Source organism: Prinia subflava, chromosome 1 (genome assembly GCF_021018805.1).
Source record: "Prinia subflava isolate CZ2003 ecotype Zambia chromosome 1, Cam_Psub_1.2, whole genome shotgun sequence".
NCBI lineage: Eukaryota > Metazoa > Chordata > Aves > Passeriformes > Cisticolidae > Prinia > Prinia subflava.
Genome location: NC_086247.1, coordinates 25,209,886 through 25,281,974, shown reverse-complemented (window position 1 = coordinate 25,281,974; position 72,089 = coordinate 25,209,886). Strand labels below are relative to the sequence as shown.

General features: G+C 40.2%; 1 protein-coding gene across 5 annotated transcripts; it reads left to right on the top strand.

Moving 5' to 3' along the window:
* Window positions 1–15,226: 15,226 nt before the first annotated feature.
* NECAB1 (N-terminal EF-hand calcium binding protein 1) lies at window positions 15,227–71,397 on the top strand. Of its 5 annotated transcripts, none has more exons than XM_063391390.1 (14): window positions 15,227–15,327; window positions 18,838–18,862; window positions 29,417–29,525; window positions 33,365–33,524; window positions 41,772–41,797; window positions 44,201–44,298; window positions 56,784–56,920; window positions 58,122–58,234; window positions 58,968–59,044; window positions 63,442–63,495; window positions 64,911–65,023; window positions 67,022–67,099; window positions 68,128–68,219; window positions 71,109–71,397. In XM_063391390.1, exons 3-14 carry the CDS (start codon window positions 29,489–29,491, stop codon window positions 71,135–71,137), a joined length of 1,014 nt encoding a protein of 337 aa, XP_063247460.1. In that variant the 5' UTR covers window positions 15,227–15,327; window positions 18,838–18,862; window positions 29,417–29,488; the 3' UTR covers window positions 71,138–71,397. The 5 variants fall into 5 exon arrangements, with proteins under 5 accessions (XP_063247460.1, XP_063247497.1, XP_063247488.1 ...); XM_063391399.1 differs by lacking the exon at window positions 15,227–15,327 and adding an exon at window positions 15,488–15,598; XM_063391418.1 differs by lacking the exons at window positions 15,227–15,327; window positions 33,365–33,524 and adding an exon at window positions 15,452–15,598 and having other exon boundaries at window positions 56,838–56,920.
* The last annotated feature ends 692 nt before the right edge of the window (window positions 71,398–72,089 follow it).

The window sequence follows — 72,089 nt, the reverse complement described above, 5'->3', positions numbered from 1 at the left end:
TTAATTGATATAGATGATGATGCATAAAGGTTACCATCTTGAAAATTAAAAGGTAGTTGTCTAAACCTATGGCTGCAGTGTAAATGGAGATGTGCTAACTCAATTGAAATTTGTGCAAGTATCATCAGCAGCTAATCATACCCTTCTTCTCTATAGGTTTGCTTGAATTTGCTTATTTTGGAAACAAAGCAAAGCTTTAACCTCATTTGTTAAAACTGTATAGACAGCAGAACTAGCCAGTGTTTTACTCTGTCCCATGACCTACTAGTGAAGTTCCCAGTATCAGCAGATTTCCAGGTGCAGAAGTTTTGACTGGTGGCAATATACATGACACTAGTGACTCCTGGGTTGTAAGATTAATAATGAATGAACTTGCTCTGATGTGTGTATGTGTGTCTCACTAATATATTCCAGTGGTACATATTTACCATTTCACTCCAGCACATTTCTGGGAGGTGGCCAGAAGGTCACCAGCATTAAATATAGGACAACACAGTCAGGTTCAGTCAGCATTAGCAACAATATAGATCTAGACTGACATCAGCATTAAGACATCAGCAAGAGAGAGAGAGAACAGGAGCACTAGGTTTTTCTTCTGGAAAGACAGAAAACCAAAACCATAGTACTACCTTTCCCACAAGACTTCACATGTGCGGAAGTGATGGAAGCATGTAGGTACTAATTCATAATCCTTGGACCTAATTTCCAAATTTTCCTATCAGTTCCCCTGAGACCTTCAAATTACTTTTTTATAACATCATTCCAATTAGAATTTTTAAAGAAGTTCTTACTCCTTGAAAGTTGTGCTCATTCTGAATGGGAAAAAAAATCAACTTTTTATAGTTGCTTAAAAGACAGTTTCTAGAGGAGATGCTGTTTCAGGAAATTCGAAATGCATTACCCTAAGATAATTAACTAGTAAAGAGGTTTGAGTTTCAATCATGAAACAATTTATTCTGAAAAGGATCCAAATTAATCACACTGACATTGTTAAAATGCTTTTCAATTCTTTTCATCATAGAATTTCATGAAAAGCAGTGTGTTTTTTCAGATTTTGATGAATCTTCATTTCCCAAAGGAGAAATTTTCCTACAGAAAATTCCTACAGATTTTTCCTACAGAAAATTTCTTACCTTTTTGACTTTATCCTTTGTTTTCTGTACTCAGTTCATCTGATACGATTATACAAATGCTGGACAGACACTTGCACCACGACCACTACCATAGTTTCCAGGCATGAGTTTCTTACTCCATCTGTCAGTACAAAAGTGTATTACAAGACAGACATTACAGCTCAATGTATTTTACAGATGGAAGGTTGTCTAAGGGTTAAATATTGATACCAAACTATACTGCCAAATGCTATAAACCTACAGCACACCCCAGGTTTAATCTAGTTTTTCATATTGGAAGTGAGTGCTGGCTAAATGAGGCCCTTCTGCTTTTAAAGAGGTGATCAGAGAAAGGGTTTAGGAAAAGAAGCTTATCTAAAAAAAATAGGAGGGAAGAGTAAGGCCTGAAGTTGAAAAATACATAGGCAGTATCTCAATTAACAAGGAAAAGCTTTCCAAAGAGTGGATGTACTTGAAGCATGGTAAAAAAATTAATTGGTTCTCTTGAGGTTAATAGGGAATTAGAGAGAGGATGGAGTCGCATTGCAGACCTGTTGTGTAATTTCCCTGCCTGCTTTTACAATTGAAGTGGATGGAGATCTGCTTTAGCTGGAAGCCCATTTTCACAAACACAAAGAAAAGAACTAAGAAATAATGCTCAGCTTTCAAGACAGGCAGGACACAGCAGGGCCAAATGGGGTTGAAACAAAAGATTTGTGGGTGGGAAACTGTCAGAGGCAAGTACTGACAAATATTTGTCAGGCTGGTTTTGGTTGATTCTAAAGCAGCAAATGTTCTGAAGGATGGGGAAAAAAGTAAAACAAATACCAATACAAGAATCAAGGCTTATTTGCCAGAGATTAGTGATTTTTATTACTGAGCACACATATGAAAATCTGACCTTTGGCAAGGAGATGTGATTAGACAGTGTGCACACTGCAGGCTGTGTGGCTTGCCTCCCAAGGGCAGCGTGAGAGCAGCAGGGGCAGAGGTGCACTGGGGTTAAAGCACAGAGACCACCACGCTCTGGGCATGTGTCACCTGTGTGACAAATGTACTGCTGTGTGTGGGAGGAGAGGAGGGTGCACACACTCCGTGCAGCTCAGGAACCTCGCCAGGTCTGTGAGACATGTGAGATCTGCCTGCAGCCTCTCCAGTCCTGGGTCTTCTGCAGATGCCCCTTTGCCCTTACTCCAGATAGTCCAGAGTTGTCAGAGGAGTTATTCCCAGGCTGCTATGGGCTGTGGTAATGTTACTTTACTAAGGGCTGCTTTAGTGTCTTTGAAAGGTCTTACACATAACTTGCTTCCTTTTGGAGTGAGATCCACCTGATAAATACTTCTGTTTACTGTTCAACTGCCTTGCGTTCCTCATTGTTGGCAACACAAAGCAAGTAAGGCTGGTAAATCTTAGCTGTTAATTAAGGCTATGCTGAGAGTCAAGGACTCTGTCATAAACACCCATTTTATTGCCACGTGCAAGAAGCTAGGAGAGCAGTGCAGACTGTTTGAGTGTGAGCTACAAAACAGGAAAGGACATATCCTTAAATTCAGCATTGATTTTCCTCTAGTGCATGCCACCTCCCAGGCAGACTCCTTTCTCCTTTTATGTCTGCTGAGCAGGTAGGCAGGACAGCCAGGACCAGGATGGGCCATCCAATGATTTGCAAAATGCAAAACAAGGTTTGTGAGAAGGAAGCTGGCAAGGGAATAACATGACTGCAGAGGCAACTGAAGGGAGAGACTCCTCTGGACCAAGACCCTGGGGCTATGAGCATCTTGTCTCTTATAGATAGAAGAGACATCAGCTGGGCTCCTGTGAATATTTATAAAAATAATAATAGAAGGGGAAAAATACATCTGCTACATATCTCCATAAACATTCTTCTTTCTACAAAGCTTTCAGACACTGAATCTTCGCTCAGTCAAGAAACTGGCATTGCCTAAAATAATCATAGTGACAAATCAAGGAGCTGAGAACAGACAAATCGGGAAATTATTTAATCTGCCATATATGTAATTTTTTATGCATTGTATCCATCACAGGATTTCATTTTATATTCATCAAAATTAAAGCTCCCTCCTTGCAATCTCTTCTGAAAATAAAATCACTTTCTACCTTAAGAATCAGAACCAGGAGCTAACAGCTTTGAGTTATTAAAGATGCTGCAGTTAAACACAGAGCGCTATTCAGCAGACAGGAGTGTTCAACAGACCATGCCAGCTTCTGCAAACACTGCCCGTGTCTCTCTCTCTCTGTAAGCACTTTCCCTGCTTTAATTTGTGGTTTGCAGAAATTGATAGCCCATTAGTAGGTATCTTAGGTCATCATCCTGTTAATAGCTTCCATGGTTTAATCAAATACACGACAAATACTACTAACCCTTGTTAATTCCCAAACTCTTATCCATGAGAAAGGCTTAGTGTGGGCAATGCTCTTTGTGCAGATGGAGTTTTTACATGTATGCATTTTATTTCTGCTGCTCTCATTTAACCTGTTCACGCCCTTTGAATTTGAGGAGTTGAAATACAAAATGGAGGGAAAGATAATAAGATGGGGACCAGATGTGACTGACCTCCTTCCATGCACCACAGCTTTCTAAAGACTAAACAAAATTGCTGAATCTCATGGAGAGGGAAATAGGAGACTAGCTTTGCACAGCTTTAAATCTCTAATTTTAATGACTTGTTAGGCAAAATTTTGAATTTCTGAAATGTTCCATATCAGAAACTCACGCAATGACAAAGCAAATACAACAAAGAAGAATGTTATTGAAAAATGTTGAAACCACCTTCATGCTGTTTCCCCATATGAAAATTTTGATTTTTATCTAAATATGATAAGCTCAAAATGAGTTAAAATTAATATAAATATCATGCTTATTCTCCAAAATATAAGTAATAGATCTGTAAACTCTGTTTCCTAACATAGTAACATACATTTTCTGTTCCTTCTACATGTTAAGGTAGAATACTTGTCAATGTCATTTTAATGTTTTAAAACTTTTGTCAAATGATTTTGTCAAATCATTATTCACAAACATGTTTGGTGATATACTTGTTTAGTTCTGAGCAAACACTTTAATGTGGAAATTTGGAAATATTGTTCAAATATTAATATTCTATTCAACTAATTCTGGTTGAGAGCCAGCAGAAGGCATGTTTGCTGAAAAGATACTGTTCAGGCACTATAATACAGAGAGACTGGAGAAAAATAAAGCTTTTGGTTAGATAGTATTAGGCTGTAGTGTAAAAACTAAAATCTAAAATGAAGGAGGAGTGTTTGTCTCCTGGCAGATTTGTGTTCAAAGGGGAGAGCAGAGCATGCCTGCAGCCTGGGTCATTTTGCTAAAGGGTGAAAACCTTTAGGATTTTGTATGCTTTTTACAGCAAAATTGCAGCAGATGAGAAGAGCAGATCCATGAAAGTTAAGACAAAAGTCAGCTATTGAAAATAACCTTGGAGCCATGTGCTGTTCTGAGACCCCACAGCAGGGCCCGCAGTGTGCAGAGCACTTGTCCCCATGGCAGCCCGTGGCTGGGCAGGGAGAGCCCCAGTTCTCAACCTTTGGGTGAGCTACTCCTGTCCTGACTTTTCCAGAGAAGCAGCATTTCCTAAGGCTGTAGTTTGTGCTGTACTTGATTTGTAGATTAATGGAGTTCAGCAATCTCAGCTGTTCATCTCCTGCTTTTCAGGAACATGATCTGTATACTTATTTACACTTGCATGAATGTATAAGCAACTGTGAAGGGAACAAAAATGAAAATAAAAAATGAGACTCGTGGGAACTCTGATTTCTAATTAGAAACACTGCACATCTCTTATAATTTTGGCTCACAGAAGTTAATAGAAAATGAGATCAAAGGCAGCTTGTGTTTACCAATGGTAGATCATGCCAGACAGAGCTTCTTTGATGTGCTGAGAGATCTGAATAGGAAATGCAGATCTCATCTAACTGAACTTCAGGAAAACATTTAATGTGCTGTCACTTGGGACCATATCTGCTAGATAAATGGTAAAGAAACTCACAAGAGAAATGGGAAAAATGGAAATGGAAGTTTGGAACAAGACAGATGACAAACTGATTCTGTTGAAAAGAAAATTACTGTGCCGGAAGGAAGTGAGTAGTAGAGATTCTTCTGGGTTTGTGGTGGGTTTGTCATTTTCTGTAGCAGCACTTACACTGTTACTCCTCCTCAACTCAAAAGGTTCTTGAGGGATTTTCTTACCAGGTGCTCCAGGGCTGCACAGCAAATGAATGCAGTGCTGCCCTGGACCCTGAGCTGCATTACTCAGCCCGTGGGAGCCAGTGTTACAAGGCAGTTCCCTTCCTTGCCTCCTGGGCAAATCCTCCCCTGGGCTGCAATGCTCCAGGGAGGGCTCCAGTACCCAGCAAATGCAGGGAAGAGGGTGCCTCCCACTTCCCTTTTGCATGGACACTGTCAGAAGAGTTTTCACCACAAAGTCTTCTGGACTCAAGTCCAATTGACAGCACTGTCAGGTCATCTGTGAACTCATTAAGAAAATAGGTTCCTGTGCTGAGCATTAACCAACAACACAGAAAGAGAGCTTCCATCCCTACATTAAAATGTTATTTTTAATTGATATTGGCATAATGTGACAAAGCAGAAGGTTGCAATATCATTCAGGAGGTTCTAGGGAATGTCAGGACATGGAGTCAAAGCAGTGTGATGATCTTTCATCGAATATGTTGTAAGATTCTGCTCCTTGGACCTGCAGTGAGATTTGTGTTGCCAACTGTGAGTGGATCATCTGAGGAGATTATGAACCAGGGATGTATTTTCAAAGAAACAAAGGCATCTAAAAATTATTATTTGAGCAGGTCCAGCAGAGGACAAAGATGATGAGGGATTGGGAGCACCTCACCTGTGAGGAAAGGCTGAGAGAGTTGGACCTGTTCAGCCTTGAGAAGAGACAACTGAGAGGGGTCCTCATCGATGTCTATCAGTATCCAAAGGGAGGATGCAGAGGGTGGAGCCAGGCTCTTCTCAGTGGTGCCAAGCAAAGGCACAAGAAGCAGCAGGCAGAAAATGATGCACAGGAAGTTCCACCCTGTGGAATGAAGAAGAAATTCTGTACTGTGCAGGTGACTTTTCACTGGAACAGATCACCCAGAGAGGTGCTGAAATCTCCCTCAATGGAGGTATCTAAGAACAATCTGGACACAATCCTGTTCCATGTGCTCTGGGATGATTCTGCACGACTAGGGAAGCAGGACCAGGTGACCCTCTATGGACCCTTCCAACCTGAGCCATTCTGTGATTCTGCACTCATTTTAGCAAAGAGGACAGGACATGTAAGGACATTTTCTTTGTAAGCCCTTTCTGAAAGGTGGCATAAAACCCTTGTCCTTTGCTTTGAAAAAGAGAAGCAAATGAGTACCAGTGCACAGAAGCAGACGTGATGAGGGAACTGACAGCTTCTTTTAGGGAGAGAAACATTAAAAAGTTTAACTTCATTACCTCAGCAGAATCAAACCTGAAAGAAAAAACAATTATTCTCTGTAAAGCTATCAAGACCAAACCCCAGGGAAGGGAAAGGATTTTTAGCTGACACAGCAAGACCTGGAAATAACCCGGCCATTAATGTTTAGTCTGGAAAATAGGGGGGACAATAACTACCAGGAAGCAGGACTGTGTCCCAGTAAGTGCAAAAAAAAAAAAAAAAAAAAAAAGGCATATGCAATTTTAGGACTAATATAGAAGAGCTGTCTGGAGCACCATCATCCTGCAGCAGGAAAAAAAAAAAGAGTAGTCAAAAGGCATTTCTAGTTTGCAGCTGGATATACAGAAGCCAAAGCGATACCAAATTTCACAGCAGTTAAGTAAAACCACTTCTCTCAATGGGAGGGACTGCTCTCAAAGCAGTGTATGTTAATGCTGAGATTAAAAGGCCAGTCCTACATTATGGCAAGCAATTCCACGGCTCTGGGGTTACAAGTGAAACTGAAATCATATCTATTTCGCCCTTTTTAGACCCATGTGCTCCTGCTCCTAGAAGCAAAGAACGAAAAGAATGGCAAAAGAAGAGCAGCAAGCCCATAATAGGTAACTTCAGCCAACATTCAGATCCACAGCTGAAGCTGAATTGCAATGGCAGAGGGTTGGTATGAATCCTCTGTGTTGGAAAGAGACACGGGACCTTCTAGAAAAGCTTACATATATTTTTGCTATGAGTTCTTGAAACTCCAGGTAGGAAATGAACACAATTTGAAGATGAAAAGATCTCTGGACATTACCACAGTGACATCCTGACGTGTCTTGCTCACTGTGCCTGCCAACCAGTAGCCTGCAGATTTGAGACATTGTTTTGGGCATGTGTCTGTCTGTGGAGCATCCTCTCCATAGCTGAGCAATTGGACCACTTCTCAGGGGGTGCCATTTGAGCCATCCCCCCTTGGCTGTGGCTGAGGACAAGCTGTTGCACTTCTGATTAATTCCCAAAGTAAAATTCATTACAAACTTTGAGCAGACCACAAGATGGCACAGATGTAGTAGCTATATGGAACTGAATAAGGCAGCCCAGCATGAAAAGATTAGAAATAAAAATTAAGATAGAGTATAATATCAATTAGGAGTTGGAGTGGAGTGAAAAAATTGGTGAAAATTTTGGTGAAAAAATCTCTAATTTTGGTCCTATTTTGGTGAAAAAACTCTAATTTATACATGAAGGACAGTGTTCTCTGAGCCTATAAACAACACCAATGCTGACATCTTTTATTTACAGTAAACAACTGCTTATGTATTTTAAATGAAATAACTGAAAGCAGAAACTACTTTTGAACAAGCTAATCAGTTTTGTTTGAGATCGAGTATTTTTTGATTTTAGATTATTTTCAGTCAAATGGTACAATCATTATAGAATGACTTTTTATTGATCTGTTTTCTTAAGCTGGAAAATTCTTTAATTCCCACAAAGACTGTCTATCCTGCAGAAAATGCCATTTGCAACCATTTTCAATTTTTGAATAGCAAAAGAGTTTGAGAACAATCTCCAATTACATGTCACATACTGATGACCTTTTGAAAATAGCCTTTTTATGACAGAACCACAAGGCAATGAATACACTCCATGATACAATACAATTAGTGATATGTATTTATAGGTTTCAGATTCACTGCTCTGAAAGTGTGTCACAAGGGATAGGACATACTGGTGTACTGTCTCCAGGATATTTGTTTTTATTATCCCTTAACTACTGAGGACATTGAGGTAAAGAGAAGCAGACATATATCAAGAACTATGCAGGGAGAAGGAATTTCATTATATCTTTGTTATGAATCTTTTAAACAAAAAAAAGTGATTTATATTATTCATCATCAGTTTCACCATTTGTCTTGCAGCTGTTAAGCATCTAGCATAACAGATATTCCATGGTTAAGATTTCTAGGAACATCTGCAATAAAAATATTTACTTTCTATCTATGTGCTGCCATGTTTGTCAATAATTTTCATGAATGTGAGGGATTTGAGGAAGTCTCTTTATGGTAGAATAAACGAAATGTAAACATAAAGTCATTTAAATACTGATATATAACTAACTATAACTGTAACTATAACTATAACTATAACTATAACTATAACTATAACTATAACTATAACTATAACTATAACTATAACTAACTATAACTATAACTATAACTATATATATACACACGTATGTGTAAATCTGCCAGAAATATCTAGATCTAGTCATCTAATCTATATCCAAAGAGAAGGAAAATAATAACTTCATTATTCAGTTCTGTAGTAAATCAGAATTCCTGATTAGCATTCAAATGAAAAACTGACCTTTCCAAATTTGCTACATTTCATCTAGGCAAACTGTTCTCTGACTTGGACAGTGAGGAGACTCATAGAAGCCTGTAATTTTTTTTAAATGAGATCTGAAACTTTAATTAACAATTTTTTATTTGGGTTGACAGCCTTCCCTATGTAAGTAACTGGGAAATGCCTATGACTCTTCTTGCTATGCCCAGGATAATATTTATAAGGAATATCCTAGTAAGTAAGTGACTTGTACAATCGGTGTCTAAAAGTTAAAAACATCTCTCACAGTGAAACATGTACAATGTCCCTGTTGTTTATTGCATCCTTTGATGATTGTGTTTTGGCTTTTTAGAGAATACACATCCCAAAATCTTGTTGCAGTTCCCTGTTTGTGTTGCACAGAGTGACCCTATTCTGAAATCATACGTGTTATCTGTAGAATTTTGTTTTCTTGCCCATATCTTTATAGGTAAATGCGATGAGAAGCCTTCTCTTCTCCAGGCTGAACAGTCACAGCTTTTTCAGCCTCTCCAGATCAGCTGGAGGCCAGTCACTAAAGTGGGGCAGCACTGGGACTGATACTGGGACCAGCACTGTATAACATTAATGACCAGGATGATGGGACAGGGGGCACTTCAGTAAGTTTGCAGATAATTTGTGGATCCAGAGGCTTCTAGAGGTACCAGTGCTACTAAATTCTTTGTCTAGGACCCTACAGAATATGGCCAGGAATTTAACCTAGTTGTTTTTGGGTTAGACTAGCACTGGGGCAATGAACCAGCACGCACAAATCTGGCACCAGGATAATGACATTAGTGGGATATGTCTGTCCAAATCACTTAATGTTATTCTCAGTCTCAAATACCATCTGTAAGTAGAAATTCCCCGGGAGTATTTTAGGTAGAATTTCTCCAAAGAAGCACAATGTTTAGAAGCAAGCCCAAACTTTGACATTCGTTACCAGAAATTATTTCAGTTTCTCATCCAGAGTTGCATTAGAATGAAAATTTCTCCAAAGCTATGCTCTGTTTGGATTAAAGCTTTTGGTTCTGTCAAATGGCAGAAGTGATCCTTTAGTTCAAGCAGACATCTATTAATTCTTATATTAAATATTTAACTATTAATTGTATTAATTATCATTAAAATCAATAACAGATAAAATCACATTTCTCCCTCCTTTTTCTTTTACAGTTATTTGCATTGTTCTTCTTAGCCTAGGACTAACCATGATAACAGCTGGAGAGCAGACAGTGCTTGGCACTGAGTTCACTGGCAATATAAAATTGCTAGAAACTTTTTTTTTTTTTCAAATAGATGGTGCCATATTTGCTCTTTCTGCTAGAATTCAGTTTCCCCCCAAAGATCCACAGAAAGCAAAACACAATCTCATCTACTTGTAGCAATATGATCAAAACATCAGTCAAAAGGCCTCGAAGAGCCCTTTGCTTTCCTTGAGGTAAGAAGAACCAGGACATGTTCCACTAGGCTGGGAGCACTGCCCAACTGGGGAGAGGGTTTTGCCTGCATATTGTGAGCTGTCAGCATGGCTGCAAGAGATGAAATCTGAATTGGTATAAGCCAGGAGGGCATTTCAGACAGCAGAATTTCAACAACTGCCAGGGATTTTCAAACTGAAAAGCAAAGAAAAGAGCTGGAGTTATCACATGAGGTACTGTTTCATGGGAGATGTGTATCTGAGGATCAGTCTGGGAAAGGGAGGGAGAAAATTCTTCAGTTCAAAACCCATTGAAATAATACAAATTTTCTTTCAAAATATCTCAGATCCAGCTACAGAAATGAGTTTGAGATACTCTTCCTCAGATCCATGATCTTTTTCTTGGATTCATGTAATTAAATCCCAGTTGAACAGGAAGGGCAATGGACACCTAGAAAAATATCTGGGCACCTGAAGCAGAACACAGGCACTGAAGCTTTGCCAAAATCAAATCTATGACTCCATGTCACAGGTCTCAGGCACTCTCCCAGATTGCTGTACTGCCTATTATATGTGTATATACGTGCTCATTTCTGGCCCAGGTGTGAGGCACAAGGCCTTTGGCATTTTTGCCAAATGTGATTGCCTAGTGGCAATCACAGTAACAAAATATGTTACATATAGGTTGCCATTTGGCAGGAGGATACATGCACACATGGAAGAAATTGTAGTTATTTACACACTCCAACTAGTCTCAAGCCTTTGAATAAATTAACCAGACTCCTAAAAGTACTCTGTGGTCAATGGCTCCTTCTGAGCTCTTATAGGACCAGGACCCTTAAGACTGGAATTAACTCTTTGGGGGAGCCTCATTCCCATCTTCAGCTGTGTGGGAAACTGCTCTTCCAGGCTCAATAAACAATTAATTAGTAACTAAAACTTTGCAATACAAATAGTAACTAAAGCTTTGTAACTAGTGACTAAAGCTTTGCAATAGCTTTAGTCAAATTAGTGACCAAAAAAAAATGTGACTAAACAATCAGTGACTAAAGCTTTGCAATACAAATAACCTTATGCTCCCCCCTCTTAGGGGGAACAGAGCAGGGGTGTATGGACTGCTCAGGACCATTGCTTATACCTGAGCCGGACAGGTACTGTGAACTGAACCTCTTTGGGTTTGGATTAAATAGATGTCATGGTTTAGAAACAGTACTTCCAATTCACTGTCCCCTCCGAGACTCTCCAAAACCACACACCAGCCCCCCTTTGCCCTTCCCCCTTCCCGACTCACTGGGATGGCTCTGAGAATTGGAGGCACAAAAAGCAAAGATCACTGGTTAAGGTAAAACCAATTTACTGGAAAAAGAAATGAGATAAGAAAATGAGCAGTAACAGCAACAATACTAATGACAGAGGTTATAAGAGAAGGAACGCTTCGCGTGGGGAAAAAACCCCCTAATAAATACAACATCCCATATTTTCTCTATTGGAAGAAATACCTTCTCGCTGAACAAGTGTCCCTTTTCCCTGCCCCCAGCAATGACATGAGGATGTTTGGAATAACCTCAGTGCCCTAGCCATGGCCCCTCCCAGCTACTGCAAAAAATTAACCCTGTCCTGGCCAGAACAAGGACATTATGAAGTCATTTTAGCTGCAGACTAACAAAGCAGTTTTCTTCTAATTTTTTTTTTTTTTTTGTGGGAATGTTACAAATGCAAAGAATAAAAGCACAAATTTTTCACTGTGATTTCACATTGTTTTGCTTCTGACCCTTATGCTTTGATCCTCTCCTTAATTCTTTTTCTTAGATCTTGTGAGTAAATATCTGCCTTATCCTCAGCAGGCTTTTTCTCAGCATGAGCCACAGTCACTGCTGGGTGCCCCTTTACCCTCCCTCCTGCCCCTGGGCCAGGGGGTGCAAACGCAGCCTCAGCAAAGCACCCTGCTGCCTCCACACACGGCTGATTGTTTTGAGCCATTAACCACTAACATTTCAGTTTCTCAGAATGGCTTTACATTACATTTGTCTTCCTGGTGGTTCAGGAAAGAGCTCCAATCCACACAGACTGCATTCAGGCTCACCTGATGATGTTTAGCCCTCTTGTCTGCACTGGCTTGCCATTGAACTCCCCTGCACTGGCTCCAGTGCAGCCTTTGTCTGGTTTTCCTTTCCAGCATGTGTTATGGGACCAGAGGGAAAGCAGGAGGGCAGGAAAGCCACGGGAGCAGAGTCAGGCCTTGTCCCAGAAGGGATCATGGTGAGGGTAGAGTGAACTCCCAGAGCCAGGAACCTTGAGGTGTTTTTCATGCAATGAACTATACCTAACCACACACTCTCGTATAGGTGGGTGACCCAATGGTTTTCCAGGCACGCCAACACTCCTCCTGGGATTTCATACATCTACCTTTGCTGTCACTGGCACAATTACCATATGTTATAGAGGAGGACTTGCTTCTTCATCATCAGAGTCCAATTACTAAGAACATTGAGCTGTAAAGATACTGGGTCCTCACCTGGGTCAGATTAGTTCCTGTGTGAGTCACAAAGTGAAGGAAAAGAAGGGTGGCCTCTTGCTTCCTCTATTTCCACTCATATTACAAGCCATGGCAACAAACATACTAAATCTGAATTTTCTCTGATTTTACTTTATGACCAAGAAAAGTTACAAGCAAGCGAGTACAGGGGCAGTGTTTGAGTACTCACACCAGAGGCTGTTTTGGGGTTGACCTACAGAGCATCAGACCAGATGGTGAAACCATGACAAAACAACAGGTTTTGAAAGCTGAGGGGGGACTGTATAATACTGACTCAGCCCTTTGGAAACATATCAGTCAGCTCCTGCAATGAAAAAAACCACCATAAAGCAGATCCATTCCCTTTGCCTAGTGCAAATAGTACTGTTCTTCTGCTGGAAAGGTTGTATTTTGACATAAGCCTTACAAAGTGTTTTTCTTGTCAGTTAGAGGCCACACAAGTGTGGGATCATGGAGTGGTTTAGTAACTCAATTACACACTTGGACAGCTTGCATTTCCTCAGTAAAAAGGAAGTTTTGCTGTTTATCTATCTCAGCATCGATGGCTCTTGTTGCACATCACAGTCCACTGCACAGTAACTGGAAGGTAGTTCTTGCTGCCAGCTTTCATTTGTTTGTTTTTCCCAGATTAAAGGGCAAAATCATTACACACTGACTGACCACTTCATTTCACATGAGCAAAGATGCTGGTAAAGTAGCTGGTTTCTAAATAAAAGTTTAATGATTTGATGCACAGCAAGAAAAAAAAAACAGGTTCTTTTAGGTTTTATCCTCGGACACAAATGGAACAACTTTTATTTCTTGCAATAGTTGGTGAGCAGCACAGGTCCGTGGCTGCAGAGGGGAGCGTGTCACTGAGTCACCTTTGCTGACCTCACCTGGGCAGGGCACAAGGCCATCATGCTCCCAGCAAGGCAGTACCTGTACTCCCACATCACGGGGCACCCCAAAGCTGCGTTCCCCTCTCCTCACATCTTTGTGCTTAGAGACAGAGGGAGATCACTGAATGAGTATGGAACCTAGTAAAATTCAGAGCTCTGCTTCTGCTTGTGCCATTGAGATATTGCTTCAGGTAATTTTAAAGTGGCATAAAAACTATCATCAGTAAGTTTCACATATACTCTACTCACAACTTTCTCATATAATAAAAGTGTCCTTTTGTGAGACATTTTTGATTCTTATATTTTAATTTTTACCCTAAAAATATCAAGATAGCACAATATTTTTTCTTACAATTTTGAAGGAAGATTTCTGTAGACAAACAAAAAATTCTTAGTGAATATTAAGGCTAATCAAAAAGGAAAGATACTGGTTCTTTTTATTTCAAGATAGAAATTAGTCAAAAAAGTTAAATACTTAAATTATTAATGTTGTTGTTAGAAAAGTTAACAAAAACAAACCTCTCTATAGTCAAAAGAAACTTGTTCTTATTTCCATTCAACCTTCTGGCTCTTGAGACAACCTTTAGAATTTTTTCTTCTTTCCTCTCCCTGGAAAAAAAAATATTCCCATACTTCCATCATAAAAATCAGATTAAATAAAAACCTTTCAGTATTATTAAAAACCAAAAATAGCGTGAGATGATCTTTCCATCTCTTTTTCAAACCATCTTTACGAATTGAGATAAAAATTGCTAACCCTGTGAAATACCTTGTCTTTCCACTTGGACAGTTCTCACTTCCATCTCTCAGGTTTTCCTCTGAAATGTGGGAAGGACAGTGAGACAGAGAAGCAGAAACTTTCAAGTCACACCACGGCTGAGGCTTTTAGTCAATGAAGGTGTTTTAAAACAAAAACTTCACTCTAAAATTTGTGAAGCATAGTATCATATAGTACTCAATAACTGTAGTTATAATATGTAACATTGTTGTAACATATAATTGCAAAGCCATCTGCTCGTGGTGCGTGGTGGGAGCACGAAGTGAAAGCCCCTGTTGCCTGATGCCCATGCCATAACTCCTTGGCACGGGTCTGAAATAACACGGAGTGAGCTCCCCCCAGAGCCGCCTTCCCTCTCCCTCACGACGGGACCTTTTTCGTCTCCTGCCCTCGCCCCGCCGAGCCGCTCCTGCCCATCCCACCGCTCCCCGCGGGCTCCCCTGCAGGAGCGGCAGCGCTGCGCGTCCCTGCAGCCCCTGGTTTTTGGCCACTTTGAGGGATATATTATACTCAAGCACCTTGTTCCCCGAGCGCCTCTGCAGAGCGCCCTGCTGGCGGTGCCCGCAGGGCGGTTTGGAGGCCCAGAGCCGCCCCATCGCCCTCCGCTCTGCCCGGACCTCATCCTCGCTCTGGGCTCTCCTGGCTTGCTGAGAAAGATCTCCCAAAGTGACCGTGCTGCAGGGGCAGGCCGCCGAAACCACGGGGCGAAACGGGGCCCGACAGATAGCAGGACCCATGTTTCCTTCGTGGAGAGAAAGCAGGAGTGGCCAGAGCACGCTTTAAGGATGCAACAGGGTGTGTGCTCCTCCCGCACGGCGCGGGGAGCGGCAGCCGCGGCCGCCTCCGCTCGGGGCGGGTTCCCGGGGCGGGCTCCCGGGGCTGATTCCCCGGGCGGGCGGATTCCCGGTACAGGTTCCCGGGGCGGGTTCCCGGGGCGGGTTCCCGGGGAGGTTCATTCCCGGGGCGGGTTCCCGGCCCAGCCCCGGGCAGGCTGTGCGGGCGCGGCGGCGGCTGAGGCGGGCGGATGGCGGCGGAGCGGGGCGCGGGGCTGCGCATCTTCCGCGATGTGAGTACGCGGCACCCCGGCACGGAACCCAGCCTTCTGCGAGTGTCTGGGGACGGGGCACCTGCTTTGTTATGTTTTGCCTTTTTCTCTTGTCTTTTTTTCTCTCCGTACTTCCACCCCCTCTCCCTTTTTATATCTTCTTTTCCTATTTTTTGTTTCTTTGAGCTGTTATCTTCTCCCTCGGTGGAAGGGAGTGAAGCCCAGTGAGACTGTGGGTTTTGCCCCTTTCTCTTCCCCTTTCCTTTATCCTTTCCTTTCCCCCTTTCCCCTTTTGCTTCTAATGGCTGAATGGGTGAGGAGAGCAGGCCAGTGTTTGGGGGTGGTTAGGAGAGGTTCTGGATGAAAACAGTCACCTTTCCAAATAAGTTGCTTCGAATTTTATTGTTTTTATTGGACGGGGGGAGAGGCGAGCTTTTCGCTGAGTTTCTCACCCTACAAAAGTGGGTTTTTTACACTAACCATGCAGGTTCCTCCCATCCCTTTAGACCCTGATCAATCTGAGGTGCCCAAGGTCAACGTGCAGAGAATCCTGAGCCCCTCAGCCCTTTGAGGGTGAGCCCAGGGAGGAGCTCTGATGTGCATCTGGCCACCCAACCCCTGAGAGATGCTGTGCTAGACTGTCACCAAGGGCTCAGCATCTTGTAAGGGCAGCTGTAAAGTTTTTTTGTCTAAATTTGTGCAGCACAGAGCATTTCTTTGCTCCAAGGCAGATCCTGGTAAAAGGCAAACTCCCACCCAAAGTTCTTCAAAGACCTTCTCCCTGAGCTTGGTGAGAGCTACAAATCTTGAGACCAGCTCGACTACCAACTCTGATCTGCTTCAGACCTGCCCTTGTATTGGCATTATTCCACGATATCAGCTGAAAATGCCATATTCTCTATTAAAGGACTCAAAGGACTCTTTATCTAGATGTTTTCTCTAATATGCCCACTTCAACTCAGATTGCCTCAGATTTTCTTCGAAGTATTTCATCTGCTCATCTCCTGATTTGTCTAGCCTCCACAGGGAATTGTTTAAATAAGACTTTTTATTGACTTCTATTATTTCTAATCAAATGTGTATTGAAAATGCAGATTTTTTTGTTGTTGGTTTGTTTTGTTTTTTTGTTTCAGAGATACCACTTGTAAAAGAAATGGGAGAATTACAGTCATACATCACCAAAACAGAAATCTAAGTTGCCAGGAAAGAGAAAACATTAAATGGAGCCAGCTCCCCAGTTTAACTCAGCACTCTGAGTTAGGAAACTGCACATGGTCGGATTATCTGACAAACTGAAAACTTTTGGTTTCACTAAAGTAGAAAAGATAATTCAAAATAAAATATTTGTTTCATTTTCAGCATTTTCTTAAACCAGCATCAGGTTCATATTTATAGGAAAGCAGATATCGTTCACAAACCTGCAAATAGGAGGGAGGGAGGGAGGGAGGGAGGGAGGGAGGCTGTTTCTGTGATTCTCCTCTTATACCTGGAGGAAATCCTTAAATCCAAACCATGCCTGCTTCAAAGCACAGACTGGACCCTGGGGGCCCTTCCTGCTGTGAGAGCACATTCATGTCACAGATATTTTACATATTTGGGGGTGTGTAGGTGTGTGATTACTCCTCAGTGAAGCACCCCCACCTATATAAACACATTTAAATTAGATCAGGCAGCAAGAAGTTCGTTCTAAGGCTGCACAGAAAGGGCAGTCACTGAGATCCTGATCCCAATGGGAATTATAGAATCATAAAATGGCATGGGTTGGAAAGGACCTTAAAAATCTTTCAGTTCTAAACCCTGTGCTATTGGCAGGGACACATTCCACTAGACCAGGTTGCTGAGAGCTCCATCCAACCTGGCCTCAGACAGTTCCATCCACAGCCTCCCTGGGTCACCTGTATCAGTGCCTCAGCACCCATACAGTAAAGATTTTTTTCCTAACATCTAATCTAAACCTATTCTCTTTCCATTTGAAGCCATTCCCCATTGTCCTGTCACTAAATGCTCTTATAAATAATCTCTCTCCAGAGAGAGAGACCTAATGAGAGTGATAAAAGATTGCTAAAGCAACCTCCTCCATGGTCTGCTGTCAAACTCCCTCTCAAGTGTCTAAAAGATTTTAATATTTCCTTAAGGTTGGGGGTGGGGTGTTAATGGATTAAAACAAATTAATATAAACTTTAAATAATAATTATAAAAATAATAAATACATAAAATATTTTATTCTAAATCAATTTTTAAAATTACTTATGCAGAAACTGCCACTCTTGACTCATGGTTATGGGACATTTCTATTTGACTGAAAGTCCATTGCTACATCCCTTCAAAAGTCCAATCCTTATACTGAAAATTGAGTGTATGATTTATTTGGATAAATATGGAGGGAAAATGTCATCTTACTAAGTATATTTCATATTTTATGTGCTGTAAATTGGGTGGGTCCAATGCAAAGTTCAGCTTAGAAACCATCTGTGAAATCCTGGATGTTGGTCACAACTCTGTTGGTTCCCTGCCAACCCCACCTTACACAAAATAGTCATGAAGGTGCTCCAACAGAGCTTGACACTTGTTTAATAAACCAGAGAATGTTTTAATAAACCAGAGAATGTTTCTATCACTGTCAGCTCTCAAAAATATGTGTCCATTTTGAAACACTTCACAGATATTCACAGCATCAATAGAAAATGCATTTGGAAGATTTGCTTTCTTCCCTTGCCTACACTTGTTGCAGCATTTCCTGGATGACTCCTCATTGCAGTTCAGGCTGAAGTAGCCTGTGACACTGAGTCTGATCCCTTTGTGCCACCTCGCTCCTCTTCTGACTTATCCCTCTGCTTTCTCCACCCACACAAACCATGAGGCTTTCTCACCATCTCAGATGCTCAGCACATCTTCCCAGCCATCATTCTTGCTCTGCTTCTTTTAGCCGCTTCTCTCAAACCTGAATCCAGTATCCTGGTAGCCATATGGTGTCAGGTTTTGTGCCTGAACATCATCCTTGTAACCCATAAACAAACTAGAAAATAAAGCTGGTTCTTGTTATGGTCTTGGGTTTTAGTGCACACAGCAAGGGAGGAGTTAAAAAAGCAATACTCTGAGGGAAGGATGGAGACACATTAAGAACTTTAAAATTGTATGCAGCTTTGTGAAAATATGATGTAGAGCACAAACTATAAATGTGTACTAAGAAGAACATTGTTATTAACCCATACAAACAAAAAAAATTGACTGTGTTCTTTCTGTCTCTCTTTTTTGTTTAGATATTAAGAAGAGCAGACAAGAATGGTAAGATTGCTTGCATATCTTGCCCCCTTCCTTTGGAAAAAAGAATCCATCATTAATTCAGCATTTTAAGTCATGTTTTAAACATCCTAACACAAAAACCAGACATCCCTGATGTCATTTTAAGTTTCCTGCAGATTCAGTGCCATGTATTATGTTGTGGTCTGATCTTCCCTTCTCTAAGGACAGATCTTATGCTTTCACAATGTGACATTTGTGTTTGATTTGCACTTTGGGTGCATGTGGGTGTTTTCTAGTGACACTGACTCAAGACGGTTTGAAATACTCGTTAGTAGCTCCATCTTACTACTTTTTAAAAACACCATAGGTCACATCCAGAAATCAGACTTGTTTTTGTATTTGTTTGGTGTGTCAGTAGGAAGAATAAACCCTTGAATCCAACTCACACATTTGGAGCACAGAAGTCATAAGTTTTTCATTAACAAGAGAAGCATTGAACAGTGTCAAACCCACAGATCAAACAGGTTTAACCCTGACAAGTAATTCCCAGTCCAGTCAATCCTCAGAAAACAGATACTGTGTGCATTCAATAACAAGAAGACAAATGGATACCATTGAGAAAATCAGTGATAATAACTTACAAGGAAGAATTCTTGGACAGCAAGTGGCAACTGTACAGTTTGATGGTCTAACTAAGCACGTTGGATAACTGTTTAGTGTTGCTGACAAGAAAATCTCACCTCCACGGCCCACTGCTGGTTGCTATTCCTGCCCCAGCTCACATTCAGCAACTGGCACTTCCCACAAGACCGTGGCAGGCTCCTTCAGAAAGCTCAGAAGCCACAGAATCCATCACTGTAAGAGGTTTTTGGTAGTGTTTTCTTTGTTATCTCCCTCAGTCAGCTTGCCAGTGGTTTCCATGGGCAGTGATGGTGCAAGTTGAATTCCAAGGTGAGGGCCAGCATGGGGAGGAGGAGGACTCCATGCACCTGCAGTGGTGCATCTCTGGCTTGTTTACCTGCCAACCACAGCAAAGCTCTGCTGGCATTCCCCTCAGACCTCCTCGTGGTGTTGGGAATGATGTGTGTGTGTCTGCCCTGAAGATTGATGAGAGTCAGAGCAGAACTCATCAGCCCTCTGGAGTCTAAGAGACCCGAGAGCTTTGTGTCTCTGCCCTGGCCTGTGGGCTCATGCTGCCCCAGCCCTGGTGGATCTGCAGCACTTTGGTGATTAGGAACACTTCAGTCCTCATTTGGGTTTCCCCACAGCTCATTACTGTTCACTGCTATGAAAATAGGGGGAACAGCTCCCAGTATCCGTGAAAAACCTGCTTGTTCCAGAACAATGCAAAACCATACCAGCTCCAGAGACTTTGGTCACTGGAATTCCTTCCTGTGTACAGTTTCTTTACAACATATTATTGGCAGAAAAGTTGCTAAGTTCAGTCACTTCAGTTCCACTAATTTTAGTCCATGAACTTGAAATTATTTCCGCTTTTAGGCCTTAATTGTGTTTGCTCAACCATCAATTGCCCATGGGACTTCCACTTTGCTAATCTAGCAATGCACAGGCTTGTGCCACATTGATAGGGAGATTTGTTTCAAGGCTGTAAAGTTAAGTACATTTTCAGAAAGGTTATTGGATATGTGACCACTTACTGAAAATGTTTACACTGTTGTCACCATAAATTATTAGCTTTGGTTAATGATGGGTCTACTTATGCTTTCAGTTTCACCTTTCTGTGCTACAGGAAACCAACTGTTGGCTTTCAGTAACAAATACTACATTATTGTCCATAACACAGCCCTGTTAAATTCTCCCATATACTTTTAATAGAACCTTCTCTGCTGTATTCATTCACTGTGTGAGATTAAAATACCTTCAGAGAAAATGCCATCAAAAACTTTACTAGATTCTTGCTAGACAGCAGGGAAGATAAAATATCAGAAAAAGTGGATCAATCTGATAAATAGGAGTACTGTAAAAGCATTTTTATTATGAATTCCTGGAGTGTGGGACTTCAGGTAAGATTTCCACAGCAAGGAAAGACAAATATTCTTGCAAAGGCAATATAAAATGAGAGATGAAAAGAGCCAAGAAATTCTGCTGAACTGCTGGTACTCAAAAATCTACAATAATTTATGACATCTGTGTTCAGTTAAGTCCTTTAGAAAACAGCCATGTGAATGAAGTCATACAAATGGCTTCCTTCTTTGCCAGCCCAGGTACATATTCTGTTACTGGAAATATCAGCTATGCAGAGTTTCCATGAGAGGATCAGCTTCATAAACTCTATCTGTAATTCTTATTTCATGGCTGTGCAGGTCTGCTTTTTGTGGAGCTGATCCATACATCTCCCATAAATGAAAAGGTCATATGATTTTTTTAAAAGGAGAAAAAGGCATAGAGAAGGATTTTTAAGAACTGTATGGTTCATAATATTGACAAAAGCAACAGAAAATCCTGAGGGTAAAAAAGCAATTTCATATAGGTGAGATGCTGCACATTGACCTTTTTGAAAGGGAGAAGTTGCAGGTCTCCATGTCAAAATGAAATTTTGGTCAGGTTTATGTTATAGAACTCTATGTGCCCTAAGGAAAACATGTGGATTTCACACAGAAATAATTTTGAAAAAAATCCAGCTAAAAGGAAAAATCTTCATTTGTTTAATTTATTTTGCTGTTTAAAACAAATCAAACTAATTAAATTCCTCTCAAAAAGTAAAATCTTGTCCCTACCTGCAAGGGAGGGAGCGAAGAAAAATGGGAAACTGGAACTGCCAAATGCAGTCTTTCCTAACCAAAACAATTTTTACTTCATTCATCTCTCAGGCAAGAGTGGTTGCCTCACGTTCGTGTGAATGCAGCATCTGCATGTGCCTGTCTGCAGGAGGTGCCTTTTATCTCCTGATAAATGGGGCTCCCCATTGGCCTTGCAGTGACCTGCAGTCAGGTGAAACGATATCAGTTCTTGGTGAATGTCACCCAGGGGCCTCATCTGACCACGCAGCTGTGACACAGGCCCAGTCAGAATTGCCTCCTGCCAGAATTCCCTCCTCTTAGCACAGGAATGGAATTTGAAATACAGACTACATTGCAGAAATCCAATCACAAACAGCCTGTCAAAATAGATGGGGGAAAATAAAGGTAATAATCTACTGAGACTGCAATCCTTGATCTTGCAAGAGGAACAGTCTTTCTTCAGCACAGGGAAGGTACCTCAACACTGAAGGTTCAACACAGACCAAAGGCAAGGAGCACCACCAAATAACTCTAGAATAGTGCCTTGCCTTTGCTGGCACTGGCATAGGGATCATTTCTCTTCCCGTCCCTCTGGGGAAGAGGACCACTGTCTTTGCCTTTTACCAGAGTCTGTCATTTCCAGCTCTGGACCTCCTCTCCTGCTCTGGAAACATGGCATACTGTTTGAGACTCGCCTTGGCACTTTTCAGTGTCCATCCAGTCAAATCTGGAGGGAGTGACCCCTAGCTCTCTCCCTCAGGAGGAGGTGTCAGCCCCTCTCAGCTGTCTCTCTCCTCCACAAAATTCAAATTGGTATTTGATTATGGTCTTGTTCCAAACTCAACAGCTCCTGCCCCAAGCTCTTGGATACCTCTAATCCCTGAGGAGGGCAGCTCAATATGACAGGTTTGGAAAAGATGTTTTGTATGTAGATGCTTTCATTGATTTGCAAAATACAAATCAGCTGTTATGAAAAAGCACTGAGTACAACCCATACCTCAAACATTCTTAAAGATCCTAAGAGATATTTGAAAATATCATTGGTAATACCTTTACATTTTTGTAAAACCCCAGAAAAGGCTGAACTGTAAGGAACACTGTAAACAGTATGCTGCAGGCAGTCAGGAATGACTGCAAACAAATGAAAGAAAATTTTTAAAACTGGCTAAATAAAAAAAGACTAAAGCTCCAAAGATTGACAAACCTGAATATCAAACAACTGACAGACTTGCGACAGAATCTTATTGATGTCAGAATCACTGCATTTATGTCTGGTTTAATTTTTTTTCTTTGATATTTCAAACAAGCACTCACTGAAAGCTTCCCCCCCCCTCCGCCCCCCCCCCCCCATATATATATCTTTTTAAATGTATTTGAAGTAGGATCTGTAAACTGAAAAATAATCAGATGAGACTAATCTTTGCATTTTGTCATATGCCTTCATTCAGTACCCCTGATGTCCATGATATAGAGCAGAGACACCAGGCTTTTAAATGTAGAATTCTGAAACTGTATAAAATACCGTGATAATACATGCAATATGTTGATTACAATAATCTGGAGATTTCAACCTAGCTCTAAAACCGTGCAAACATTGGCCCAACAAAAGCTGTGGGTCATAAATAATGGATTCCTTAAAATAAGGCAAGTGCAGCAGTAGCACTCTGTCCCTTTCACTGGTGTCAGTGACAAAAGGCATCAATTCACAGATCATAAGCTTTTGATTGACCCCACAAGGTTTCCAGAAAATAAGCAAAACACTTCTGAACTTCACCTGTATGGTCATTAGCATGAAATCTTGCAATCTCCAGAGTCAGAGATCAGAATAGGTGTTTTCCTATTCATTATTTATTGACAGTGCCATTGCAGAATAAACACTGACTTTGCAGGTGAGTCTTCTACCGTCTGTGTTGGCTCATGTGTCTGTAGGTGAACTCTGGCAGGTTGAAAGCTCTCTCACTGCAGCAGTCCTCAGAATGTGATTTCTCAGTGGCTCTAGCTTGTTTACCAGAGTGCCAGTTTATACCATGCCAGAGGATTAAGGAAATATGCCTCTGAGAGGCAGGGAAAGCACCTTGGGAAAGGGATCTCTTGAATCTTCCCAAAAGTGAATTGTCAAAGTTGGCCTGCAGACTCTCAAGATTGCCAATTAGTGGGTTAAACTTTTTACCGAGAAAAATTTTGGAGTTGTACCAAAGCAAAGAATGCCAAGTCCTTGATTTCAGCATTTTTTATCTAGGCCAGTATCTCCTAACCTGGGGCTGTAACATCCTGACATCTCATGAGGTCTTCAGCTAGCCCAGAGACTGCCCCAGAAGCTCTGCTCAGTGGCACCTGTGTCAGTGCCCAGGCTCTCCCCTCCACATGGACTGGCCAGAGAGGTCACAGCATGACAGGGTGACATCCCTTGTGTGACCTTCCTGGAGAAAAACAGCAACGTGCAGGAATCCCTTGGGGAAGCTCTATGAACCTTGACACCCAGAAGAGCCATGTCTGAGTGGCCCAAGGTGGCCATGTTTGAGCTACAGATTTACTGAATGAATTAGCAGAGCACATTTTCCAAACAGAAGCCAGAGGACAAATTCTCTGAGCTGTAGCATCCCTGATTTAGGCTCCCGAGTTACTCAGTGAATGGATTAGTAAGGCAAAACCTCCTTGCAATACATCCCATGACATCCCATGACACTGGGATTCCCACCACACTGCTGTTTGCTTCCTGACCATCTAGATCCACTGCAGACATCACCCTGCATCCTATTTCAGAGCCCAGGATCAGCCTGAGGTGAGATTCCCCATCCCACCCCCCTGGGTCCTTCAAGTGCTGCAGGGCTGGACTCTGTGCTCCAGATCCCCAAAATATTTCTGTAGAGGTAATCTAAACCTTCTCCCTGTTGGCCTTGGAATCACTTGCTTACTTGTGCTAAGCTTTTCCCACATAATAGATGCTCAATAGTGGCTCAAAATCCTTATTTCTGATTATATCAACATAAAGTACAGATCAGAGTCAATAAAAGTTTAGTGCATTTGCCCAGACTCTTTTAAATATTCACCCATGTCTGTGTTTTTCTGATACAGCCCCTTATGACTGAGACCTACTGGATATTATTAGCAAGCTCACATTGGCACACTGAAATTTGTTATTTTTGGCAGATCTTTCTTGATCTGATTCCAGCCTGTGTGTCATGTGCCAATAAATCATGTGGTTTTATCTTTTTTGCATCTGGTTCAGTCCCTCTATGTCTGTTGGGATGTGCCTCCCCACTATCTTTTTTTTCCCGTGTATGGGGCAATATCTTATAGCACGCAAGTACTCTGATACAAACCTTTTACAGCAAGTGTGGACTGCCAGCTCCTTGCAAAGGACAAGTCCCACAGCAGGTCCCCAGGAGCAGGTGAGCTGGGAAGAGGCCCCACCTTCACACTGCCTTCCCTTTAGGTTCTATAAAGGCAGATGGATTCAAAATTCCATAAAGGGCTGTCACAACACCCACAAGAGATTTAGAAACTGAGCTCCCATTGAAAATTGTGAGGGTCTGGATGGGGCTGTGTTTTGGCATTTGGCTTTCCCATGGCAGAAGTGACTGCTTCATTTTGAGCAGTCATTTCCTAGTCCCTGATGTACCTTCCTGGTGAATAAGCACTTTCTGCCACAGAGAATTCTTCTGTTTATTGCTTTCTCTTGTTGTTATCTCTTCTTCCTTTGCAAATTGTTGGTCTACAAGGGCAGAGATCTGTGTTCACAGAGTCCCAGACTCTAAACAATCTCACTGCCCTGGTAGTGTGCATGCTGCCAGCCCGGAGGTAGGCTGGACACTGTCTGAGTGGGCCAAGACAGTGCTGAGGGCTCGACTTTCCAAGTCACATCCTTCTAATATGAACCCCAGGATGAGCTGTAGCCAAGTGTGGTTTTGTTCTCTGCCATAAACTCTTACCTGTGGCTCTTCCAAGAGCCATAAGCCCTAGGGCTGCCATCCAGCCATGTAAGCTCCATCTGATGTGGCCCCTGCTATGAAAGACTGCTTTTTACCTGCTGAGAATGGCTTGCAATCCTAACAGGATGCCCAAAATAGGGGGCAGTGGCAGTGGTTTAGTTGTCCTCTAGCATTTTGTGGCATCTCTGTGAGACATCCTTCTCTACATCACTGTAATTTCCTTCACTGGCTGCAGTCTCACATTTGCCATTGTCTTTGTGCACACAGGCTCCAAATACATCTGTGCCCTTGTCCATTATTTGCTCAATACCTTCTGACTCTCTGAAGCCACCCTTCGACTCAGAGAGTGTGTGTGACCTTCCTCCTCTGTCAGATCTGCTGTTCTCTACTGAAGTCATCAGCTATCCAAAGCCTATCCTGCAGATTATACTGGTGTTTCTGCAGCAGGCTGGCTGGGGGATATCCCTTGGGCAAATTTTACACAGAAAAACATCTATTCAATACACAGGTGAATTTTATTGAAATAAATGTGAGAATGCAATTGTAACCTGAAGGAAGGCTCCTGCAAACCACTGTGTGAATCTGTTTCTAAATTTGCAAGTGCAAGGTGGGGAGACGCATTTTATTGTTTATATTTTCATCTTATTTATTTGTCTGCCAGTTGGGAGACAAAGGAGAACAGGTGACTGTGCCTGAAAAAGCTCTTCTTTTGAAAGATGCCAGAAAAGACAGACAAAAGCAAGCAAGTCTTCCAAAACAGCTTCTTAAATAACATTGCAAAGGCAAATACAGCTGAAGGTTGATTTCCCTGATGACTGCCTAGCTTCAGAGAAGTTTTTCTTTCATTACTCATCCTTCCCCTGTCACTTTGCCAGTGGCAAGGATTGAAGAATCTCTAACAGAGGTTTCTGCTCAGCTATTCTGTAGCACTTAAACCAGATAGTGTTTATCTGGCACTACAAGGGCAGTGAGGTGTGCCTAGGGCAGTGATGCTGAGGACACATGACACAGCCTTTAAAATAAAAGCTATTCTTGACACTTGGGGGAAAAAAACCCAAAACTGTCTAGGCAAATGCATCTTCAGTTTAACAGCACAGGGAGCACTTGTTCAGCGTTGGGTCTGAGCTTCATCTGAGCTCTGAGGAAGCATAAGGATGGCCACAGGCAGTGGAGCCCTCCCCAGCTGCTCTGGCAACACAGTTACACTCACAAAATCAGAGAAGTGCCCTGGAAAATCAGAGCTTTTTTTAGCAAAAGTAACTATATGAAGTCTGTAAGTACCAAACAGGTTCAAAAGTCCTTGTGTTTTGCCAGAAACAATCTTAGTGATTTGTCACTCAATGTCAGTAACATTCAGAATGTTTTTAAGAATAAGCAGCAATGAATCTAAAGGCAATGTCTTCTTCTAGATGACAAAAATCTAAAGAAAATGCCCAATCTGTTGGTGGACCAGTGATTTCCTGGATTGAGATAAAGCCAATGATCCCGACCAAAATAGATTTATTAAATATTTTATGTCATACCCCAGGTTGTTCTATGGGTAAATTCATACATTTATCTCAGGAAAGTTGCCAAAAGTCACCAGTTTCCTGAGTATGTGTATAACTTGCATGCAAATCAGCCTTCCCAGCAAAGGATAAAGCTGCAGAGGTGGTTTGATTAAGTAATTGATTGTATCTGTAAGAACCAAAGTAATCATAGCTGTTAGAACACAGCTCAATACACTCAATATTTGATATTCCTTCTCTGTAACCAGTGCTAAATGGCAAATGTATTTAGATTCTCAGCTAGGTAATCATTGCAGTTTTGTGCCATCTTGGTTTTTGGCTCTTGAAGATCTTGACATTTTGTTTTGATTGTAATGATGATCATCTCCAGATACAATCTGTCTTTTCATATTAAACATTTCAAAATGGTTTTGTTGAAACTGATACTTAATGTGTACAAATTTGAAACATCTTCAAGATATCTGAAGCCATACATTCCAGTCAAAGAAATTATGGAATAGCAAGTAAAAGAAGAAGGAATCTTCTCAGCTCTGCTCTTCAAATCTGCCTGCTGTAGTGCTGCATGCAGTTACAATGTTTAGATACTGCCTTAATAATAGATTCTTCACCATTGTAAAATGAAGTCACAATACACTGTTGTCATGGGTTAACACTGGCTAGATGCTAATGTACCCATGAATATATGTTTTTTCCTTAACAACTACTGTGGGATGTGATCAGGAACAGAGCAGAGCAGGCTTAAATCTTGAAAACAAAACAAAAATAAAACCTAAAACTTTATTACATTACATAAGAACAGAGACAGAAAACTCTTAAACACACACAGAGACAGAAATAAAAACTTCTCAGAACATTTCTTCTCCCAGTTTCCACCCCCCACACATTACTCTCCACAGACCAAACCTTTGGGTTTTAAATCAAACAATCACTACTCAAAAAAACCCTAATCTTGAATTCAGCAAGGGAGAGAAGAGTCTCTCTTGCACCACAGACTGCTCTTCAGAAAACACGGGTCCACCCCTTATGTGTTTCTATGTCACCCTTGGCACCGCCCGGAGAAGTCTGCCAGGGTGACTCTCTCTTTTTCTTATGTTTAGCGCTCTCACCGCTGTCCATAGGCTGAAGCTGCATACAGGGCTCTTTTAAGGATACTTGCATGCCAAGCTCTCCCCATTTTTCCCCTTGGGGCTGAGGGTTTCTTCTCTGAGGGCGGAGATCACCACACCCCTCTCTTCCTCTCTTCTCTGTTCGCTCCACTGCAGCAAGTTGAGCTGGCCACATCTACCTCAAAATGCAGTTTATGTTTAAAAGATACTCAAGTTCAGTCTATGGCTAACATTATGCAAGAAAAGTCTAGCTCAGAAAGCTACTCCTCTCATTCTTTGCCCATCCAGGATTTTTTCATCTTCTTTTATCATCTCGGTCTCAGGCTGTTTCTCTCTCTCTTCTGAAACTACCAGTCATGAGAATCAATGTCTAAGAAAAGTTTCTTTCTGCTAAGTAAGGGTTAACAGTTTCTAGCTCTCGGCAGGGCTGCAGGCTCAGGCACTCCCAGGCTGGGCAACTCCCACGTGGCTGGGCACCTTCTCCCGGAGTGGGGGGTGGTGAGCACACACGGAAGGCACTTCTACAGTTTTCCACCCCTCCATCCTGGATGGGCAGCTCAGCTCAAAGCTTGTTCACTCTCTTCCCCCTGGGGCTCCGGCTCACCTCAGCTCCGTGCGGTGGTTCTCTTCTAGCTCGGCCATGTGGTTCCCCTCCCTCACCCAGCCTTGAAAGCCAGGCAGGGGAGGCGTTGCCCCACTGAAGCCCGGATCTAAAAAGAGGCCGAACCCCCCTGGAGTCCTGCTTTTAACTCTTTGTGTCCTCAGAGGCGTGTCCGAACCTCTGAGTGACCAATCTAGGTGCCAGCAGAAAAGCTGATCACTGATTGGCCTGCCCACATCCCCCTGGAAAAATTCACCTCCCCCCGCAACCACGACAACTGTAGATTAGTCTGATGCTTAGGACATCTTACTCTTATCCTCTAGAGTTTTTTAGTGCCCTGTGAGGGATTCAGTATGTTACTGAAGGAAGAGAAAGAAACATGTGAACTTAAATATAGTGCTACCTAAAAAAGAATTATGAAGTGTTAGGCTATAGAAATATTCTTTATGCTTCATGCAAAGGCTCATTCAATTTAGATGAATTATTACTTGACTATAGTTTAATCTTTAAAATTTCTTATAAGAACAGGAAAAGGTGAATCTTTGTCAGACTTTTGTTATCTGATTATCACCCTTCCATCTACAATGTAAAGTTTCTACATTTAAGCTGAAGGCCTAGAGGCTTTTAATACTTTTTTCTTCTACTGCATGAAGTAAACAAGAAAAAAAGAATGAAATTAAGTAAATTTCCATTTCTTCATTGTTTCAGATGATGGAAAACTGTCCTTTGATGAATTCAAAGCCTACTTTGCTGATGGAGTGCTGAGTGGAGAAGAGCTGCATGGACTTTTTCGCACCATTGATACAGACAATACTGAGTAAGTGCCCCCTTCTCACAGCTCCAGTGCCACTTTCTGTACCTGAAAATGGAAAACAGACCTCAGGCTGATTTTAGGAAACAAGTTTATGTAGAAAGCTGCTTGAGGGAAGCCAGGCTGTGTCATATGGCTGTAAACTATGTAAGTGTTTTGAAAACTTGTGGAAATATTTGTATATTCCAATAGATGTGATTTGGGTACTGAGAACACAGGGTGGAAATTGGATGTTTTCTGTATTCCCCCACCATGGAAAGAAAAGAACCTGGGGCCTTCTTAAGGCTTAAATATCCTCAATTCTCAATTCCACTGGCTCATACTGAAGTGAATACTTGGAGCAGATGTTGAGAAGGAAATAAAATAAATGAAGCAATTATCTATAGCAAAGAGTTGAAAAAGCCATCCTGTCTGGTGGCATGGTACAATGGTGGTGCGATCCCTTGGGATATTCCCATCATGGTTGGGTTTACCAAGGCCACAGGGAAGTAAAATGACAGGATCTTCATGAGGTTCAGTAAGAAGTGCAAAGTCCTGCTTCTGGGGAGGAACAAACCCCAGTTTTTGTAGGAAATGGAATCAAATTAAATGTAGTTCAGCAGTAGAATTCACAAGATTTTAGTGTTTGTGCCAAAATAATGTCCTGAAGTAAGCAGAAGAAATGGTACTCAATCTGTTGGACTTGTGGGGAATAAAAAACCCTACAGGCTTTATAAGGTGATTAAGGGATGGGGTGATGGAGACACGGAGGGGGAATCACCACTCTGGAGGTATTTGGGGCATTTGGCAGTGCTGGGTTAACAGCTGGACCCAATGGTTTTAGAGGTCTGCTCTAACCCAAACAATTCTATGATTCTATGGTTTCATGCACCAATATTTGCTGGGGCTCACTCAGCTGGAATGCAGCTTGGCCGAAAAGGATAGTGGGTGAACACCAAGTTGAACATGTGATAACAATGTGCCCTTATGGTCAAGAAAGCAAATGAATGGTATGAATGACTCAGAGTCAAAAACTTATTTCAGAGCCAGACCCATCTGTACAGCTTTGGACTTCCTCATATGTACTACATATCTGTATAAGTGGTTTCATTTTACCATCATTCCATTTGTCTGCAAGCATCCTGATAAGGGCAGAAATTCTTGGTACTAAGCAAGATTTCTAAGAAAAAATACAGATACTCTACATCTATTTTCCCTTCCTTTTTATTAGTAAAGCTTTTTAAATTCCTGAATTATTATTATTATTATTAGTAGTAGTAGTAGTATTACACCATTTTCTATTTAACAGAGAATATATAAGTCTGAAAATAATGTAGAAAAGTGAGGATAACATTATGTTTTTCCTCCTGGCAGATAGGCACACTTGAAGAATCTGTGCAATTGTTGAATGCTGCTGCTATTAGCTGAAAGTAGGTAATTAAGCTGTCATAGCAGCCATCTGAGAGAGAGATCATTCTCACTGTCCAGAAAAAGCCTGGCAAAAATCTGGGCAGAAAAATCACAGAATATGTACTGTGAAAGGTTTAGTTTTCTTGTATTTCAGGGAATGGAGCAGGTGGAAGATTAAGACAAGCTACTAAATTACCTTTTGAACCAGAAGAAAGGGTGCTTTGTGTTGATGGATTAACATTTGTTACAGGAGGAGAACCTAGCTATGGTTAAGAAAACGTACTTGAAACTTGGATTTAAGACAGCAACAAGAAACTTTTTAAATGTTTTTTAAAGAGAGAGTCTTTAACTGATAAAAGGCTTTAGAGTGACTTTGCAGCTGGGAAGTATTCTACCAGGCTTGATATTTAACAGGCAAATACATTTTAAAGGCTTTCCCTTACCCCTTTGTAAGCTTTTGAGAAACCTGTCAGCAAGATATCACAGGCCAAATATCAGAGAGATACAGCAAAGAGAGACAGCTTGGCCAGTATAATATAATTTCCTTGTTAGCACGGCTTTCAAAAAAAAAAAATCACATGGAGCATGGAGCAGATATAATGAGGCAAAACTTTACTTACTGGCATTTCCTGAAAAGGGCAGGTTATGTAAAATGTCTCAAATTACTGAGCTAGCTAAGAAAAGTAGCAAAATGTTCATTGAACCTTGGGAAGTGTTTTAATGTAAGCATTAGGAGAATCATGTACATATCAAACAATACCCAAACCATCTATTTTTGGATATTTTCACTTCCAAATTAATCCAAGGGAATGAAATGGAAATGATGCAACACAGAGGTAGTTTATGGCTGGTTTTCAGTAGAGGAGGGCAAAGAATTCTGCTCAGTTTTGTAGCTAGTGAAAGATTTGCACAGATTTTGTCTCTCTTACCCAATTAAAATGCAGACACTGTCAAACTCTGGGCAAATCTTTTATCTTCTCTCTGCTTCATTTCACTATTTTCAAATTGCAGACTGTGCTCCCTATCCTAGAAATATTTTGTAAGCATTGAGATTATGCAATGATTTACACTACATGTAAATGCCTAGGACAGATGTTCAGGGAAGCATGTCACGATCCCTTAGTCATTTCGTGGAGTAGCTCAAGATTTCGTAACCAGCTTGTCCCAAGAGCAGACTTTGGGTTGTTTCCATCTGTGTCAAATCCTTTAGCTCTGCCGGCATTCAAAACCTCACTGTCTCTGTGTGCACAAGTCTTTGTACTTTAAAGCCTGAAGATGAAAAAGGAGATATGTCCTTGGGGTGATAGCCATGGACCACAAACTCAGGCAATTTGAATTCCCTTCTCAGCTATGTTGCAGCAATTTTTCAATAAAATAGTCAAAGCATGAAAGACTTACACTGGCTTAAAACTTCTAAGGGAACTAAATTAAACAGGTATTAAACCCCACTATTACACAGGCCCTAATATCAGTCTTGTTGAAGTGAGATTTAGATTATTAACTTTTAAAAAGACCAATCCAAGCTAATGTAACATGCTTGTCACAAAGCAGATAGGCTGTGGAGGACTGCTGAAATGAGTAATTGCCATTTCCAATGTGATAGCAGGGCAAATAACAGAGGGTTTAACTTCCCAGTAATTCAGGTTGTGTCTGCCTGACTGACTAGGAACTCTGGACCTTTGGTGTTTGAAGCAGTCAGGTGTTATCTTCTTACAAAGTAAAAGAAGAGCCAATTAGTGCATAATCAGCAGGAAAAACAAACAGATGAGTAAGAATTAGTTACTGTCACAAAGTTTTCAAGACATAGGTTGAATAGGAGTTTATTATGACAGAATGAATTTAAATGTACAATTTTTCGAGACCCTAAAGTACAGGTTGTTCATTCAGGAGAGATCATTGTTTTTACTGAAAATTTGCATTAGCAAAGGGTATTTCCTCAGTACTTAACTTGGACATATATTTTGGAGTTTATGAATGCACTTACACAGGTACTATTTTTAATTTCTATTTTTAAAAATCTACCTTACCTTTTTATAGCATTTGAAATATTAAATAAATACCACTAAAGACAAACTGTACAAATTGCCTACATTTTTAAACTTCCCTTCCTTTTCCCTTTGGATACAGCCAGAAACAAATGCATAAGACAACCAAATTAGATAATGTATCTATGCAAAGTGAAGTAGTGAAGTACTGTATCTATGGAAAAAGGAATTTATTTTTCCAGCTTTTATCACTGCTGTGATATTTTACCTTTATTGAAGGTAAGCTTTGATTAGGCCATGCAATGAGCATTCCTGACATATCATTTTTATCACATGACTGTTTTAGGGGGATAGCAGTTAACTATCCTTCTGTAAGTGAAGTTTCCAGCACTGCCATTACTTCAGAATGAAGGTAAAAGCCAATGAGGCATTTGACTTCCACTAAGAGTCGCTTCTATTTGTGCTTTCCAGGATCTCAGGAAACATTTGGGCAATCACACATCATTAAATGGCATAAAGAAGCAGTTACCAGAGGGTCCACGTTCAGATGCCCTCCCTCTGCCAGTGGAAGGAAAGATTTTGCATTGATGCAGAAGGGATCAGGTCCAAGCTGCTACAGCCACATCTCCAGGTTCTTGCTTCCTAGCATGCATTTGCTTCTACTGCAAAGTAGTGTCTTGTATTCAAAGACCCTTAAAAAAACCCCAACCAAACAAATATAGGCAAGAAATCAAGAGCAGTGGCTTAAGCTGAAGCTTACCTGGAGTTGGTACAGTGATTCTCCTCCTCTTTTTCATGATGGTTTAAGTGTTTTGCAGGTAGTCCCAATATAAACAGACCCTAAGCATCTGGGCAACATCTTAGATTCTTTTTAAGATATCAGGAGGCCAAGGTAGATCCCCACAGTTTCTTGAGTAGAAGCCAGGTCCCCAGAGTAAGACCAACATGAGTGCATGTCTGTGAGCAGGGAAGGGGCAAAAGGAAGAACTTATCTTTGTGTCCTGCTTTGACATATATTGGACATGACATCCATGTTATATGTCCATAATGTCAGTTTGGACCTGCTCAGTTCTTGTCCTAACACTTCAAAAAATCTCAATGTACTCTATTTGAAATGTGGGTTAACCTTTTAGGAGGTTTGTGAGGGTGAAGGAAACCCAGTGTGGTTCCTCACCCCTCTCTCCTTCCCCAATGTAAGCTCCAAGCTCCACAGTGCTCAGTGAGGCTCTGCAGGGCTGATGGCAGCAATGGGAAGGGTGCTGGAGCAAATCCAAGTGCTGCAAGACACCAAAAGACTTTCTCTGTGCTGACAAGGAGGGTCATGGAGAACATGGTCTGCAGGCTGTAGTAATTTTGGAGCTGAAGTAATTTCAGAACTGAAGACTCACATACTCTGCTGTCTCAGAGCATTCTGGTTATTAACTAAATGCAAAACATCCTTCATGTAAAATAGCGTTGAAGCACAGTTGAGGAAGCTCTGCAGAAATACAGCTGTTTTGTTTACATGTGTCATTGCATGAATAATTGTACTGAAAGTAAAGAAAGGTACCAGAAGCACATGGAGAGAAATATAGAGGAAAAGTTTGAAATTAGTGGTTTAAATAATGAAGACTGTTACAACTAATTTCTTTGGTAAATCATCTCCTACCTCATTTTAATGTCAACTCTGAGGAACTTGTGTTTCAGCAGAGCAAGAATCCTTGACATGGTTAATGGTTTAGGAAATGAGTCTTCACAAAAGCCATTACAAATGTAACCTCCCTTTTATTCTTATCCTTTACCCTTCCCTCCCCCTACTCATGACTTCCATGGAAATTGTTTTATCATAATGGCATCCTCTGGGAAAAGGTGTCAGAAGATAATGAGAATATTTGGCAAAGTTACAAACTAGGAGATATACAGAAGGTCTCAAGGGGATTTAGTCTGCAGCACTGCTGGAGAGATAGTGCAATAAGTGCTTCACCGATTACTGACTCACAGGAACCCGATTCCTGTGGGGAATCAGACTTAATTTTCTCTCTTTACTCATTGGTAAAATGAAGTCCTTAGTCAGGACCCTGGTTACAAGGCAGGAGGGAAGCTAGAACTGTTGAGGGCCTGGGCACAGGCAACCTCCCAAAGGTAGGGATGTCCCATTAAACCTTTGTGTGTGGCATAAGTTAAACTGTGGACCAGGCAGGGATGAGTTTGGTGAGGATCTGAGAGCCCTGGCCACCTGCAGCACTGAGTTTATGGCAGGCATTTGGGGAGTGTGTCCTGCTGCACGCACAGCAGATGTGGGGATGGGACAGGGCGTTATGGAGACACATCCACACCTGCATGCCTGTGTGTCAGCAGGGTGACTAAGGTCCCTCATGGGCAGGGAGGTCACTGGCACCTCAGACATGACACTGTTCACGTGGGCCTCAGCTCAGCTGCCCAGGCATTAGGCGTTTAAGATGCTCACATTTGAAAATAAGCCCAAGGTGGAAAGGATAGCACAGGGAGAGCAGTTGGGGGACAGGTGGTGGGAGAAATTCTAGAGCATTTGAAGCAACACTAGATGCCTGTATTATATCAAATGAGTTCTGAGATGCCTCTCAGCTGTCTATTAAACCCTCCCAACTCCACTGAATACACTGGGGCTCCTTTGCCTGGCAGGGGAGGTTGGACAGCCAGTGCACATATGCACATCTACATTTAGGACCCTTCCCCAAAGTGAATAAACCTTCCTCTCACCTGCCCAGGTCTTCGTTAGCAGAGGACTAGTTCCTCCCTTGGGTCAAAAGAGGAATGCTGAGATCATCTGCCCTAGCAGCAAACTCCAAAAGGTGACAATTGGGTGCTGAAAGTAAGAGGCTGGTTGGCAATCCTTGCAGCCCTGGGAACCCATGGGCCTGGAGCCCAGTGCTGTGCACTAAAACTAAAATGAAAGGCATGTTCATATGGACCAGAGGGCTTCCTATAAGGTTCTGCTTGTAAACTTAATAATGACAAATCCTCAGTAGTTTAAGGGTACTCTAAGTGTATTAATTATCTCTGCCTCTCCTTTGGTTTTAGTTGGAAGGCATATATTTCAGTCTCATGCTATTGCTGATCTTTCACAGTTCAATATAAGTACACAGCAAAAAATAATTAGCTTCTAAGTAAAACAGGGAAATAAAAAAAATATTAAGAACAATATGACATACAGACAGGATCTTTAATTAGGTGAACTGCAGGTGAGTCTTTTTTTTAAGGAATTTTTGAATGCAAATTTGCAAGAGGAAAATAAGATATTGGGTTTAAGCATTTTTAAAAAACTGGTTCTTTTAGATTAAATTAGAATTTCAGGCACATGGTGCAGCATTGGCATCAGAAAAGTGTGTTTGCTAATATTTAAGACATGCAATTCCATCTATTGGCTTTTACACAGATTTCTCAAGACCATAGCTATAGAAATCAATTTGGAAATGAAGCATATAGACAAAGGCAAGATACTGGCCAGAGTGAGCTGATTATACATTTTAGTATTTCACAACTGATCAAAACAAGTTCACCAAGAATGATTTACAAAATCCTGATGCTAACAGATCCTCTGGTCAGACAGACAAGCTGCAAACAGAATTTTGCTTGGAGATTTTCCATATGAGTGGTTATTTTTAATGGGAAATTCAGTTTTCTGCAAAAACAAATGGCAACCCCTCTCAGAAAATAATCAAACAGTAATGACTATTTTCAGTTGCCTTCAACTAAATGGAGCTGACTGAAAGTTCTTCATTTCAGTCCTGCAGTAGATAACACTGGCTTCCCTGCAGTAAGCTCGTTGCTTAATGGCAGGTGCGGTTTGGAGGCCTGGTCCCTTCCATGATCTGGCTTTCCCAGGGAACTGCAAGAGTTTTAGTACCACTCAAAAATCACAAAGAGAGGTTTTCAAATGACATCAGATAGCTCTGAGGATTCTTAGATGAGTCCCACCAGGCCCCACAGATTTTTAGGGATCCAGCTGAAGCAGCAGATCCCACACAATTTCAGTGTCTACTGGGAGTCAAACATTCTCACAGCCACAGTCCTCTAGCTCAGGGCAGTGGGACCCCTTGGTCCATCATCTGTGTTGAAGGCAGGGCAAAGAATGCATTAAACACCTCTGCCTTGTTCATGCCCCTGTATGTGAGGTGCCCATCCTCATCCTGTAACTGGCTGATGTTATTTCTGTGCTACTTTTTACCATTAATATATTTTAAATCACTTTTTATTTTCTCACACATTTCTGGACAGCATCAACTCCAGTTGATATGTATGAATTTTTGCCCTACACCAGCAAGCTGCATCCCTGCATTCTTCCAGCTCACCTGACCTTGCTAACACTGGGCACACACTTTCCTTTCCAAAAGAAGATCCCTGTTCAGCAAAGCTGACCTTCTGTCTTGTTTGCTTGATTGCTGACATTTTGGAATTGCCTGCTCCTGTGCATTTCCAAGGAGTGTAAGAAAGCAAAGTAAACATCTTATTTTGTCTAAAAATAAATAATCTCAGGGTTTGGGGTTTTTTAAAAAAATCATTTTGTGACAAAACCAGAAATAGCAACGTTATCCCCTTCTATGTGGTGAAAACTCTGAAATTTGCTCTCTGTGTCAAAAGAGCCACCGTGGTGCTGCATCTCATTTCCTCATGTAGCTTTGTGTCGTTCATTCTCTGCAAAAAAAAATCATAGCTCTGCAGCCCTTGTACAGTGCTCACAAATGTTGGCATACAGCACAAGTTTTAATAGCATTATGAAGCCTCTTTTAGCAACACAAAGGTTGTTGTAGCTGGGATGATTAAGGTGACTTGTCAGCTATGTAGTCATGGCATGCCTGTGAATCACTGCTGAATGCAAAGGACTAGAGAGTTGTTTTTTTCAGATGAGTTCTTAGTCAGGGAAAAATACCCTTTTATTCTCTCATTCAGTCCTGCCACAGGCAGAGCAGTAAGTGATGATTCTGAAGTCATCACTTAGCCTGGAGCTAAGCAAACTAGGCAATTATTATTGAAGCAAAATGTGGGATAGCGAAAGGGCTGTGACCCTGCTGCCCATGTCAGAGCCCAGAGAGCCGAGCTGGCTGCTGCCCTTGGGAGCCCAGAGGATGCACAGTCCAGATGGATCTGGGGTTGAAGAGCAGCAGTGTCCTCGGGGCAGCAGGGAGTTTGTCTCCCCAGGGACAGAAGCTTTGTCCCACGTCTGCCCCCTCTCCCTCCTCTCCCTTGTCTGTGGCCAGAGGCCAACACCTGAGCTTCTTGCAGCACTGCTTCCTTCTGTAAGCAGTTTGGCCTCCACTGTAAGAAGCCTTGAGCAAACCTGAACAAAAGGTGTTGTTTGCTGTTGCAAAGGAACTGTGAGGCAGAAAATCCTTAAAATGGAAGTGTACACATAGGTCTCCTTTGCAAAACACCCTCAGTAGTGTTGCAGCAGCTACTTCATTCTGCTGACTTAAAGTGAGGTGGTACATAGGCTTTCTTGTTGCTAAGACCTCACAGCTTTTGGCTGAGATTGTCCATGGATGCCTATTCAACTACCCTTGCATAATTTAAGTAACCCTTAATTCCTTTTACTCACAAATGATATGCTTCTACTTAACAACAGGTGATACTGGCTTCAAACTTTCATTCCTAAAACCAAATTTAGCAAAAGGACACACAAAAGGGACTGAAAAGATAATTCAAGCTTTTGAAATAAATCCTTCTGATATCTGAGAACGAGGCGAGAGCTGAAGAAGAAAGTGTTATTCTTCTCCAGCTGTAATTCGTGGCAAAGGTCTTCCTAAACTAAGTTAGTTCATGAAGTCTTTCATATAGTATTGGACTCTTCAAAAAAGTAACTGCTTTATATTTCAGACTCCATGCTCTGTAACATATTGCCTCTTCTTGTGGTCCAGGGAAAATATGTAGATCTTCTGCTGGTTCCTCCTCCTAGAGGCGCCTTTTGTACCACAGAACACTGTGGGTCAGGTCAGTGGATGGATCCATGGACCCACAGCAGTGGACAATTGGAATGGCTTTAACCTTCTCTCCTCCCTGGCTGCCCCCAGTCCACAGCTACCTGTAGTGGGCAGAACAAGAGCACAGCTGCTTTGCAATTCTACACTTTGGATCACTTCCAGAGGAGTCACAAATAAACACTTTTGCCACCATTCATTCAAGTGAATTTGCTTATTTTTCTGTCACAGACCAATAGATACGATCAACTTTTCAGTGATCAGGACTGCTCAGTGACCAGTCCTTTAAAAATAGCTCATGTTTTTTAGCTAGAGAGCATTTTAGATATGGACAGGTAGAAGGACTGCATCTAGTAGTCAGAAAGCAAATGGAGAATTATCATTCTGACATGATGTGAATGCATTTGCCTCACTCTATGCCTTGGTTGCTTATCATAAGTGGAGGGCTGGTGCCTGGATGTGAGTCATCCAGCAAATATTGTTAATAACATGTTCAGCATTGCCAGATTATAGGTCTGAGCAGAAGCATCCTTGGCATATGTACCCACTGAAATGAGGAACAGGTGCCTGCTGTAAATCCAAGTACGGAGCTACAGAAACAGCCCTCTGGTGTGCACCTCACTCCTGGACTATTAAACACTTGCCAAACTTCTTTAATTATTTCTGTAGCATCTTGCAGGGAGCTCAAAATTGTTTGTATTCAGCAAAAGAATTCCTAGGTTTGTTCACAACTGTTTTTGAAGAGGCCTGTCATTATTTCTGAGAGAACAAAATAACCACTGACACAAAATTATAGCTTCCCTTCCTAGATCAGCATCCCCTTCAAACAGGATGCCAAGAACGATGAAGCCTCCAAGGGCATTTATAACAGAAGGAAATACTGAGTATGCTAGACAGAAACCCTTGTTCTTTATGTCTTTTCTGTGTTTTTTCACAGGCTGCACAAAATGTTTTGGATAATGTTATCTGGTTATTCAGTTGTCCAATTCTAACTGAAAATGAATTCAGCACCTGAATACTTTTCCATTTTCACTGGTAGTCCATTTGCAGCTGTGCCACTACTTTCACTAGTACAAACAGCCTGTTGAAAACAGGGATGCTGAAAGCCTCTGAGCCACTCCCTGTGTCACTAACATGGTGCTGAGGATGTTGCAAAAGAAGATAGACCAGAATAGATTTAAATATAAAATTTTAAAAGAGGAGCATGGTTTTGACTGGCTAACAATGTGAAAGGCTGTTTTAAACATAGTTGTCAAGCTGTGCATTAAGAAATGCAGAACTGTCTTTTGCATTGAGTCATTAGGGCAGATGATGTGAAGGAGCAGAAAATGCAGGACAATGAAAGAAGTGCAGGCATTATAACAGCAAACTCCTGTCATTAACCACATCATGGCCTGTCAAGGCTCTTTGACTCAGACAATTTTTCAGCTTTCAGGGTTTCAGTTTGCATTTAAGAGGTGAACATCTGGGCTGTTCCAAAATGACTGCTGAACTGCTGGCCAGACACATTTGGTCATAGATCCTGTAGTGATCTGTGGTAAACAGCCTTAGGGAGTTGCAGACCCTTTTCCCTATGCAAAATCAGAGTTTGTTTACTTAAGAGTTGAGTTTCACAGCTTCAGCACCTGTTCTTACAAACTGTGAATTCCTTTATACTGCCACCAAGGTCATTGGAGAAATCAGGTACAAGTCTCATTTGCAGCCATCTAACTCAGCCTGTTCAAATGCAGATAAAAATCACCTTCAATTAACAAACGTTGTGTGAAAATCTCATTTACATTATCAATTTAATGTGTTCAGAAGATTTTATAGCCCTGAGTAAGCAAGTTTGTGATAATCCAGGATCCTGCAAATTCTATCAGTTTCTCTCCCTTGTGAAATAAAAGCCAGATGTATGGAAGTTAGCAGGGGAGAAAGTGATTTTAAGATATTACTGTGTCATCATTTTATTAAAAGGTCAATTTTAAAATTCTATTAAAAGATAAATGAAAAAATACTAAGTGCAATCACCCATTCAATATTCACCCCTCAGAATAATTCAAGGAGTACATTCATGCTTGTAAAAGTCTTTAATAATCTGTTTCTTTTCCTCCTTGGAAGAAAGGCAATATGCTAACTTTCAGTAATGAGCTGTAGATCAAATGTTCTTATTTTTTTACGATTAAGGCCTTGCTTATGAGAGAAAATAGCACTTTAAAGTTGCTCAAGATGAAATCTGCTTCAAGCAAACAGGTTTGAACTGAATAGAATACTTCCCTGCATTTATGCATTTATATAGTATTGGCATGGGAATATGGCAGTACATCTATACTTTTCACATCACTAATTTTGCCAAAGTTAGTAGTAGTGAAATGGTCTTGCATGGCCGGAAACTCTTAGGAATGATGTGAGCTCATGGGCTGTGTCTGGTTTTATCCTCCTTCTGTACTGTCTCTCCCACACTCTTGCACAGCATGGACTGCAAACAGGAGAAAATTACTGGGTTTTTTCTTCTCTAGCATGAAAGGCCAAGCTCTCTGAGCCTTGCTGTCCAGCATGACAGCCACAGAAGAAAGGTGGAGGAAAAAAAAAACAAATCAAACTTTTCTGATGTTTAGATGGATTCCTGACAGGGCTGGGACCAAACGTGTAAGGCCTGAGGAGCAGTGATGCAGGGTGATGCACAGAGGCTGAACTTCAGAGTGAGTTTGCAGTGAGTAGGAAGGTGCCAGTGGGAACGTGCTCAGGAGCAGAGGCTGCCCTGCAGCCAGCTTCAGAAAGGCTGCAGCATCTGCCCTGAGGCAGCAGAGCAGGGCCAGCAAGAGGCAGGCACTTGCATCTCCTGCTGCTGCCCAAGCAGGGGGGCTTCATATCCCAGTCAGACTAATATTTGAGTTGCACTATTTACCAATACAACAAAAAAAAATTACTAACCTCGCTAACCTTTTATACTCTTATCTTTCCAGCAATCTTGACACAGAAGAGCTCTGTGGTAAGTTCTTATTCAGGAAAAAACATAATCTATGCCTGCAGCAACCCTGTGCAAATAAACATGCCATGTGATTTTTTTTTTCTGTTTAATCTTTGTAGCTCAAATAGAAAATAATTTCCACTCAGAGAACTCCTGGGAAAATACAGATGGCTTATAATCTTTTCAGACTCTGTCATTCCCCTATGTGCAGAATTTACTTTGAAAATATTTTTCTTAAACAGTATTTCACACTCTCTGAGATTCAAGATCTGTTCTGATATAAAGATAGATAGATAGATAGATAGATAGATAGATAGATAGATAGATAGATAGAGATAGATAGATAGATAGATAGATAGATAGATAGATAGATAGATAGATAGATAGATAGATAGATAGACAGACAGATGACTTTTATTTCCCTTTGGTGTGAGACATTTTTTCTAGTTAGTTTCTCACTTTAATGCTTGTCATATACCCCTCTAAAGGAAAATTCATTACTTTCCTCCTACTTTAGCCAAGGAGAACAGCAAGTTTGAGAAGTTCTATGATCCTTTGTCACAATAAAACTTCTGCCAGGCCTAGATTTTGGGCCAATTACCCATTTCTGTACCACATTCTGAGCTGTGAGTCATTTCCCCAACACCCTGTTGGCTCTCCAGCTCATCTTACAGCACCTGATTTAGGAGTGCTTCTTGCACCAGAAAACAATTTACAAACGTTTTTGCAAGTTCTCCCACAAAATGTCAGAAAAAAAAATTCATACTTGTCAACACCAGCCAATTTGTGAGGGAAAGATGGCAGCCTGAGAAGTGTTCCAATGGTCAACAGTGCTGAAGACCTTTAAAAGCTGAACATATTGTCAAGTTGAATACCAGCTCGTTTACTCACCCACAGGGTAACATGGCCAAGAACCCACTAAAAGACATCTCACCTTGTGGTTTATACATATAGGAAAAGAGGCTTATCTGAAGTGAACTGTGCTGTGACAACTTCTGCTGGTTGAGCATCTGACCAAAACTGTGTAAATCTGGCTGAGGAAGAGAGGTGGTTTTGTTCCACAGGGGATTTACTGCATGGGTGTTGCACTGGAGGCATACAGGCTTGCTTGCTGAGGGGGTGTCAGTCCAGCACTGACTCTGTCTGCTGTCTGTTTTAATTAAACACAGACTGCTTCAAATGCCTTTTAAGTCTTTCAGATGTTGCCACTAGGATATCTCATCCGGGATTCTGGTACTGAGCTTATTCAACACATGTTTAAGCCAGTGATTATACAGCTCTGACTTATATCAGTTCACCTCACAAATGAAGCTAAAAAACATTCCGGATACTAGTTCATAATATGTTTTCATCCTAATTAGTTTCATTCAACCTCTCAGCAATACCAGGTCATGTCACAGTGCTCCTGGTAACTTACGTTTTTATGATTCCACTGAGAAGCTCATGCTGACCTCTTAAAAGCCCCAGAGGCTTGCTATTTATTATTTCAAAAAGCTATCTAATCTTGTTGTTCCTGTCTGCCGTTTAGATGCTCATTTTTGTGCTCTTCCAGGTGATCTGATGTCTAAATGCTTTTTCTAACACAGTCTCTAAGCATTAATGTCATTTTATTTATTTATTTTTCACACTTTTTCCTTCCTGTTCTTCCCTCTATTGTATTTCACCACATCAACTAAATGGGAACTCTGTTCATGATTTCCCAGGTTTGCTTCCTCTTTTTGCTGTAATTCCTCTGATTTTACATGAGCTCTTTCTGTTAAAAAAACCCTTTGCTTTGAGAAGCTACACAAGGACATCCTGTGACTTATTATTTCCATGATTTTAATTTAAATGAATTTTGCATGCATCGTATTTGTTGAAAATACCACAGCAGCTGGGAATAGAAGCTTATCTGGCCAACTCATGGTCTCTTCATTTCTCAGAAAACAACTGCCCTCAACCAACCCTGCCTCACAACAGCCCCCACTTGATATTATCTACTCTAAGGGCTTTACCAGAATTATTAATTTTTGTATCAATATAATCAAATTCACCATATACATATGAAAACTTAATTTCCTGCTAGTGACTGTAGACTTTTAGACTGAAAATTCAGTTTATAAAGGAGATGTAAATGTGTTGAAAATGTTTGTTTCAGCTGTCAAATTGATATTTACATTTTTTGTAAATTTTGCAACTCATTTATTGAAAGAAAACCTTTTGAAATACTGGTTTAGGTATTTTAAGTACATGAGGAATGGTTTGGCCTAGAAAAAGTACAAAATTTAAAAAGAAAAATATTCTTTTCATTATAATTCCTTTCCATTTTGTATTTAGATATTTAATAATGCAGTAACTGAATTCAGGCTTGATAAAGCTGATATTCAATGAAATACTGGCTTTCCAGGCCATTTGTAGGTGATGTGGGATTTTGTCTTCTTTCAGATTATTTTTCAAAGCACTTAGGAGAATATGAAAATGTTTTATCTGTCTTGGAAGACTTAAACATAAGCATACTGAAGGCAATGGACAAGACAAAGAAAGTAAGTAAAAATTGTGACATGTTATTTACGTTGTATATTTTGTTTGTTTGGAGTATTTTTGGTAGTTTTCTTATCTGATTTTACTAATTCATATTTAAGTTCTTCCATATAGACATGTTTGTAGCAAAATCCAGTAAGGAAAGGCTTGTCAAAATGGTTGTATACGAAATATTTGAAGTCCTGTCTGCAAACTGTTGCAGTTTGGATATAGCCAAATTTGTCTTTGTGAATGAAGAACGTTCTCTGTATTGTTGTAGGAAGAGGGTTCTATGTCACCTGCCAAACCTGGGTAAGTATCAGCACCAACATTTGGAAATAGACCAAATTCGAAAAAATAACCTTGTGGGTTGAGCAAAACCTCCTGAAGATTTCATTTCCATTTGAGGCATTTTAAACAAAAGCAGTGGCTGCAGAGCCTGCCAAGAGGAGGTGTTAGGGCTGTTGCCCACCACAGCACAGCAAGGGAGCCAGGAGAAGTTTCTCAGGGGAAGAAGGTTGGTTTCTCCACCCTCACATCTGACCAGGAGTGTGGCTGTGCTGCTGGACATGCCTGGCACTCAGTTCATTATGGCTGCACCTGCTCCTGTGTTCAGAACACATCCCAGCTCTGCATCTGACCAAAAGTGTCTCAATACATTGGGTGATTCACTCCTCCTCCCTGGCTGAACATCATAAATATCCTGTGCAAGGAACAGCTTCAAAAGGGGAGGGAAAGCACAGACCAGGGAAGTGAACCCAGATCCTCCAAACCCAGCCACAGATCCACACCAGGCTAGTCATCAAAACCAGAAATTCAGCCAAAATTATTCAGTGAGATCCCATGGAGTCAAAAAACCCTGGGTTTTTTTCCAGTCAATCAGTGGCGAGATCAATGTGTAGAAAGCTGTGCTTCTTTAGTGAAGCTGTTATCTTTGGATGTTTGAAGGAGTAAAGTACTCATATATTTTACATAACCTGCAAAAATAAAAGCCCAAAAGTGCAGCTTATTTATTTAGAGCTTGAGCCAGGAAGCTGAATGTCTCTTCATTCGTGCTGTGGATCTTCCACTCCTAATGAAGTGAATGGGTGCTGAATGGGTGCTGAATGGGTGCTGAATGGGTGCTGACTCACTGTCTTGTCAAGCTGGATATTAAAAAGCAACAGATTGGTTCATTTTAGCTATGCATAACTTTTTAAAAAAAAGTTTTATACAGATGACTATTTTAAAAAATAGTCATCTGTATAAAATACTGCTGCTGAAGGGCAGGATGTCATCTCCTAACAACTGGAAGTAAATGAAAGACAGCATTTAAGAGTTTCTTCAGAAGTTAATTACAAGGAGGAGTCCCAGCAGAGGAGTGAGATTATAAAATATATGTACTGGCCTGACTAGAAATATGGATAAGAAAATCTGCAATATTATTGTTTCATTTGTCTTCTTGAAGAATCCATCTAAAATATAACCAAACCACAATTTCTTTGAATTTTCTTTTCTTAACTGAAGGATCAAGCCTAATGGGATTTCTGTCTTTCAGGAATGCTTCAGCTGACTATTTGTTAGAGATGGCAGAAAATACACAAGGCTAACACTGGAAAAGCACTTTTAATTCCATTTAGTAGAAACTGTTTGTGAACACAGTCAAATAAAAAAGATGTCCTCAAATATTCTAAAATAGAGCTTTCTCCCAAGGATAAGCTCAGCCACCACAGCTTTGTATATGGAAATTAAATTTTCAATTCAAAATTTGGATTGTTTTCAACAGGAGTTCAGTTCTCAGGAAACAGGTTATTTGACCTCATTACCTGATAAATCATTGAAGTGCAAATATTACAATTTCTATCTTAAATAGTTCCAAGTTATACTTAAGTTTGTGGTCTCAAATCTGGACTACAGCAATCTAAAATCAGAGCTGGAGGTGCAGGAAAAGTTGGTTAGCACACTGAGATAGCATAATAAATGATGTTCCTCACCAGTACCACACAAGATGCTCATAGCTCGAGCTGACTCCCTGCTCATGCACACAGGTGCTCAGAAATGGTTGGTCTGGTGTTAAGTGGCCATTGTCATGCATCTCAGGCAAGACTTGGATTTCCTCTCCCAGTGTAGCATAAAACTGTCACCATTCTGCCACTGCAGCCACTGAGTCCCTTGAACAGTCACTGAGTAGTAGCAGCATTTATTACTGTCTAAGTGATGTCCTAGGTGGAAAATTCATATATAGAAAAGAAGTCAGGAATTGAAGACCTACACTGTGAGACCCAGGAGCACACGGTGTATCCACAGTGGCTGAGTCAGTGTCCAATGACCCAGACCAAATTTCCAAGGACTAAATTGTCCTATTAAAAACCAAGAGTAAAGACTGCGGAGATTGAATCTGAACTCTACCCTGCAAAACATGGGACTGATAACAGTCCCAGTCCTCAGAGCTGCCATGAGCTTTCCATCCCCTCCAACTTTGTGGATTGAACAAAACCCTGCACCTCTAACTATCAGTCTCTGCTAAACTTCTCCAGAGTGTGTTCCACTTCAGGCGGAGAGCTCATTCCTCTTAAATATTTAGCAGGGAAAGGAGCAATTTGGTACCTTATTGATTTATTTGTTTTAGAATCAGACATAAAACCACCACTCAGTCTTTCCTATAGAAAATCCCTATCAGTTAAAGTTGCCCATATTCAGTAAGTACTTTGCACAAGAGGCAGCTGCAGAATTTAAGCCCTAGAAAAATTCTTCAGCTCCAGTTTTCAAGGAAACCCTTGAGAAGGAAGATGTGTCAGTCTTCAATGAAAAGCATGGATTGGCATGTCTGAAAAATCTAGACCCCTAATCACAGGGTGCAATCCTTCAGGAACAGGCTGCTTCAGCATGGGTACACTGCAGGGTCATGTCCTGCCAGCAAACCTGCTCCAGCATGGGCTACTCTCCATGGGGCCACAGGTCCCACCTGTGCAGGCTTCCCACAGGATCACAGCATCCTCTGGGCACATCCACCTGCTCAGGTGTGGGTCTCCTCCAGGGGCTGCAGGTGAATCTCTGCTCCATTGTGGACATCCAGGGGCTGCAGGGGCACAGCTGCTTCACCACTGTCTGCCCAGGGGCTGCAAGGGAATTCAGCTCCCGTGCCTGGAGCACCTCTTGCCCCTCCTTCTGTGCTGACCTGGGTGTCTGCATAGCTCTTTCTCTCACAGATTCCCACTCCTCTCTTCTCTGCCTGTAATTTGCTTCTCTACAGTAACTTGTTCCAGAGGCAGCACCAGCAGCCCTGATGGGCTCAGCCTTGGCCAGTGGCAGGTCCAACCTGAAGCTGGCTGGATTTGGCTCTATTGTTTATATGGGCAGCCCCTCACAAAAATGTCCCTGCAGTTCCTCCATCTCCCCTCCCCAAACCTTGCCAAACAAACTGAATACAATATCCCACCAAGAGCAAGTGGGACTTGGCTTGGCTATGGACTCCTGAATTTAAATCAAAGTCAACCAAATTGTCCCCATTACTCCAAATGATTTCCACGTATAGATCTTTTTCCCCAACAGATTAGCAGAAGCCTTGCTCCTGCAAGGCAGTTTCAGCCTGATTTCTGTGTACTTTATTGCCCTCTGTAGTTCAAAAGAGCTGTCAGCACACCTTTCTTGAACAGAGTTTTCTCCAGCCTTCCAGTCCTCTGCTATTTGAAAGTGAAAACAGAAATGTGGCAGAAAACATTCCAGAGTGTGATGGGAAGGTGATAAGCTAAAACTGCAGAGAAATAGATTTCCCCAAGAACATATTTCAGCAGGGAAAAGACTGAGTTGCATTTGCAAGCAATATTCTTCAATACAAACCCCATCTAATCAGAAGATGGTTGGGGAGCTACCAGTTTGGGTAGTGGTTTCCCTGTATTATATCCTTCTAGCAGGAAGGAAAACCATCTGAGGAATTTTAGAGGGACTTGTAGCATTTGATATTTGATAATTTCTCTCCTTAGAATGGAGAGTCTATGTGAGCTGCTTATACTCACACAGAGGGGTGAGGACAGGTTAATTTTTGGTGTCCCTTGGTTTTCTTGCTCCTGCCAAGTTGAAATTTTCCAGATCAAAGTACTATTTGGATAGCTCTGTTTCTTGCATTTCTTCTTCATCCTATATACAGAAAGCAGTAAAAATCAAACACTCAGCAAAACTTTACAAATGCATTCTTTAGGCCTTTTTTTCTGAGATCTTTTATAAAGCATATATAGTTAAAATACTTAATCTTTTTTATTACCCACATGAACATAACACTTTCACCAAGCTGCATTTTTATTACATTTTCTAGCTTGCAGTCACATATAGATATAATTAAGAAACATTTTGCAACCCACAGCTCTGAAAATAAAATATGTCACTGAGTAATGATGTAGATAGGTGAAACAGACCATTTGTTTAAGTGCTCGGCATCTCAGTTCTATTGATTTGTGAGTATTGAAAATTAGAAACTATGAGATTAAAGAATATGTGTTCCCTAAGTTACCAAGCTGTAAGATTATTGCTGTTTGTCAGCTGTTCAGTAAGAATAAGTTTTACTCTATCATTTTGATTTCTGGTGTTGCTATAGTTTATTGCAAATGCAACCTTCTGCTGCTGGTGAGCTATTTTGTACTCAATAACCTAGCAAAAGCTCATTTAATCATCAAAAATCTATTTTCCATATGAAGTTAATCTGACAATATAAAAGTATTCAGGGGTTTAAATAGTTATCTAAAGATATTTTAGAAGATCTGGGATATTCAGGAATGTCCAAGATGTCTCCACAGGCCTGACAAATAGCACACAGGACCTCGAGGAGACCCAGGGACAGGATGAGACCTCCTCCTGGGGCAGCAGCTGCAAACCAGGTGGGTCTTGGTAGGGCACCAACTCCAGTTTAGATACTTGAATAGCTCTGAGGTCTCTGAAGGGTTTTTTTCCCTGGAGGAACTGTCTCTCAGAGGAAGAGCAGGTGATGCTCAGCTGATCCAACAGTGTCTTTTATCAGTCATTGCACCCATTTGAAGTTCACTTTTTCCTTGGCTGAAGAGCACCCCCCTCTCTGCCTGGCTCCTGCCTTCCATTTCACTGTTGGTAGAAGCATGGTGGGCTGGTGGCCAGGTCACTGTGCCAGAGGGATTTCAGGGTGGGACACACTCCCTGCTCCATCATTTCAGTGCCTATTGGCTTGAGCCTCACCTGCTAATCTGTTGTGGAACTTGACACAGAGAGTAACAGCTCTTAACTTACTGGAGCAGCAACTGCAATGGAGACTGTTTGCACTGGCTCTGTGGCAAAGTGGTGGGAATCACTGAAATCACTGAATCACTGGTGGGAGTGACTGAAAGTGGCAGAGCTGCTTCCTCAGGAGAGCAACACTGGGGATCATGCACTTGTTTCCTTTCCTTGCAAGTGCAGGGTCTGTTTAGCACTCTCACTCAGACTGTGACCTGCTCAAAAGGGACTTAAGACCATCACAGCTGTTGTAAATGTGATCCAGTCTCCAACAACAAAAGGCTTCATATCTGAGCTGCTGCTTAGATTATATTGGTTATATTTATTATATAGTGCATTTTCATTTCAAAAGGAAACAGTGTTATAGAGTCTGACAAAAAAAAAAAAACCCTTGAAACTGGTTTTGACAGTTAACACTGCTAATAAAGGTGGAACTGTGATCCAGTGAGTAGGAGTGTAGCTTGACCTGACATAACTTTTTATCTCAAGTGTAAATCCAATGACTACAATGCAGTAGCAATCTCCTGGATAGACTTGGGCAGGACTTTTGAACAGCCAATGGAAAACATTTCTTTTTTCCACAGATTAAAGCCAGAAGGTGCTTTGGCCACAGCAGTCAATGCTTTTTTCAAAGTGATGACCTCTGAATGCACACTACTCCTGTAAATACTGAGGTACAGTTCTTTTGGAAACAAAAGCACAGCAGGCTTGCATGGAAAGGAATGGCAGACAACACAGGAAAAGAGGGATAGGACACTACAGATTTTCTTATTTTCAGACTCTCTACAACTGATTCTTTGCTTCTCTACAGTAGAAGGACCTTCTTCCCTCCTTTGCAGCTCTTTTATGAAAGACACCTAACAATCTATCTGTGATAGCAAAGGACCAGACTAGGTGAACTAGCAAAATGCATTTGGGCAGTAGTTATCAAAACTGGTTTTTTTAAAACGGGTTTTCATGCAGCATTTACATACACAAAACATAAGCATAAATTTTAGGATAAAAACAAGACAGCTCTTCAGTGGAGCCATGAAGTTCTCAAATAGCCTTCCAAGTCTTTTTAGGGGAAAAAAACCCTAACTTCCTTTTACATGTTGCTTGCAAAAACATAGAAAGGAGGGTGTGTGGTGTGCGACAGCAAGACGATGGATCAACACAGCAAGTGTAATTATCTGCTTCTATGAAATCATTAATTTTCTGCTTTGCTCAAAAAAACCCAAAGCTAAGCAAAGTCAGTGCAGCCTTATTATTACTTGAAAGTTTCTTGAATAGTCTAAAAATAGGAGCCAGTAAAGAGAGGATTATAGGAGCTAAGAGAATAACAGGGCTTGAAATTTAGTTACTGATGGTGTATTTATGGTAATTATGTAAATCACTGCATTCTTGAGCTGATAGCCATTACAAACTAGAATATCTAGATTTTTTTTTACTTGCATATTTGACTAATAGTAACAGTAGCATTTATGTAAATTTTATCTTGAAACAAATTTTCTGGGAATAAAGTTAGATAAGCATTTGTTGACAATGTTTTTCCACAACAAACATTCTGTTTGAGCAAAAATGAAGTTTTAAGTTGCTTTTTTGTTTCTGCAAAAACAGTGTTAAATTGGCTGACATCCATCTTTCCATGGACTAACATTTTTCACAGAATCTAGTCTCTTTGAAATTGCACTTTTTACAAATATGCCTCTCACAGAATTAATGCAATGAATAGCTGCTGCACAAGAATAACATATATTCTTGTGCAGCAAGACATATATACTGCTCAGTTTATCTTGAGTATTAATTTTTATGCACTGGCTTGGGAAACAGTTCATTTGTTCCTTTAGATTTATTACTATTTTTTTATGTCAATCAAAAACCATAGAATCATTACGGTTTAGAATCATTCCAGTTGGAAAAAATCCTTAAATTCATCAAGTCAAACCATTAACCTCCAGACACTGCCAAATCCACCACTCAACCATGTCCCCAGGTTCCACATTTACACATCTTTTAAATACTTCCAAGGATGATGACTCCACCACTTCCCTGAGAAGCCTGTTCCAGTCAGTAGCTGAACTGTCTCTCAACTGAAGAGAGGAATGCTTGTGATAATGCTAAATATATCACCAATTGCACCCTGCTACAGAGCAGAGAGGACCCTATGAATAAATGCTGGTTTTATCTGGGAACATTATTAAATTATGTTTTGAAATTTTTATTTTTAAGATTGGAACTGTTAGGGCAAGTCAATCAAACTAAGATGAATTCAAAAAGTTGCAAGCAATTAATTCTGAGGAGTCATGCAAGGATATTCCAGAGATTCATGCCTTTCCTCTTCTAGCTCCTTATCAGAGAAATGAAAACTCTTGGGAACTTCTTTGATCTTTTTTTTTTTTTTTCTTGTGGAAGTTTTATGCCTATTGGGTCAGAGAGACACAATGCTCAATTTTTTTGCCAGTAGCAGAGAAGATGTGTTTAGTCAGAAACGAAGATAAAATGAAAACCCCCTTCATTTAATATTCATGCTTCTAAATAGAAATTACTTCACAGTAGAAAAATAAACATTTAACTAGCCATTCTCCTCTTGATACCTATCAAAACCACCAGCAGCTTTGTTGTTCTCTATGCATTGTTGCAAACTTCTCCCTGGAGCAATGGCTTTACACATTTCCCTGCTACCTGCTAATATCAAACACAGCCAAAACAGGTTCTTGTCTCTATGCTACGTGATGCACCTAATAAATGCACCTTAAATAGGAGATTTTATCCATGCATGGATTTTGTGCATGCTCCTTCATTGAGTGTATTACTCCTTCAGTAATCCCAGTACAGGAGAGGGATAGACTGCTCTGAGAGATGCTATTACAAACGTGTGATGATATTCCTTCTAGTCAGCCATGGCTGCCTATTTTATCTCACTGTTATGTCAGCACTGCAGGTGGTTAGTAGAAATTGTCACTATTCCAGTTCTCTAGGTAAAATTTAAACCCATAATTTATGCTGAATATAATACTTGGATAAACTTGTAAAACTTGCGCCATATTCAAAGTTGAATCTAATAATTGGGCACATCCTGCCTTTGATCACTTCTACAGTGAGGATGCTGTGAGAGGTACATTTGTGTGATGTCAATACATTGAGCTTTTCTCAATATGGCTTCTGGTGAAATTATGATTTTATTCTGCTGCTGTTTTGATTTCTTCCTACATTCTGAAGAATTAGATCTTAGGGACTTCATTTTAGTGAAGTTATTCTGACTAATTTTATATCCTCAATTTATAGTTGTAACCCAGGGCATTGTCCCTCTAATCTGGGATCTAAACATACAGGGCAGGAGACATTCCACAATAAAGGGAAATTTAAATAGATTATTACTTTCTGAGTTCTACTCAGTGATAACTGCTTTTCAGTTGACTTGAGGGTATTTTCTGTAAAAATAGGCATAAATATTTCTGTGAAATTATGTTTAATATTACATATAAATAAGAAACAGAAAATTGCTAAGTAATATATCAGTAAGAGGTGTCTTACTCCTTCTCCATCTCAAGGAGCTGCTCTTCTGACAAATGGAGCAGCACAGTCAAATCACCCAGGGGAGAGGGCTGAGGCTGGCACCAGAGCCTGAGGGGATCAAAAGTTGCTGAACCTTGGTAACCCTGAGATGGGGACTGCACTAGGAGATTCCTAAACCCTGCCTCCTCTGCCTTTATAAAAGGAGAATCTCTTCTGCACTTTCTAAGATAGCCTTTAGACACTTTTAAAGACCACAGTGACCTTTTCCACAGCAAAATCACTAATTATGTGCATTTTCAGTTGCATTAAAGGAAAGGCAAATCTTTGCTGCTCACAAAGGTCACAGTTGCCTCTTGATGAGGAAGATGTGGAAAATTACCCTCATTCATTCACCCTCAGTAAAACTAACAAGCAGAACAATATGTTAACATAGCCTCTTTTCATCTCCACTGCCCAAACTGTGGTGCAGTGTAATGTGTGTGTTAATGAACAGTAACTTACAGCTAATGAAATTCAAGAAAGGGGCAATTTTTCTAGTTTATGTACAGACACCATCCGTGGGACCCATTACTGATTGGTAGCACGATGCACTGGCAATACAAATGTTGGGCATCTGTATTGGAACCAGCATTTGTATTTGAACCAGTTAAGCTGGTTCTACCATAATATAAACTTCATAAATTGATACAAAAATGTTGTACCAGTGTGCCTTTAGTAAAATAAAGTACTTTTCAAAATAAGGTACTTTTCGAAGGAAATAGAGTGGTGAAATGATACCAAAGCACGGCTAATAATTCCTCAGTGCTGAGAGCTGGGCTTGAGGTTTAAATTAAATTGTAATGGACAATCTTTTTCCCTCCATGACTTAAATTGCAATTATTTAGATAATTTATATATGCTGGATACCTTCTTCTGTGATCTTTGAAGAACTTTAGAACTTTAGAAAGACTGGTAGTAGTTATTTTTCACTGGGCAGGAGTTGAAGCTGCCCAACATTGCTGTGAGCTCAGAATTTCTTGACTCAGCAATTCTTTAAAGAAAGTAGTAAATAATTTGTAATTATTTGCTCAACCACGTGCATTAAGAGAGTTAAGTAATTCCACATAGAATAGTTGTAAGCACTAATATTTGGGTAAATATACATAAGGAAAGAGTTTGATAATTCTAGACTGTCACAGATGATGTTAGCATCCTGCCTGCCTTTCCCATCCTTACAAAAATAGCTCTGTAAATCTGATAAGGTAACTCTAAGACATATCTAAGATCACAAGGACCTTTTCCATAGGGAAGTGTTTAAATATGGAAATTATGGGACAGGAATATAAAGAAAAAAGGACTAAATCCCAGTGCAATGCAAAAACTTGGGGCAGTTCTAATGAAAAAAATCTTATTAACTTTCAAATGCAGGAAAGCTTTTCTAGGTATTTTTTTTTTCTGAAGAAGCTAGAAAGCAGTAGCCTCAGACAGCAGCAAGTATTACACAGCTAATAGTTATATGATAAAATAATCAGTGAGAGCCCACCTGAACAGTTTGCATAATGAAATAATACTGATGTACATTTATGTTGTAATTCAGCATGTCTGTATCAGATTTATCATGAGTATCAGCAGGAAGCAATATGGAGAGATCTGCAATATTTACTTTCTGAATGCCCAGAATCTTAAAATACATTCAAAAACTTACAAGAAATGGTCCATTCTGGGATAATTTGTTCACTTATTTCCAAGAGCAATGGCAAAAGCTAAAAAAAAAAGGAAATATAACCTGGATTTCTACTGTAGGGATTTAATTATCTGTCAATGCTGCACAGATTCACACATGTTCCTCTAACATGCCAGAGAATCAAAATTTTTGGAAATTGATCTTTGGAAATTGATTTTTGGAAAATGATCTGTTTGGTTCACTGAGATTTTCAATTACAATGGAGACAGTTTAGAAGAAGAATAAAATAACAGCTTTCCTATTGCACAAAAAGATTAAGTAATCATAAAAGGTTGCCATAATCATTATTTATAGACTGGTGTGAGTCCCTCAGGTAGATAGGCAATCTCTTACAAGAATCTATTTGCAAATTGTATCAATGGAAAATTATTTTTTGGAAAGTGACTCATGGTTTATTAATCTGAAGCCATAAGAAGTAAATGTAGAAGACCATGAAGCTTCTGGCTGCAAAAGTAGCTTCTGATGATTCATGGGGGGTTTAACACCACTGTTGAGATTTCTGTGGCAGAAGTCTTCCAACAAGAACTAACTTGCTAATATATATTATGAAAAGATTGTGCTCATTTGAGAGCAAAATGCTTTTAAAGCTATTATCTGACAATCTTTCATTTTACATTCAAATTTCTAAACATCTTGTATTTGTGTTCTGTTTGCAAACACATATATGAAAAAATCCTAAGAGAAGTCTGAAAATCAGAAAGGCATCTCAGCTGTAATTCACATTGGAAAGAACATGGAATACCTTAAAAATACCCATATGCATTGACAAAAATATTCAAATGGGTTCTCATATAGGAGGCAATGCCATTGAAGTGAGAGGTCTTTAAAGTTTGGGGGTAGGGGACTCATCAGAGGTGGTGACTAAAGAAATCTCTTGTTGAAGGTACCTCATACTTTATGAAACTGTTTTAGATGCAAATGTGCCCAAAGGTTTTCAAGATCAGCCGAGTGAGGAGCCAACAAATTCATTCAGAGCTTGAGATGTAAACCTATTTTCTATCTCTGTTCCTGATGTGACCTCAACACAGCAAGCAGAGGCTCTAGGGGTCTGTTCTGTCCTCTCTGTTACATTTATTAATGAGAAAAAAAGAAAGAGGGTGTTTATATTATTGTAAAGGTGACGCCCCTCACAAAGCATTACCAACCTATTAGTGCAGTACTGCCAAGTCACAGAATCACATAATGGGCATGGTTGGAAGGGAACACACTTGGGTTTTGCAGATCTGGGCTTGCCAGAAACGTCAAATTTGACCCCAGCCATGGAAATATGATTTATCAGGCCAGGGAGACAACAGGCATAAAAACTGATTTCTGAAATTATCTACACAAAAAAGCATAAATATTTTTGATACATACAATACATTGGAAATATCATTATTCAAAGAACTACCACAAATTGCTAAGTAGAGGTGTAAATTTTTATAACAACCAAACTCTCATTTAAGTAACATTTAGATACATTTAATGAAATTGTGAAATATACAGTTATATGGTTTCAAAAATAATTAAACAAATTAAAGGAACAAAAATCTGTCAAAGAGTGTTAAATTCAGAAGGGACCCTCTCTCACAGTCCTTCAGCCAACTGCTTGTGGGATTTTTCAGGGGAGTATCCTAAGCATGTGCCCTGTTCAAAGATTATTCCCATAATCAGTGTCTGAGACAGGCTGGTGGGCTTGAGAAAAGAGTGGATCTGAATTAAAACTTTAAATTCAGTTCTGCAGCTGTCAATCTTATTCTGGCTTTACTATACTTCAGAATTAATGTGCTGCCATCACCTGGAGTTAATGATGTAAAGAAAAGGGTCTTTTTGAGTAGAAACTGTGTTGTGTCACTGTGTACTTGGGCCTCTCAGTTTGAGTGGGGGTTGTGTCTACACCTGGAAATTCAGAGGTCTTTCTGTCCATCAGCAAAGGTTGCTTACGTGGTTTACATGTATAAACATGGAAACATCCAACCTGCTTCCTTTCAGAACGAAGTCTGAACCTTCCCTCGTGCACTTCTAACTTAAGTCAGCAAAGCCTGACCTTTTGTGGCTTTTTTGGTTGGTTTTTTTTCATGTAATTCTTAGGACTATCAGGAAGCTTCCAATGTGGAGCAGTTTGTGACTCGCTTTCTTCTGAAGGAGACCCTGAACCAGCTGCAGTCCCTCCAGGGCTGCCTGGAGTGTGCCCTGGACACCACGGAGCAGCAGAGCCGGCAGGAGAGGTGAGCAGAGCCAGCTGCAGGGAAGGGCTGAGGAGGGAGGGCACTGCAGACCTCCACCACTGCTTTATGTTTCACTAGAAATCTGATAGAGGGAATAACAGGACACACTTTTTATTCCCTGTAGGAGCCCACTAATAGGAGTTTTCTTGAAATTGAATGCATCTGATCCTGTGTTGGGCTGCCTATAGGACAATCATTTTGGTACATATTAGGCTCTTCTGACTTCTTTTTAAATCCCTGGACAGTTTAATATCAAATGTAGAAACCAAATCACTGCAATACAAAATGCTTTGAAATTACTAAGGTGACTGACTGTTTTGTTTGGTTTTTCCAGCTTTATGACTTTTTTTTCATGCACAGTGGTCTCCATGTTAAAAGAAGAAACAGCCAGGCTTTTGCTTGTCACAGCTTCTTCCCAGAATATTAAGCTGTATTCGTGGTTAACATCTAGCTCTATAAACTCTCAATCACCTGAGTAGCCTTTATCCATCCAAGGGTTTTAGCTGAATTTAGTACAATGATCTCTGTGATGAGGGTTTGTAGAATCAAGGATCAAAATATTTTTGAAAAGTTACTTGGCTATATGGAATTTTTTCCTCAGTATGCTATTGTTAATGACAATAAGGAAAGCAAAATACAAACTGTTGTATTTTATGGACAAAGGAGGTCTTAAGACCTTTCTGTTAGAAATGTCATTATCTTGTTTGTTTTGCTGTTGGGTTTGAGATCCCTGAAGTACAGCAGTAATACTCTGTGGGTTTGTGCCAGCACCTTGACTGTAGGAATCAAGCAGGCTGTGAAAGTCTGAGGGTGCACCAGGAATGCAGTGTCTGTGTTCCTCTATCCATGCCAGTTTCTCTGCAGTGATGCTACAAAACTCCTGTGAAGGAAGAAACTGGGAATGATTACTTAGGTCAGATCAGAACCACTACATAGACAGACACTGACCTTGAGATTTGTGTCGCTCAGAGATTTGGGTTTATGCCAGCTTAATCATCTTCTTTTTTAGATTTTAACTTCTTTAACGACCTAATCAAACTAATGAGTAATAGTGAAAATCCAGCAAATAATTCAGTGCTCTCCAAAGGTATTCCTTTTTATTTAATTCAAAAGGGAATGTAGAAGCACGTTTTTTGAGAACAGATGGAGAAGAGCTCTGCCACATATTTTTCTCTGAAAAGTCTCCTGTGTTTCTTTGCAGGAAAGATCCAACAAAACCAGAAGTGCTCTCAGTTCAGTGGCCAGGAAAACGCTTAGCTCGAAGGCTTCAGAGGAACAACAGCCTGTCATCAAATAACCCTTGTTCTAGCACAGGTATGGCATTTCACACTTCAAAGCTATTTAAAACATGTGCATACACACATATACAGAACAAACATACACGTAACTAACTCAGATACTTTACTGACAGAATACAATTTATAGAAGGTATTAACTGAAAACTTAGGAAATTGAAGAAAATTAATGCATATCCATAGGTCTGAAATTATAAAAGATAAAATTTTAATTGTAGGCTAAACTGTGTGTTTTGGATTGATTTGACATTTTTTAGATAATCTTTATTGCCTACAGATATGAATGAAAAGATGAAGGCTATAACAACCAAGTTCTCTGTGACTCACATCTCAGCTGAGGGGAATAAATAATAAACAAAAAGGGAAAATACAAAACCTGAAAGAAAATAATATTTCATTTAAGATAATTCAAAGAAAAGTCTGCAACAGAAATTCTGCTTTGGAAAATGATAGAGTACTCTGGTAAATGGGATTCTTTGGAAGCAATGACATTAAGCATGAGGCTGCAGTGAAGAAATATCTGTGCTTAGTAGCATGTCCCAGAATAAAGACATGAAGAAAATAATTCATAGAGTTGAATCATGGTTTCCTTTAGTTTCACCTAAATGAACATTGAACTGGTTGCAGCACAACCTTTGAGAAGGCAAATAAATTGCAGGGTAATTCTTTTTTTTTAATAAAAAACAGGAATACACTATGCACTATAAACTTAGTAACATTTTGTAAATGTTTATGATTTATCTTTTCCAAAGGTTGGATTGAGGAAGACAGCCAGTGGGTGATCCAGATAAACAGACTCCAGAAGCTAATTGATAGACTGGAAAAGAAGGTGTGTGGGCTTTTTCACCTGTTTCTTCTTTCACTTTCAGTAAAGCAATCCTTAAAACACAAATGTTTTCAAAGCTCCAGCTGCAACATTACCTAAGAGAGCTAACAATCATTAAACACCTACATTTTTCTTCCACCTTTCTCTTTCCTATTCATGACATTGTTTTTCCATGCTTCCCTTTCACTCTCCCATCACCACAAGTTCAACTTTTCATAAAGATATGAAAAATTGTATTATTAGGATGTTAATGTATTTAGTTATGTTTGTTTAGGGGAATGTGCTACAACCTTTCCCTTTTAGGATCTGATATTTTTCTGTTCCTCTTCAAACTTTCCCATGAAAGCTTGACAGAAAGTTTTGTTTCCTCCTTTCCCATCAGAGAATACTCATTTACAGAGATTAAACTGCTTTCCTTGTCAGTACAGTTCAACCAAAATCTGATGCAAATCTTTCCTGAGAGCCAGCTGCAGCAGCCCCCAGAGCCCAGAAACCACCTGTGGCTCTCACACCAAAGCAGAGCCCTCCAGGAGCCTGACAAATGACTCATCTGATCCAACAATGCCAGGGCTTCCCAGTGCTTCTAAAGTCCTGAGCCACATCTGTCAGTACAGAAACTGTCTATTCTTCTTGATTATTATTCAGATTTGATTGCTACCCTGGTGTTCAAATGTTGTCTTATGATCTGTGTGTGATGACTTCTTTTTTCTGGAGAAGAAAGACCAGTAGAAGAAAATGTTAGATTATAAATTCCCGAGTTGTTTTCTGCATGAAGTTCCCCTATTGAAAGACAGATAATTTCAGATAGGCACTAGGGGAGTGGCTGAATTCAGTGGATTTTGAGATTCAGTGTGTTTTTTCCTCCTTGTCCACTAGAGGTGAGGTTTTGGGTTGAAGTGCTCTCAGACTCAGGAGTAGCCCCAGTGCCAGTGCAGTTGATGCTGTTCCTCCTCACAGGTCAGTGCTCACCAGCAGTCAGACTGTGCCTGTACTCCAAACACATTGGCATGGGTCTCTTCACCAGCACCCACACAAGGCAGCACCCACAGGGGCATGAAACAGCCTGATCTTGTTTTTTCTTTTGGGCTGATTGGGATAGTCTCCTGTGAATACTGTCATCTAGTATTTGTGGTTAGACCCATAACACCCAGGCACTGGCTCAGACCATGGGTCATGGCACAAAACTGTCTCCTGTTATTCAACCACTAGTCCCACTTGAGTTCGGGAGCAAGTTACACACAGAAAATAGTGAAGTAAGGGATTTAACAAAACAAAGAAACCCAATAAATGGTGGTGACTTGGCACAGAGCTCAGCAAGAGAAGCACACTGACCTTTCTCTGCTGTTCCTCCCTCCCAAACGAAAAACTGCCACTGCCCCTAATTATTTTTCCCCTTTGGTCCCAGTTTGGTATTTCTGTTATCTCAGCCTTGTTACTGATTAGCTGCACGTGGCCACCCCCAGCACTGCTGGCCTTGCTCCAACAGGAGCACAGTGTTCCCTTTGGTTATCCCTGCAGTCTGACAGTCTCTCGCATCACTTCTCCTCAGCCAGCTGTGAAATTCGGCCATTCCTTGTGGCACTGTCCACGACTTCTGTCAGCTTCTCACTCTGCTCCTTGCCATGCTCAGTCCAGCCAGCTCTGCCAGGGAATACCCGTGAGCCTCTATCCAACTGCTTCCTCCCAGAGGTCATTTCTGCTTGGGAAAAGCAATTACACAGCAGCTGCCACATAAATTACGTTTTAGTTGCAACTTGATCTTTTTCTGAATAGATATAAATTGGATTTTGAAATGTCAAAGTCCACCATGAAAGCTAAGTCTGGCTTTACTCCCCACTCTGCTTTGGAAACAGCAGCTCACTGCCCTGCCATGGTTGTCACCTGACATGGACTAACACCAAAAGAAAACATTCAAAAGAATGTCACTTAAAAAAAGAAATAAACCTGGCATTCAGCAATAATACAATGCAAACATTAAAGAAAGCAGCCAAATGTTTTGTGGTAAATAAACTTGCAACAAGGATGTTTTAAAATTATCAAATTTCCTACAGACAAGTGACAGAGAACTTCTGTCTGAAAAAGAGCTCAGTGCCAAAGGGAAACAATGGCAGGGCACAGACCTCCCATAATTACCTCCTTGTGTGGGCCTGATACTTTCGGGCCTTAGAGATTTTAGCCTGCTGGTGGCTGCTAACTCCTTTCCCTAGGGTAGAGCTTCTTAGGAAAGTTTCTTCCCAAAACAATTTTGGCAAAACCGCTCTCCTTTCCCAGGTAGTGTTGTAGCTAAAGTCCCTGCCTACCACGTGGCAGATCCAAGTTCAATTCTCTCTGAGAACCAGAAAGGTAAACACTACCTCAGAAAAAGATAGTTGTTTTGCCAAGATTGTTTTGGGAAGCTTTCCTAAGAAACTTTTCCCTTGGGAAAGGAGTTAGCAGCTACCAGCAAGCTAAAATCTCTGAGGCCCAAAAATATCAGGCCCACATCCTTGTCTATATAAAACTTGATTAATAAAACAGTAATTACATAAGTCTAATTTTTCCAATAGACAACCTATCTATATCCACCTTTGCCTAACTTTGCATCTGCTTGACTTCGTATCTCACATTAAATATCAGCTGCCTTTCAGCAGCTACTAAAAGCCCTTGTTTTTTGACTTTGCCCTGAAACAGATTAGAAAGGCTTGCACAATCCTGCTAAAAGGCCATTTCAGAAGCCACCGCCTCTCAGCTGAGGTGAGGTAGGCCTGCAAAGGCATTTTAAAGCCCTAGCTCTGAGCTGCACCCCTTTTTACTCCTGCCTGTGTGGTACTGGGCTGGCAGGAGCTCTGTCCTGCACACCGAGCTGCTTCCATGGGGCTCAAGAGCCAGGGGACAGTGCCCGAGCGCCGTCCCCACGGTGGGGCCGTGTGCTGGTGCTCACAGCTCGAGCTCACACAAGGGCTGTGCACACCCGCCAGCCATGCTCTGCCTCATCTACAACATCATCAAAGAACCACCAGAGAGTATTTTTAACTCCTAGATGGGGCTAGCACATTATGAGTCAGTGTTCCTACTGGAAAATTACCTGGGGAAGGGTAGATTTAGTGCTAAGCCTTCTGCTGTGTACTGTCAAAGGGGAGTTTGACAATGAATCAGTAATTTGTCTATTTTCACTCAAGTTCTAAATTTACATATACTGTCAATTATTTTCTTGCTACATTTAGAGAAAATTTGTAGTACTCCCCTGAGTCATTCCTTTCCTCTCTTTTTCCATAAGTTTCCTGAGAAAAAAATGGCAGTGAAAGTGAACTTTCACTTCAGGAATACACATTTTCCCTCAGTTTTTTTTTTTTTTTTTATCTGAAATGTCAGCACTGACAATAAAGCTGGCTGTCTTTCTTTTCACACGTGTCTCATGACTTTAACTACACAGCAGCTTCACTCCTGCCTTGCTCTGCCACCTGCTGCTTGTGGAGGTTCTCTGTTCATTTGAATTCTACCTGCACATCTCTTGCTGGCTTTTCAGTAAGTACAGAATCTGTGCTGGCAGATCAGCTGCTACCTGAGGTGAATCAATCCTCACCCATGCTAGGAGTGCAAGGAAATCTTTCTCTTTTTTGCACATGAACCCTGTTCAGTGAGAAGTGAAGCACCACTAGCAGAGTGGATTTTGCTTCAGCTGCTTCTTGCAAATCAGTCTGCTTTTTTCTTTTTTTTCAGGCATGTGGATATTTTTCAGAATATCATAATGACACTGGGTTAGGAGGTACTGCATGTGCCCAACAAATAAAGAATGATTTTTTGTGTGCTACTGGTTGGTGTTTGTGTGGCTCACTGATTCCTGAAGCACACATCCAGTTTGTGTACCAGGTGTACTCACATCTCTTTGCTGCTGCCCAGCCTGTCCTCATAGCAAGGGTAGAAGTCCAGAAACCTGACTTGGACCAGCATGCACATCTCTTTCAATGCTGGAAAACAGCCCCCTGCAAGCACAGATTCCCTGCAGGGAAGTTTCTACTGTATGAAGTTTTATGATTGCACAATAGTAGCTGATAGTTCATTTCAAATTACCATTCTTGCTCATCTCCACAGTCCCTGTGACAATTTGAGAGGATGTCTGTCTTTTCTCAGTTAAGTCCAACATACATTTGGGAACAAGCAGATTTGTTAAAATGAAAAATCACCTGCCAAGCACTATAAATAAAACTTTACAAGACAGCCTGAGCTGGAATTAACCACTGAGGCATGCAAGATCTTGTAAACAATTGTGTTTGACTTAGAACTATTAAAGAAGGGATTTAACTTCTTGAGGTAGAACAGAATCTAGTTATTGGAATATTTTGTTAAAAATGTAAGAGCTGAATACAGCTGTAGTATTGACTCTTCTTACAATTTCTATTTTCTTTTCAATTGCCTCAAAGGACCTAAAGCTTGAGCCACTTGAAGAGGAAGTTTTGGAAGAAAATCCAAGACCTGTAAGTACTGTTCAAGATAATGATTTTGACATTTTATTTTAAACTCTAGGCATTGAGACCACACCTGGTCTCTTTTGTCAAAAAATAATCTAAAAAATCTTTATCCTCACTTTTTCCAATGATAAGAATCCATTTTAGTTAGCAGAATACACTGTGCAAAAGGCAACAGAACAAAACTTAGAATATGGGGACAAAACTTTTTTTTTTCTTGCATTGTTTACAAAGAATAGAATGAGCCAAAACCTTAACACACATAAGGAAAAAATGTATCATTAATACGATTTATCACATTTGGCAATAATTTTTATGGGGTGGTAGCTTCTCTGCTCCAAATGCTGCATGCATGCTTTAACCATTGTTGTACAGCCTCCCTCCCTCCCAAAACTGTTATAGGAAATCTTATGAGAAAAACTGAAAGAGTATCTCATGCTCATTACAACCTACAAAACCAAAATTGTGACCAGAAATAAACTTACTGTTAAACAAGTTTATGTCCCAAGATTGTTATACTAGCATTCCTAAATTCAGGAACCTAACGTTCATTCATTTCAACCTAATAAAGTGCAAATCAAATACACATGATAAAAAATTTAATCAGAGGAGCTGCATTAGATTTTTTAAAAATGAGATTATGCAGTATAACTTATAATCCATGATATAACAGTATTCATAAACAAGGCAGTCAAAAACCTGTGCAAGAAATTAAGTTGCACTCATTACGAAGCACACAGTGTTGTTTTAAATATTGCATTAGTAAAGTCAACAAGCTTCAATAGATTAATCAATAAATAAACTACTTGAAAGAGCTAAATGATAATTATATTAATTCAGGATAAATAGGCCTTCTGCAATGCTGATTGTTTCCATAGTCTTATTTATAAAGACAGCACATTTTCCTGCAGAATTATGCAGGGAAAGCCCCCTCTCTATTCATCACTTAACGTGGGCTATCTTAGGCATCTTGCTCAGATGAGGGTCAGGGCTCTAAAAGGTAAAAACTATGAAAGCACCTTAACAAAAGCAACCATGCATCCAGTGCAGACTGTGGGGATATGTTCTTAGCCCAAACCTCACACCTGCTGCCACACAGATCCATCCAAGGAAACACACTGACTTTACTAATAAACATCTCAAAGGTCTTTGCTTTGCCTTCTTCTGAAAAGACTCTCTGCTCCAGAGTTAGGACAACTGTCTGAAATGGACACTCATGCCTAGACATAAAAGCCTTGATGCTTGAGCATTTCTGCATCTCCACTCCAGATCACTAAAACAGGGACTGCAAACTTCAAGGGAACTTCTGTGGGTTTTCTTTTATGACTGTGGTTTGTATTGTTTCATGATTGAATTTTCTGAGTTTAAAGCACAAGGAATTCAGAGGAGGATGTGGCAGTAATACTGTAATGGTTTTGTATCAGCACATAATGATTGTTCAGCATCAAATGTCTGTGATAGAAGAAAAAGTGGAGGAATTCCGTCTTGCTCTGAAGCAGTACGTGGGATCTGCTTCTGCTCAAGGTGGCTGCTTGCAGTAAGTACAGTGTTACTGTCCTTGGGCTGATGAAATGCAGTCTTTTTTCTTTAATAACTCAGGTTATTCATGAAGAGAGAACCTATGACAATTTTCTTGCTGGGTTATGTGTGTGTGTAAGACAGAGCTTTTCAGAGACACCTAGAACTAGAAAGATGTCAGAATATGCAGATTTTAGGTACTGTCACAAAATGACAGTACATCCCAAAGATGCTGAAAAATCTTTTCAGGCTTGTTAGCTCTGCAGGTCATCAATTCATGACTTCTGGAAGTTCCTAGGCTGCCATTCTTTATCGGAAAACTAATTTGCTGTTCTTCATTTATGCTCACCTGGCAAAGGAGCAGTTTATCAACTTGTTTTCAGTCCTCTGCTTGGGAGCTTTCAGAATCTTCCCTTCAGGCTGTCATTGTAAAATTTGAATTGTTTCATATTATTATATATTTCATAATAAAGTACTGGAAAAATTAAAAAGCAAAATTTTCAATTAAACTGTGTTTCTGTTTTGCTCCTTTTAGAATTAATCAAACATTAGAGCTGGGTTAAGAATAAATTTTAGTGGCCTACCACTGTACTTAATTTCTGAATTGAACATAGTGGAGAGATCTACCATCATACATACTACAGACCATTATGAAAAAGATATTTTTGTAATGTGTACACAATACAGAATCTCCCTATATAATCAAGGGCTTCAAAGACTGCCTATCACATCCCTAATTGATGAGTCTTGTTGCTATGAGATTATCACATTTAGGATTGTATCAGTAGTGTTCACACAGACCAGAAAAATTAGGCTGGAAGAAGAGTGATCTTTCTGCAGTGGTTCACTTGTAAAGGCAGACTGATGAGGAAAATAAAATTCTCTTGTTGGCCAAGAGTTGGGAAAAAAAAAACAAACCCCAATGAGAAGTCCTCCTCACCTGCTCCCAGAAATGAACATCCAGCAAAACTCTGTAGTGACTGCAGGCTTGTCAGTGAAGAGAGATTACATTATTTCAGAATGCAAGTTAAATGGTGGCAGAAAGTTCCTTTCTTTCCCAAGTTTACAGCCATTTGGTAAGTCTGTAATGCCACCTAATGGATGGGCTTTGCTGTAGCTTTAATTGACAGTGACTTGTTTTTTCCAACCGCTTTTGATATTTTTTGCCATTTTACCATGCACTTTCACATACAGCAGGAGAAAACCAATAAATCATGAAACATTGCTTAGTACTTTATGAAGCATAAGCTGAGACAGGTTTTCAAGCACATCATTAGTGAGGTCAGCAATCTCACACTTGGGCTCAAGGAACAATCTGTATATACACTTTCTGTGTTATTTATCTAAACACTAATTTAAGTACTCAAGTTAAAATTATCCTACACGCTATAAAGCTTTTTATGCTCAGGATGATTCTGTGTAGAGGATCAAAAGATATTCTGTGGGTCGTTTTTCACTCTTGAGAAACTGTTACTTGAATAACTTAAGAACAAGTAACTAGTATGCAAAATATTATTTTAAAAGCATATCTGCAGCAGATATCAGCCTATCTGGCTTTGTACTCCATTATAGGTATACTTCATTTACTCCATTGGCTTTCAAAGCACCTAAATTCTATGACACTTTGATGCATCTCTCATACAAAAGGATAACTTCTATTTCTTAGACGATCTTCCCTGAAACAGCTGTTTGATTAATTTTCTGTTTAGCATTTGTTTAGATAAATTACACTGCTGGAGCAATATGAAAAATGAGTTTCATTAAAAATATTAATTAATAAAAATAAATATATAAGGATTTTTGTTTTTAAAAGCTCAGATAATTTGCAGTATATGATCACTATGATCACTCATTTGTTGAGTTGGTTTTGGGTTTGGTTTTCTTGTTTTGTTCTGTGGGTTTGGTTTTTTTTCAAAAATCACTGCATTTTTTCCTACTCATAAGGAGTTTGAAATTAAATGTGTAAGTCCAATAACTTTTTTGTTTAATTAAATTAGTTCTATTGTGAAATTTTTAGTGTTTCCATACAGAAGCTTCCAAGTAATTTCCACTTCATTGTTTATGAGTTCTGGGAAAACAGCAATGCCTGGAATAGGTAAGTGTCAGGGCTTTGGTGGCTTTTTCTTTTTTTTTTTTTTTTTTTTTTTTGGTAAGAAATAAAGTTTTGAAGGTTAGAAATCTGTTGTGTAGAAAGACTGAGTACAAATTACTATAAATATTACTAACTGATCTTTTGTTAAATTTATCATATGTAATACTTCAGAACAATACTTCCATTGCTAAAGACTTGAATATATTGAAACATAAATAAAAATGCCAGAAAGACAACAGTTATTATTCAAAACAGAAAAAGTCTGAAAGTGAGTACATAAAGAAATAGCATTGGATGGATGTTAGTTCATCAGAGACAGAAAAACAGGAAGACAGCAATATCACCAGTTTCATGGTAAAGGAGAAACAAAAAGACACAATTATTGAAACAGATGTGCCAGCCCGCAGCACACCTCAGCATGCAAGTAGTTATGGGGAGCTCTCCCAGAACTCCCCAATCCACATCACAGGAACCCATCCAACAGACTCCCTGAGCCTCTCTTTTGGACCCAAAATAGAAACTATTAAACATCCTACCAGCTGAATTCTAGCCTCCAGCAGGCAGATGACTAAGGAATTGAGTAGAGACAAAAGGAACGTCCTTATCTATATTTAGTTAAAACACTCAAATAAACCAACCCTATGATCCTAAATCTGTAGAGAGAAGCTGCTCTTTGGGAGATGGAGAGGTCTCTTGCAGCTTTGCTGCTTTGCTTTCAAACAAATCCCCAGCTGTACTGGGTTTCCTATCACAAAGACTCAAGAACACTGGTAACACATGTCAACACTGTACTGGGTCACAACCAAGAGATGAGCATCAGACTGACAGCGAGCTGCTCAGCAGAAAACCCGTGTTTAATAGAACATGCAGGCACTTCAGAGCTTATCTGGTCTCCTCTCCCACTGCCACTGCAAGTTTGGAAGCACAGAATTTCTGTACGGCATTAATTGTGAAATTTCTAATGCCCATTTTAAAAAAAATTGAGCCTCTTTAAAAAACTTGTTACATTTTTATTTTTTAAAATTATTTAGCCACCTTCAAATGAGTTACAGCAAGGCATTCCAAAGAAGTAACGTGGATTTCTTGAAGACTCCAGAGCTCATCACAACAATGCTAGTCCCTGGTAAATATTAACTTTTCACATTATTTTTGGTTCCATGTGAAAGGTTCTATAAGTGTGTTCTATATGCAAGATCATTGCATAACATCACTCTTATTCGAATCTTCTTTGGTAAAACATAGAGGAGAAAAGGACTCCAAATGTTTTTATTTTAAGCACATAAATATAAAATGCATCAACAAGGAGAAGACTCACAGTGCTTTATTTTTACATAGTGTGAAGTCACACGAACATACACTATTTAAGAAAATATCTAGAATAAACAATACTATTTGTGAATGGTAAAATAGGTCCCATTTAAGCTTTTCAAGGAAAAAAATGCTTTCTGATTAAGACTTCAGCTTATTCCTACTTACATTGACTGAAGGGATCCTTAGTTACTAATAACTGATATTTACTAACCAACTTATACATACTTCGTACTATTTTTTTTTAAAAGTATGGTGATAAAGATTCCAAATTATTGTTCTTGACACAATCCAATTAGCGTGTAACATCTTTCTCCTAGAAACAAGAGTTAAAAGACACCGTGTAGGTGCAGGATGAAGCAAAGAAAGCATCAGTTTCATATTTACAGAGAAGATTTTTTTTTTTATTTTAGAGAACACAAATCTATTACAATGAAGCCCTAATTTCCTATGTGTCTGACTACAGACTAAATTTAAAATAGACTAAATTTAAAATAACAAAACTCTACTTAGTAGAAAAATAAATGTAGTCCTGTACCCAGGGTTTGTCCTTTAAAAGAAATCAGCCAAGTCATCTTCAGACCTCATGAGCTTGGTGTGGACACAAAATTATATGCCAGGGATTTCTGCAGATTCAGGAGACTGAAGTCAATTAACCAAGTATCTCTGTAAATCTTCTCTCTTACTGGGATATTGCTGGATTTAAGACAAACTTGATTATAGGAAACAATGAAGCCTTTTTCCAAAATTCTTTCTGTCCAAGAGACTGCACATGATCCATCAGTGTTCCAGGGTAGTTTACTCACGGGTAAAGTACAATTAACACAAAATAAAATGTAAACACAATTTTAAATGCTTAAATATGGAAGTGTCTGAAATTAGATTCCAAGTACTCATTAAAGCATTTACTCTGCCTGCTAAGAAGGATTTCAGTCTGCAGCACTCTGTCCTGCCAGACAGTTACCATAGAAACAGCATTTCTCCCTGTGCACTCCTTGCTGGATTGGGGGGCAGGCAATGGCAATTAATGCGTTCACAGTTCTTTGCACAATTTTATACATTACCTGTAATTTAGAAATCTGTGAAATGATTTGAACTCTATTTCATGGAAGAGCTTCCGATCTATACAAATCGTATTTGTGTTTGAAAGACAGAAAATGATCTTGAAGTAAAAAATGATGGCTGCAATCTCACCAGTACACTTTACAAAAGAGTTTTAGACACCAAAAAGTGATATCACTGTAAAATCAGAAGGAAAACCCCTAAGCCTGTCTTCAGTTAGAACACAGATCAGCTCTATTCTAAAAACAAATTTACCCTAGCTAAGAAACTTTCAAACTTCTTTTACACATCTGGGTAGCTAAAAACTGAATCAATTGCAAATTGTAATCTGAATCTGATTCATTCAAAGTTTACAACTCATAAGCCTTTACCAATTACCTAAAATTAGTAAGGATACACTTATGTGGCCAAGAATGATTCAGGAAGACAAGTTCTCAAAATGTTTCAATCCAGTATTATCCTAAAGAAAATCAATTTGCCATCTGTTAAGAGGAACCACAAGCAATTATAACCACTCACACAACTATTAACTCACCAAGTTGCTTCAGCCAATCTACCAGGATGGCATGAATCACTCAGTTCACATGCAAGTGAATGTCTCATTTTTACACAAGATCTGGACCTGAGGACTCTAGAGAACCTTCGGGCAAAGAAAACAAGCTAAGGGGAAACCACTGGACACTTATGACACTGTAACCCATGAAATAAATAGTTTAATTGGCATTTTTGGGGGGTGAAATGCATTAACCCACTGATGTTTCAGAGACTACTAGGCTCATAGCCTGAATTCAAGTAGGACTCTTGAGTATGTTCTCATCATTTTTCTTCATGAATAATAATTTTCATTAAAATAGCATTAATGGAAGCATTTATGGATACATACATAAGAAATAAGTTCTGCTAATGAATTTGTGTAGTGTGAAAAATATGTGGCCTAGAATACCTCTCTACTAAGGGCACTTGGCATCTCAGATACAGTCACAATTCCTTTCCTTCCTTCCCATCTCTCTCCATAAATCTTGTGGTTCCTCTCTGCATAAGGTTCCATTTCAAAAGGCCAAAGGCTAGAGACTGTGGGGAAGAAACACAAATTGGTTTCATCCCAGCACTGCCCATAGTCTGCTGATTACAGAACTTTTTATGAGAATGACATTTTACAAGTCCATCAGTTCTCTTACTTTTGAGGACAAAAAGCTATTAATTCCTAGAGTTGTGTAAAAACCCCATCAGATTTGAATAATGTCACCAGGAAAGCAAGTCATTAAAGCTAATACAACCACTCAGGCAACATAGTGCTCATCTTAAAAACTGACACACACATCAGCACATGACTGAGGATTTATTTGGTTTGCTCTTGGGGATATGGGCACTTAATTTTATACAGCTGCACCTATGACACATTAATGCTTCTTTGGATGTTATTATCAAAAGGAGATATAATTCCTGTGATAAAGCCACCTTCCCACCACTTACACTCAGCCCTCCCAGTATTCTGAGTATTTTTTCTCACAAGTATTAGCTGCATATATAAACAAACATTTCATTGTAATATGTTATAGTTATTTTATTTAGAATTTTTACCAGAGGTCAAAGAAGAAATGCAATTTATGCTAACAAATAAATAACCTCTGCTCTCTTTCAGCATCATGGTGGGTCCTCAATAACAACTAGAAGCTGTGGTTCCAAGTAATGTTAATATTGTATTCTCTTTCATTACATTAACATCATATTGCAGTGTACAGGTGAATTTATGATGTGATAACATTTGTTATTATGGATGGGATCTTTCCCACTTTATCCATTCTAAAATCTGGAAAACTGCACATTTATTATCTTTTCTTCTTGTGACTAGTTCAGTGAAATGATGCATTCTAAAAACTGAAATAAGACAACTATGATAAACTATTTATTTGTGACAGTCCACTGCATTAATAAACAACCATTACTTAATGCTGCTGTGTCTCCTTTTACAAAAGAAAGAAGTGTGAACCTGAACACACATTTTCATACATGTCTGCAGAGAAGCTGTAAGTCATTAATGAATGGCAATTGCAGTAATGACATAGGGACAACTCTTTGTGCTAGTACAGAACTTCCTCCGAGATATTTTCTGTTCACAGCAAGACAAGGCAGCACTATCTTCTGTTAACAGACTCTTAGCCCTCCCTCATAAGAGGAAACATATCTGCCTGTCTGTTGTCACTACAGGTCCCCAGACTGAACATTGCACAACCTCTATGTCCTGACCACTCAGAAAATATTTTCTTTAGATCTCTGGCAGGTCACAGCAAAATCATTAGAGAAACTGCAGTTACAGCATTAATAGCCATAAACCTTGAGCTTGTTTGGAGGTTGGTTCTAGCAGAAGGCAGGGCTACTGTATAGCCTTGACCAATGAAGAGCACCATCTCCATGGGGAGATCACCCTTTTCAGCCCAAGTGCAGCTTTGGTAGGGATGTGCATGGAGCATTGAGGAGGAAGTGGACACCCACTGAGACAGCCAGGTCAGCCCAATCAACCTGCTCATCAGTGGGGTGACAGAGGCTGCAGCCAGACTGCCCTCCCATCCAGGGGTCTGGGGGTCCTGGTTGACTGAATATGAGCCAGCAGCGCCCTGGCAGG

What these genes read in the sequence shown, in the direction of transcription:
- NECAB1 (XM_063391390.1), top strand. Translation starts at nt 29,489, where the DNA reads ATGGACTTTTTCGCACCATTGATACAGACAATACTGA. An exon ending in TTGATAGACTGGAAAAGAAG is followed by an intron (nt 59,045 to 63,441) that starts GTGTGTGGGCTT and finishes ATTGCCTCAAAG; the next exon opens with GACCTAAAGCTTGAGCCACT. An exon ending in AACAGCAATGCCTGGAATAG is followed by an intron (nt 67,100 to 68,127) that starts GTAAGTGTCAGG and finishes AAAATTATTTAG; the next exon opens with CCACCTTCAAATGAGTTACA.